The 72,089-nt window shown below is 34.0% G+C and overlaps 1 protein-coding gene across 1 annotated transcript; it reads left to right on the top strand.

Annotated features, from left to right (window-relative positions):
• Window positions 1-23,446: 23,446 nt before the first annotated feature.
• LOC149080185 (cardioacceleratory peptide receptor-like) lies at window positions 23,447-71,724 on the top strand. Its single transcript, XM_089238607.1, has 8 exons — window positions 23,447-24,155; window positions 56,461-56,596; window positions 56,899-57,002; window positions 58,206-58,299; window positions 64,279-64,569; window positions 65,405-65,527; window positions 69,669-69,849; window positions 70,896-71,724. Exons 1-8 carry the CDS (start codon window positions 23,979-23,981, stop codon window positions 71,137-71,139), a joined length of 1,350 nt encoding a protein of 449 aa, XP_089094733.1. The 5' UTR covers window positions 23,447-23,978; the 3' UTR covers window positions 71,140-71,724.
• The last annotated feature ends 365 nt before the right edge of the window (window positions 71,725-72,089 follow it).

The following is a 72,089-nucleotide window of genomic DNA, read 5'->3' as shown; positions in this document are numbered from 1 at the left end:
TCAGAAAGTATTCGTTAAGAGTTCGTTCATTTTTATTCCAATTTAGTTTCATATAGGTACTTCATGAAAAATCCTGTTTTCAAGGAATAGAATTATTGATATTAGTGATGTATATAATGCAATGTTGTCTGATCTAGATTTTGTGTTTTATGTGGATTTACTTACACGAAATAATTCATGTTTAGATCATTGTTTTATTAGAAATTCCGAACTGCAATATCATTATTGTTCAGCTATTATAAAAGTCGCTTTGACAGATCATTGGCCAGTGGTACTGATATGCAGTCAAATCAACATCAATAAAAGTTTGAAACGTGAAGATCTTTCCGATCGGTTTCGAAATATTATTGGTTATAATAGATTTGAAATTTGTATTAAAAATTATCGTTTTGATGAGAACATTTACTCTGAAACTGATGTTAACCTACAGTATGAGACTTTTTTAAATATGGTTTCAAATATTCTCAGTTCTTGAGAGGAAGAAAATGATAGGAAGAGTAAAAAGTTTAAAACAGAATGGATAACCGCAGAATTAAAGGAAACGATTGATATGAAGGAAAAATTATACAAGAACTTTAAACGAAATCTGGGTAATGACGATATCAGAGAGGCATACAAGGAATTCAGCAAAATATTGAAGTAAAAACTGAAAAGAACAACGGAGGCATATTTGCACACTAAGTTTATTAATTGTGGTAAAGAAAAAAAACAAAAAAAAATCAATGGAAATTAATAACTTCGTGAGTGGAACACCTCTAAAAAATGCTTCCTCCTGATCAAAATAGTAAAACTCTTGCTGAAAAAATAAACAAATTCTTCATAAATCTGGATAATGATTAACCTTATGAAAATCTAGAAGACCATCAATATACATCTAACCAGCAAAATTCTATTTCTTTGACTGGAAAAAAAAACCGATTTTAAAATTGAACAGCAACAAAAAAAGCTATAGGTTACGACGAAATTTCCACTAAAATGTTGAAAATTACTTGTAAATATCATATCTGTTTTCTTACATATCTGATAAATACCTGAACTTTCAGGGGAAAATTTATTGAAAAATTAAAGTATAGTATTGTAACTGCAATCTACAAATCTGACATCATAAGGTAAATTCAATGATTATTGCCCAGTTTCAGTTCTTCCTATTTTTTCTCAAATCATTCAGCGCTTAGTTAAAATAATGAAGCTTATGAATTTCCTTCAGTCTGGGGGGGGGGAAGGTTGACTATGAATCAAGCTTAAATCCGATCACTATTCCTCTTAACAGAATTTTATGTACAATGTTTCATTCAAATAGAGCTCGTTATCAAAATCGGATTTTCGTTTTAATCTTAGCAAACTACATATTTTAAAAATATTAATATTTATACAGAAAAATCTCTCGGGGTTTAAAATAAAAAATGGATAAAACCCGGAAAGCAGACGAGGAATTTCGTATCACATTCACAACCCTAAAAAAACCATTTTCCAAAAACATTTTATCTCGCCCCCAGAAACTACAACTTAAAATGTGATCTAAAGCGCGACAAAAATTTATACTCTTACAAGATATCAATTATCAACTATATAAATAATCAAAAATGTTATAAAATATATATTTCTTACTTCAAATCAAAGATACATAATAAGATTTCGGATAACATTCTAAAATTTTGGCGAAATCCGAACTGATCTGTAGTTTTATTTTGAAAACCATGCTTAATGTTATTCTATTCACTCTGCTTTGGAATGCGTTTACCACCTGCATAAATCTATACATACATATCCTGTATAAAATAACATATGTATATGTTATATGTATAATATATGTATAAAATAACATATCCTGATTCACTGACTGACTGATTCATCATTGACAAGCCGACTCACTAAGAAGGTTTTTTTTGAAATTCGACCCCTAAGGGAGTCATAATGGGATTCAAAGGTTACACACACACACACATATATATATATATATATACACTGAAGAGCCAAAAAAACTGGTACAGGCATGCGTATGCAAATAAAGAGATATGGAACCAATCAGAGTACGGCGCTGCGGTCGGCAACGCCTATATAACACAAGTGTCTGGCTTAGTTGTTAGATCGGTTACTGCTGCTACAATGGCAGGTTATCGAGATTTAAGTGAGTTTGAACGTGGTGTTATAGTCGGCGCAGGAGAGATGGGACATAGCATCTCCGAGGTAGCGATGAAATTTGGATTTTCACGTACGACCATTTCACGAGTGTACCGTGAATATCGGAAATCCGGTAAAAAATTAAATCTACGACATCGCTGCGGCCGGAAAAAGATCATGCAAGAACGGGACCAACGACGACTGACGAGAATCATTAAACGTGACAGACGTGAAACCCTTCCGCAAATTGCTGCAGATTTCAATGCTGGGCCATCAACAAGTGTCAGCGTGCGAACCATTAAACGAAACATCATCGATATGGGCTTTCGGAGCCGAAGGCCCACTCGTGTACCCTTGATGACTGCACGACACAAAGCTTTACGCCTCGCCTGGGACCGACAACACCGACATTGGACGGTTGAGGACTGGAAACACGTTGCCTGGTCTGACGAGTCTCGGTTCCAACTGCTTCGAGCTGATGGACGTGTACGGGTATGGAGACAACCTCATGAATCTATGGACCCTACATGTGAACAGGGGACTATTCAAGCTGGTGGAGGCTCTGTGATGGTATGGGGCGTGTGCAGTTGGCGTGATATGGGACCCCTGATACGTCTAGATACGACTCTGACAGGTGACAGGTACGTAAGCATCCTGTCTGATCACCTGCACACATTCATGTCCATTGTGCATTCCGACGGACTTGGACAATTTCAGCAGGACAATGCGACACCCCAAACGCCCAGAATTGCTACAAAGTGGCTCCAGGAACACTCTTCTGACTTTAGACACTTTCGTTGGCCATCTAAATCCCCAGACATGAACATTATTGAACATATCTGGGATGCCTTGCAACGTGCTGTTCAGAAGAGATCTCCACCCCCTCTTACTCCTACGGATTTATGGACAGCCCTGCAGGATTCATGGTGTCAATTACCTCCAGCACTACTTCAGACATTAGTCGAGTCCATGTCACGTCGTGTTGCGGCACTTCTGCGTGCTCGCGGGGGCCTTACACGATATTAGGCAGGTTTTACCAGTTTTTTTGGCTCTTCAGTGTATAAAGAAATCATGCCGAGCTAAAATCGCTGAAGTTATAAACGTGAAATTTCGTCAGTATTTTTATTTTGTAATGTAGAGACTCACTGAAAAGGGATTTTTCAAGATTTAAACCTACGTGTGGTTGAAAGTTATATGGAGCAATCATCGTTGAGCCAAAATCATTGAAGCTATTAACATGAAATTTAGTCAGTTGTTCTATTTTATGATGTGAAGACTCACTAAGGAGGAACTTTTCAAATTTCAACCTCCAAGGGGGTCATAAGGCGATTCAAAGGTTTTATAGGGCAATCATGGCGCCAAGCTGAAACCACTGAAGCTATAAATATAAAATTTGGTCAGTATTATATTTAATAATGTAGAACACTAAGACGGAATTTCTGAAAATTCAACCCCCAAGGGGATCATGGTAGTTCAAATAGGCTATATATGGGCAAATCCTCGCCGAGTAATTTTCAGATTACTAAATCCACGCGAGCGAGGCCACGGGTAACAGCTAGTCTTGTATATTTTGCCTTTTGGACGGATCGTTTAACGGATACAATTTCTGTGTCGTGTGCAGTGTGAAAATGCTGATTAGTTAAAAACATGAAATGCAGGTTTTTTTGACTAATCAGCATTTTCACGCTGCACGCGCTGTAGAAATCTGCTCCTAGGAAAACCTATCAAAGATAGGCACAACGGACCATGTATGTGTATATGTATGTTTGTATATGCCGTGTTATTACTTTCTTTGTGTGTTTATGTATATGCATATGTGTGTATGTTATGTTAATAAATTTCAGTTTCAGAAATTCGCCTCCCAGCATAAGGCAAATACTACTATAAAACATTGATATTGAAACGCTGGAGAAACATAAATGTTCACAGACTAGTAAGAGAAACGCTAAAGTCACTGCAATTATTTTGAAATGAACTTGAAAGAGTAAACCATTGCTTGTGAGTTTAAAAGGCAAGATAATCTCGAATATATCGTACAGTTCGAGCTAATATTTACTCGTAATTCATGGGACATGAAAACAGGAACATGGAAAAAAAGTAAGTTCATATAATACTTTCAAGCGTTGACTGTAGCTACGAATATAACAGTTCTACAGATAATTCTCTGCACTCATAAACACGATGGAGTCAATTTAACCGGTTGTAGTTCGAGTTTATTTGCTACGTTCTCCGACGTTACAATACTTTTTATACGTGTATGTCTTTATTGGATGTTTTCCCCACGCGTTCAGACTCAGAGCACGTTCGTTTTTAATTGACATAGTATTGCAATATTCTCGGTGAGGGGGATAAATTTATTCATATTTATTGCTTCCCAGCAAACATGCTTATTATTCTAGTACAATGGTTCCCAAATTTTCAGGTCATGGAATTTTCAGAAGGAAATTTCATAACGGAGCACTAAGCCTGGTAGCACTTCTACGGTCTTAATACTAAAATTTCAGGAAATCAAAAGTGGACAATAGTGTGCAAATAATAATATTACAAACTTATATCTGCGTATGTGATAGCATTGCTGCCGTGTATACGAAGGATGCTTTACGGAGTTTCAGAAAAAAAAAAACCTCTACAATTCATTTTAGAGTAAAAAAAAGTTACATATAAAAATTTCCAGTTTCATTAAGAATAGTTTTACATCTGTAAACTAACAGTTGATTTAGATAGAAAAATTCAAATTTTTATTAGGTCACTGACTAAAAAAATATAAATCACTGAAATATCCACTTCTCAATATTATAAATATCGAAAAAAAATTCGACTAGCGTCTCATTTTAGTGCAAATTCCCCGAGATATCGTTAATTGAAATCCTTCATAGTTACCACTTTTTTCATGCTGAAATATCCAAGTCTGAAAACTATTCAAGACTTCGGCACTTATCACTGTTTTCACGTAGAAAGTGGAAAAAATCAAGAATTTCAATTGTTGCTAGTGGTCATTTTTTCCGTATCATGTTCTTCCCCGTGTCCTTGTTTGTATCATGTTCTTCGCCATGTCCTTGTTTATATCATGTTCTTCGCCATGTCCTTGTTTGTATCATGTTCTTCCCCATCTCCTTGTTTGTATCATGTTCTTCCCCATCTCCTTGTTTGTATCATGACTCCAGTCCTCTTGTCCTCCGACCCTACAATTTTTGTTGCACAACAGTTTTGGAGAGCGAGGGGAGGTGCTGTCAAATGGGCTGTTGGTGCCTAGGGGCCGTTGCCAACACAAGTTAAGCTCGCTCAGCGAGAGAGAAACCTGTTTTGGAGCAGCCTTGGGGTGACGCTCTTTCTCTCTTCTCTGGTCTGGTTCGCGCCGTCGCTAAGAGAGGTTGGTCTGACCTCGGGCTCCAGCTGAATGCCACAATATACAAATCAGTAATACTCTGATTCTTTGAATCTTAAATGTAAAAACGATGCATGAAATTAACTAAGCACGCAACCCATACGTAGAATGTACAACTACGAGGAATCGAGACCACGAGTTTTCAAGATGGAAGCAGATGCTAACTTGGACGGGACCACGCCAATTGCAGTTTCGGGGACGCCATCACCTCCGGAGTTCCAGGAGATGAGATGAACCTATCTGAAGAGCTGATCTAATTTTCTGAAGATCTAGGCAACTCGCTTGGACTCGGCGCCACAGGACGATGTATATGGAATCTGGTGATCTTCGCACCTCTGATGACTCAGTGGAGACCCAACCTTGCCAACTAAGGGTAAGAGGCATCACTCAGAATAAGATGATTATCGAAGAACAAATTAGTCTGATGGTACAGTTTGGCGCGATATCATTACCCGTAGCATTTTTTGTGTCCCGGTTACCGTTCTCGACAAGTTATTCAGCTCCCTTGGCTTTCCCTCTCTGGTCAAAAACGGTATCAACATATCCACAGTGAGTAAGACCATTGAGGAACTTGAATTTTCCCACCCACTTTTGAAGCCCCAGTTCCCACTCTCTGATCCTAGCCCCTCAAGATGTCCCAAAGGAGGAAGTTTTAGATGTGGCCATAGTCCCCATGAAGACCTTACTCGGCCCCCTCCCCATTCAGAAAGTGTAGTCAAGTTGAGACTCAAGAATGTGAAATTTGAAATTGGAGAGTCAGTCCTAATAGAAACCCCCCAAAAGGGAGGTCTTTGGCATTATTGTCCACATCAGTTACTAGTGTCTTACCAGCGGGGGAAATTTTTGTGAAAATAGACAACTTCGGTGACGTTCCCATCACCTTAAATAAAGAAATTAAGTTGGCCAAGGTATTCTCAATGCCCACTGAGATACAGTCTACTGCAGTGAACACCATCTCACGACGAGGAACCTGAGATCAGCAGAGACTGGGTTGCCTGAGGCGGTGAATTCTCGTTAAACCATCTGCCCCAGATCAACGACAAGAACTAACCCAGTTGTTATCGGAGTATTACCATCTGTTTGTGAAGACTGTGTCGGACTTGGAGAGCTGTGACACCCTCCTCCAGAGGATTTATCTTCGGGACGATGTCCCTATTCGGCAAAAGCCATACAGGGTACCCTTCCATTTAAGGGAGGAGTTGGACAGGCAAATTGATGAGTTGTTGACTACTGACATTATTCAACCTAGTGACAGTCCCTACTCAGCCCCTGTATTGCTCGTTATGAAGAGTGACGGCTCCTTTCGGTTGGTCACTGACTTCAGGAGGCTTAATGAAAAAACAGTCGAGGATAATCTCCCCTTTCCCAACATACAAGAGTTAATAGACAATTTATCAGGAGCTGAATATTTTTCCTCCCTTTACCTTACGAGTGGTTACTTCCAGGTTTTTGTACACCTTGATGACAGATACAAGTGTGGATTCAGCACTCATGCAGGCCACTACCAGTGGAAACGCAATAGCCCATGCACATTCCCACGCCTCATGCAAACCGTTTTGGCCAACTTGTCCCCCCTTCCAAATTGCCACGTATCTTAGATGACATCATAATTGCGCCCAGAACCTTCCCCGAGCACCTGGCTAGGCAGAATATTTTTAACAGACTTCCTGTACACAAACTTAGATTTATACCGAGCAAATATAATTTCGCCCTGAAAGAAATCAAGTATTTAGGGTTCCATGTTGGCAAAGGGATGGTTTCCCCCTGAGTCATCGAACCTATATAGAAGTGATCAAGGCTTTCAAGGTCCCTCAAAACAGAAAAGAAGTACGACAATTTCTCGATGTAACCGGGTTTTATTCGGTACCCCGTTTGACCTCCCTTCGCCAAACACTTCTGAAGGAGCCGGTGCTCCAACTTCCCAATTTTGAGAAGGAGTTTATCCTTTGTACGGATGCTTCCAAGGAGGCTCTGGGTGCGGTTTTGTGTCAGAGAGATGATCAGGTTCACCTGCACCCCGTTGCGTATGCAAGTAGAAAGTTGAAGGATGCAGAAATTAGATATAGTGTATTTGAGAAAGAGGTTTTGGGAGTGGTTTGGGGCACCACTCAGTTCAAATACTACTTAGGGAAACTGTTCACCATCTATTGTTACCAAGCATCCTTGTCTAAGGTCTTGCAATTGAAAGACCCCACTTCGCGCATTGTAAAATGAGATGGATGTTGGCACTAAATCAATATAGTTATAAGATCATACATACACCTGGACGAGTTAATCCAACTGCAGACTACCTTTCTAGAGTAGTTAATTGAGTAGAATTATCGTACAGTTGAAGCGCACGCGCGTCTTTGCTTACGAGAGTCAATAATCTGCAAGGGTAGGACCCCTTTTGTTCTCAAGTCATTAACGAATTACAGTCAGGGACAGGGTCGTCTAACAAGAATTTAATTTTCTTTTTAATTGATGGCACCCTGCAGCTTGCACTGCACACATAAGAATCCTAAGACCAGACTTGACAGATTGGATAAATTGGTTGTTCCCCAGAGTTTGGCAACTGAAATTATCAATCTGAATCACTCGTCTTCCGTAGCAGCACACCCTGAGATGTACAAAACATTGAGCCGCATTCGCTTGCTATATTTTTGGCCTAAGATGTTCCAAGAAATTAAATTACACATTAAGCAGTGTCATTCATGCATAGCCAAGCGTGGTAATGTGCGCAATCCTGTGGCACCTCCAAAAAGGGTCCCCGTCGCTCAGCGTTCCTTTCTTTGGTTTTGTCAGATTACTTTACCAGATATCCAGAGGACCTGATATCAAGGCGACAACTATTGCCAGGGTACTAGAACAGTTCATTTGTACCCATGGGATACTCGAAACTTTATTGACAGATCAGAGTTTTAATTTTTTGTCAGAGACCATGCAAAGAATTTATAAGTATTTGGGAATTAAAAAGTTTCAGACATCTCCTTACCACCCTGAGACTGATAGGGTAGTGGAAAGACTGAATGGGACTCTAGTACAAACGTTGAGCCATTTGGTCAACTACACCCTAAGTGACTGGTGCAGGCACGTTCCTTTCGCTCTGTTGGCACATCGTATAGCGGTACATTCAGCCACAGGGGAGCAGCCAGCCTATCTATTGTGTGGGAGAGACACAAGTCTACCCGCAAAGTTCTTGTCACAACCTCCAATTCGCAGTTATGCGGATCAGACCGAATATGTCCAAGAAATGTCTCCCAGACCACATCAAGCATACAAAGTACGAAAACAAAATTTGGAGAGGGCAGCTCAGAGACAGGAGAAATACCGAAGTAAGGTGGCCAAGGACAAGAAACTACAAATTGAAGATAATGCCATATACCACAAGATAACCAGGGGCTTAGCCGCAAGCTACCCAAAACTAATGAAGGCCCCTTCACCATAGTTAGGCAGTTGGGCCCTGTAAACTTTGAAATTCAAAAAGTGGATAACCCCCTTCTCTCCCCCACAACCATTTTAGCCTTCAAACTGTTTTTGTTCTTTTATACCGTTCCTCGGTGTTTTAAAAAAAAAACGTATATTTAAATTTTGGGCAGAACCTGGAACGAATCAAACGATTTTTCATAGAAACTTATGGGAAATCACGTTTCGGCTCACGAAGTTTTCGGCTAATGCTCGCGATTCCGGAACGAATCTCTCCGTTATCCGAGGTATCACTATATCTAGATAACGCGAGCATTTCAGACATGCCATTCATTTCACTAAGGGTTGTATATATGCTGAGATACCAAATTTAATTTTTATACGGCCCCCCGTCGTCTAATTTCCAATTTAAAAGTTGTCCATTCTCTTCTTAGCCCAACAAAAAATAATCCATGTTTACACGTGCAATATTTGCTGAGATATCACTGACTGAAAGTTAAGGAATAATCTCAGAATTTAGAAATTTTCAATAAACTGGCCTGAAAAAGGATGTTTCGAATTTTTTTCTTGAGTTTGTCCATTAATATATTCTTTCCCTCATTTTGAATAACTTTGAACTGAAGTATCTCGGCTTATAGTGCACTTACGAACACGGAATTTTCTTCTGTTGGCCTCAAAAGAGACAAGGAAAAACCTTCTAATTGGAAATTCAGGGACGGGGACTGTCTAAATATTATCTTTTATCTCAGTACGTAAATGGCCTCTAGTAGAAGAAATTGCATACTTTTTCCAATTAAAAATATGTTCCTATCACCAACGGTTCAATAGATAAAGAGTGTGTAAAAACTATGACTTTACATGTATTTTTACTTTGTCTAAATTTAATTAAACATATCTAGTTATTGCTGAAATTCTGTTTTTTCCAGTAATTCATGAAAACCAGTGTACTATACAATACGAATCTCAACGAAAAGCTTCGTAAATAAAAGAAACTTTCATTTAGGAAGCTTAAACAAAACTTCGAAAAAAGTCTTAAGTTATCTCAGCTTTCGAAGCTTTTATAAATTTTTTATATGAAAGTAGTTGAAAACAGTAAATGAAACTACGTTTATACATCCATATGATAATTCTAAACAATCCACTGTAGTTCCTTTGAACTGCCTATAAGGAATTGATTTTTCCAGAAATTTTTCAAATTCCATTGTGCTCTCCCTAACATCATTCAATAGTGGGTGAACTATTGTGCTGCCATCTATGGAGGCGTGTGTACATTAATATTACGATATCGATATTTAGGTTAAAATGTATTTCAGCAGAGATTTTTCTCATCATAAAATTCAGTATTTTGCATTGAAAATTTGCGATTTAGAAAATTATTAAAAGAAATAGCATATTCGTACCAATTTTTTTGATCATTTGAACATTTTTGTCGCACCACGGCAAATTTCTTCTCCATTTTTTTAAGCTAAATTTTATTTTTTACCTAGAAGGGTGCTAAGAAATGTTCAATCACCAATTTCGAAAAAAAAAGTCTTAAAAGCCTGTGTGTGTGCATTATTCTAATTAAAATAAAATTTTCAGTACATAAACTTCTAGTAAAATGCTTGGAAGTTTTATTTCCAAAAAAAAATTATAGAAATTCAAGAAAATAATATGCATTTTCATTTCGTAAAAATATAAGTCCTCATTTATATTTGTACATTTAGTTTTATTTCTTCGCGCGAATTTCTTTTTATAAATACGATCTTGGTACTTATTTCCATGTTGGTACATTTGCAGTTTGGCAATGAAAATAAACTGAGATAATGACCACTTTTATGGTTTTGTGTCGTTATAATTCTACTAAATGCTACTAATAGAATAAATAAGTGGTGGTATGCACGCTTTATTTTCGGTTAAATGAACGTATTTCTTTGGGTCTTCTACACAACTAAAAATAAATCGAACTAATTTTAGTACCAGGATGTTTCTTTTGAATATCAATTTCCTTTAGTAGGTTTCTACTTGACACCTATTATATTGTTTACGTCCTGTTTTCTTGCTAAAATATTTTCGAAACTCATTACTGAAGATTTTCATCGTTTTTACTTTTTTTTTACTTTACCGAAAGATAATGAACGAAAGGTACATTAAAAAAAACCTTTTTTCGTTGCAAGAGATAAAATCAAATGTTTTGATAAGAATCAAAGGGTGTGAAGGTAACAATTCCGAATGTTGAATAAACTACAGCCAAAGGTGAAAGAATTTCTTGAATTGCCAACCTCTTTCTCTTTCTCGCTGTTTCTTTTAAAGAATGGGGACAACGTGAGTAAACGGCTCACAAAAATAGATAGGGTAAAACTACACACATAGGGTTGTTAAACTCAGTAAATAGAAAATAAAAATTATTTCTCTTATGTATATCTATTTTGTTGAAGACATTTGAAATTTCATATGGTTGAGTTCACGCTTTAAACCATAAACTTATTTTTCCACTGGAGGAAAAATCTGGTCATGATGGATGAAAACTCCCAGATTGTCAAAATGACCATTAAAACAATCGGTTATATATTTTTATATGGTCAATATAACCTCTGTTGACGATTCGAGAATTCTTTAATCGTTGAACCTATACTTTTCATTTTTCTGTAATATTCAAACTAGTCGGTTGTAAAAAAATGAAAAAATGCGACATTTTTTTTCTCACACGCTTTGATAAGATAATTAATCAACTATTATTAATCAAAAATACTTGAGATATCAGGCGAAAAATCTGATTAAAAAAACCAACTCCAGACGCTAGGAATACTAAAAGAAATAGGAAACGGATTTTTATTGGCGGTCGCAGCGAAACGAAAATTCTTCAAATTCATCGGTGCCGAATAAAATTGCGAGGGACTTCTGCAAAATTAAATGATAATAAAATGATAATAGATAAAAAAAAAATCACAGCAAATTGAGCTTTAGATAAAAGTGTGTAAGAACAGTGGAATACAGCGGAATAATAATAAAGATTTCGCTCCTTGAAGCAAAAAGAATAAAAAAGATTGAAAAGAAAAGATAAAAAATGAATCACCCCATGAAGAAGAAAGGCAAATTGATGGATGAATGAAGCTGAATAGCAAGTCTTTCTCGAAATAAAAGAAGCTGCAATCGTTAGCAGAGCGTTCAAAAAACGAAAATAAAAGAATGACGTAAGAAGAAGGTCAACATGTTAGCGGTAACATGAACAATTTTAAAGTAAAACATTCACTTACGCATTTAAATTTCCTTTGGATAAAAGTCTTTGCGTGTAGGCTAACCTTAAATAACATTTGGGTTTTTTTTAAATATTTGCTATTGATCAAGTACAGTGTTGAATGAATATAATAAGATGATAACAGTAATATTACTATTTTTATACGTTTGTTTTTTTAGTACTGCACACAGTAAATTCTATTTTACCCGTTATCTTCAATCGAATTCAATAATGTCATATTATTCGTAATTGGTTTTTCATCGTTGGCATGAATATGGAAATAAAAAGATCCTTTCATTTAAATAATAATACTGAGAAGAAATGAGAAAATGCTTGACCTTTTCTCCTTTTACCACTTTATATAGCATCTCTCTGAGTATTATTTTATTGCTGGAGTGTTCGTAAAGTGTGTTTTTATTCTTGTATTTTAAGTGCGTATGTCTCACAGCTGTGTTTTATTGAATCACGGTTTTGCATTAATGATATAAAAACAGTTCTAGTACTAAAAATAAAATAGAATACTTACCACCGGATGATGATACTTTTTCATAATTCAGTACGGAGTGATTGCATTACGTAAGCGATGTATTTAATGTTATATTACCGAAAGATTTCTTACTTAAAAGTAATGAAATATCAATAATAAAAACAAAAATAAAAAATAAAAATCAATATATATAGTGTTTTTTTTTTTCACTGGTAAACGTATCTATTTTTTGACCGTTGTTGAAAAATTGAAATAAGTGTAAACTAACAAGACACAGTGTTCAAAAATTTCATGGAAAAAATTATGACAGAAATAAGAATCAATGACCCACAAAATCCTGGTTCATAATATTGCAATCAGTTTTCATGAAAACTTATATATGTGTATTGATCACGTTAGCAAACCTGATTGTTTTTAATTAAAGAAAATCCCAGAATGTCTATTGACCATCAAAGATACAAAAGTCGCGAATATTTCTATTACATTTTTCAGATTCCTCTGACACTTCTTACGTGCGTGGACTTTTGCTAACATTCTGCGCAAACACAATTGAGAAAATTTTTTATAAAAATACAGAAAGATGTATGAAGTGGCTCAGCAAAGACTACTACCTTGCTTGAGCCTGTGATATAATTTTTTAATAATTAATATCACATTCATACAAAGTACGAAAGATGAAGATTAATTTCGAGAAGAATTTACATTTTCTCGTGGGGAATCGAACCAGTAACCTTTCGTAGTCCATCTCGTACGTAGAGGCATGTGAATTTTTTTTCCGAACTTCACTTCATCTCCGCTTGGTATCCCGTCTTTTGAGCTTCGTATTAAGAGCAGAGAGAGAGAGAGAGATCGTTTCTTTTGACACATTCATTGCCAAAAAAATATTAGTATTGAAAGTACAAATATTCAAAAAAAAATTGTATTAAGAGTTAATTGAATATTTGTTATATGAATTTACAACACTCGTGTTGTTCTTTTGTTTATCTATTTAATTTTTTTGCAAATGAAATTCAAATGCGACAACCAATGGTTTTTCGTTTCGATTAACCAATTGTTATTCAACAATATCCAATATTGTTTCAGTAGGAAGAATGAAAAGTGCAAAGTTTATATTTCGGTGCATTCAGAGCACCAATAAGAGTATAGCTGAAAATTCTGGCGATTTAAAAGAATCTTAGGAAGTGAATATGATCAATAAAATTTCGAAGCACTAAAGAAAATGTTCAAAAAGTAAGCCATCTTTCCAATAAAATCAATCGGATTAACTTTATTATGCAACTGTTTGAGAAAAAAGATCAATAAATAACTATATTAAGTCATTAATTGCACGAGTATAAGAATCAGCAAAACTGTTTCAAAAACCAAAACATTTTGCTGTAGATTTAAACTCCCATAATAGCTAGAAAACTTCACGTGCTCATTTTCATTTGATATAACTTCTTGGTGATATATTTAGGGTAAAAAGAGAAAATTTAATAGTCAGGAGACATTTAAATTAATTTCGTACTATTCAAATCAATACATTTGAAGTAAACTTGATAGTTATAACTTTAAAACGTATTTGTCTTGAACACTTACGCTGAAATATATTTTCGCGTTATCTGTTTATAGAATGAAAAGTGTTGAAGTACACTTGCTATTAATTTTCAAGACATATATATTTTGCTGTATTTTTTTCTCATTCATTTTATTCATTTCTCACAAATATTCAAGATGAAGAAAAAAGGGTACAGTAGTCTCATACCGGTTGGCACAATGTAAAAGTTGTAATGGATATTAATAAACACATTTACATAGTATCTACCATTCGTCGTAATAACAAAAAACACGAAAGAAAAAAATTGCATAGATTCTGTGAGGAAAAAAAAAAGTAATGGATGAATGTAGTGGCTAATATAGAGCAAAATCAAATATCTATGATTCTCTCATAAATAAAGATTTCTTAAATTATTGGCAACAGTAAGAAGTACTATTTAACGAAACACTCATATTGCATGATTTTGGATTTCGTACAAATAATAATACAGAATGGGTATAATAATTTCAATATAATCAATGAAAACCAAATGCAAATCGCAGAAATGCCAGAAGTAAACAAATAATACGAGGCCTGCAGTAAAGAACAAAACGTGAGAATCTGGCATTATTATTGCGATTTTATTATGTAATCATAGCCTACATAAAATGAAATACGCGTGCAAGTATATGGAATGGTGAATTTCACAAGAATTGGAACATGTCGTTATATATAGAGAATGCGAGAATATTATAAGTAAAAAAATAACCTTTTTGATACAGTGCAGCACAGCAAAAGTGACAGTTTGAAAGAAAATAAACTTACTGATTTATTATTAAGCTATAGAAGCACGAGACTGATTGCAGGAACGATATACGAAAGACAAATTCCAAGAAATAAAAACAAACTTTGCAGAGCAATTTAGCGCGTAACCGACGGATCGCTAATAGATTGTGTTTTCCCTGTAGGGTGCATCACACTACAGAAAAAACAGACGTGTAGGCGTACGAGATGAATCCAAACTAAGCTAAAATAATATCTATCAAACACCAAAACTTTTTTTATGTGCTTTTCTCCTTCTCAAATATGACATTTTAGTGACAATTCTACCAACGCCTACAGGAACTTCTTACTCAACATTTACTCAGATATTGCTCTCCCCAGTTGTTTGGATCGGATTAGCTCAAAATAAGTCCAAGGTGACTATTTCCAAGTAAATCACCATCTTCTTCAAACAAAGTTGTTATAAAGATTTCTAAATACTTCGGCACAAAAAGAAAACTTTTATTGATACAGCAGATCAATTCACTGGGTATCGTCATTTGTTTTATTTCGAAACATTTTTTCGATACTTTCATCTTTGAAAATATAAACCAGATTTTGTAGAATCAATGCGCATTCCATGTATTTTATCATGTGATTTCAGGTCTCTGGCTTCTCAGACCTAAATCAAAGAACTAAAATTTAGTCTGCGGAACTTACATAAGAGACTATTACCTTTTAGTGAAACGTGAAACAGTGGTAAGTATTGTACTGTTATCACATTATGCCAGTATCAGACATACGAGCTGCGGGTAAGAAAAAATGGTTGCGTAGACGCATCACAATACTCGTGCAATTTTCAATATTAAAAACATAAATAAAATGATGATTTAGTAAAGTCCTAGTAAGTGTTCATACTTGGGATGGCGGCCTTACATGGGACAAACACCATTTTACTTTTTTAGGTATTACATGTACACCTAAAATTTTTAAATTATCAGTACAAAGATCCTAGGCAACCTTCAGAATGTGGGTTTTTTTTTAAATTTTAACATTGAGAGGTTTTCAGTGAAATTCAAAATGTCCCAAGTATAGACACTTGATCACTTCAGTGTACTTCAATAGCAGGGTGGACATTAATGTTATAATTTTAATATGTATGTAAAATTTTTTAACTTTCTTTCATGCTTGATGAAACTGCAACCCACACAAAAATTCACAGTTCTTAATATTTATAAAAATGCACTATCACTTTCTGAGTTTCATCCTTGTTGCAACTGGTCTCAACATAAATTGCGAACTACGTAGAAAATGTTCACTTGAAGAAATGTAGTTTTTGTTTGTTTTCTTTGGATTGCTCTTACAGATCGCACAAAATCTTTAAGTTGATTTAGACAATAAAATATGCGAATTTAACATTTATTCAAGTTCAATAAAGCCCTATTTTTTCCTATTTATGTCCATAGTTTCTACAGATGATGGAATAGGTATAGGACAGACGTCCAGTCTGCTGCGTTTTTCCGTTCTCATCCTCTTCAATATTTGAATATTAAGGTTGATCCAACTTTTTGAAATATACTAATCACTTGAAAACAATTTAATTAAACAAGTAATTTTAAAATTATATATATAATTTATAGGTTTATCGAAAATAAATCGAGAAGCTATCCATACTTAGATAAGGCAACCATAAATATTTTTATGTGGGCAGTGTATTATATTTTACCATGTATATATAGTTTTCAGTTTTTTACAATTGCACCTTTAATTGGGTTGTCGTATTTTAGAAATATATGACATCCATATTTGTTATGGACATCTTTCTTTCAGCTACCTCGTTGGGCATTGCTGTGGCCTTGTATTTGTATTTGTATTAAGAAATACTAGGAAATTCATGAAATTTTAATTTTCAAAAATTAGAATTTTAACCCAATTTAAATTATTTAAGTTTCCATGTGGGTGCCCTATAGTTTTTGTTTATGAGTGAAAAACATTCAAATATCCATATTTACATAAAACTTGTAAGATATCACACATATTGGAAACACCAAGTAAACGGTGAGAATGACCAAATTGTGTGATATATGAATATGTTGCTTTTTTTATGTGCCATGCTTTGTTAAATTCTAGGCAAAACCAAAATTTATTTTTCAGACGTATATCACTGGAAAGTACTACTTCATCGTTTTGAAGAACACATTAGCATCTCTGTCCACAAAGTTTTCTTAACTAAGAAATAAGCAATGACATTGACTCGAACAAGGTCCATCACCAGATATCAGGAGAGAATATTGAAGGTTCCGGTTTTCATTTAGAAAGTACCCTAAAAACAAATACTGTGCGACACTATTCACGTATGTCTATGTGTTATATATTTTGAATGTACAGTCAAACTTGGTTAGTTCGAAGTCCAAAAAACACTGGGGGAAAAAATTTGAATCATTAAAAATTCAAATTATCCCATTAATCTGTAAAATGACCAAAAATTACAATTTAATCCTCAACATTCATATAGGACAATAATTGTAATCATAAATAAAATTTTAATTATTGATAATTATCAATAATTAAAATTTTATAATCAGTTATAAAACTGTTTCCCAAATTTTAATAATTTATAGTTAATTTATAGTTAATTCTAATTTTTACGAACTCCTTTTGAGTTTTATATCTAATTCAATGCTAATTTCTTGTTTAATTCAAACTTCTTTAGAATTTTTTGGTTAATTCGAAGTTGAAGGAAAAAATCATGATTTTTGTATGAACAAATTTAGTTTTGAAAAATTCTATAGGAAGCCAGACTTTGCTTTTCTCGATCAAGTTATTAAACAACAAATGTTTCAAGACTAATTAAAAGTTTGAAAGTCTGTTTTTCTCCACTCTTTTTTTTGATAATTTAATGCCCATTTTACTATTGTTTATCGAGACTGTACCACTTAATATCGATTATGCTTTTCAACCTATAGATCAAGGCGTCACATTCAAAATCTGAATCTTATTGTCGTCATCAAGAGTATTAAAAGTACAGATTGTAATACGTTAATGAAAGTACATTTCCTTGATAGCACAAAAATGATAATCCAAATTTGGGAAACAGTTTCATAACGGATGATCATGAACTGTTTCCGTAAATTTAGCTTTGAACATGGCCAAGAAATTTTGCAATGATGCTGATTCCAGAACAGTGCAATAATGTATCAGCTAAGATCAATTAATATAATTATAAATTTTTAAAATTTGGGAAACAGTTTCGTAATTGATGGTAACATTTTAATAATTTATACTTATTATATGTGAATATAATTATGTTACTTATTTGAATTAACTTAATAATTAATCAAGAAAACAGTTATTTTCTGGATATTATGCCGAGGCGAGCTCGGAAAGAAAAGTCATCACGTCTCCGCCGGGACTCGAACCCAGGCCCTCTTGCATACCGGGCAAGCATGCTACCATCTACACCACTGGAGACATATGACTCTGCCTTCCTAATTTCACGCACTGTGTCGTGAGGCGCTGAAGTAGAGGCATTAGTAGCCTCTCTTAACTTCAGGAAATGGCCCCCGGGTGGGACGGTTTAGAGAGATATAGATGGCTTGTTTCTCAGCCAGAGATATCAAGGAAACAGTTATTTTCCGGGTATTATGCCGAGGCGAGCTTGGAAAGAAAAGTCATAGAAAAGGTAGCATGCTTGCCCGGTATGCAAGAGGGCCTGGGTTCGAGTCCCGGCGGAGACGTGATGACTTTTCTTTCCGAGCTCGCCTCGGCATAATATCCGGAATCCTTGATATCTCTGGCTGAGAAAGAAGACATCTATATCTCTTAATAATTAATGTTAATTATTTGGATGATTAAGTTGAAATTTGTAATCATTTTACAGATCAAAGATAGATAAATTGCATAATTCGAATTTTAGATAATTCGAACTTTTCTCCAATGACTTTGAATTGCAAATATCAACCAAGTTTGATTTAACATTATTCCATTACTCTGGAATCAGCATCACTGCAGAATTACTTAACCATGCTCAAAGCCTGATTTACGGAAAAAGTTCCTGATCATCCGTTATGAAACCGTTTCCCAAATTTTGCTTATCATTTTAATGCTATGAAAGAAATATACTTTCATTAATGTATTACGAAAAAAAGTATACTTTCCATACTCAATGAAGACAGAGATTCACATTTTGAATGTTACACCTTTATCTATAAGTTGAAAAGCATAATCGGTATTAAGTAGTACAGAGTCTCAATGTACTAAAGCTGAACAATGTTAATATGGACATTAAATTATCAAAAAAAAAAGAAAAGAAAAAAAGAGAAGAGTAGGGAAAAACAGTTTTTAAACTTTTATGTGTTAAAAATATAAAATTCTGGCTTCTTGTAGAATTTTTCCAAACTAAATTTTCTTATCCAAAAACAATGATTTTTTTTCCCCTCCAGCTTTTTAATTATCCAAAAAATTCGAAAAAAGTTCGAATTAAACAAGAAGCTTTAACATTAAATTACATAGAAAACTCAAGGGGTGTTCATAAAAGTCCAAATTATCCAAAGTTAAAATTAACCAAGCTCTATTGTATACGTTTTTATGTATTTATAATATCGAATATTCCCTCATATACAGGGTGATCCGCTAGCGCTTGTACAAACTTCTGGGAGGCGTTGATGACTCAGAGATGAATCGAAATGACAGCAATGCAGGGTCGGAAATGTTTCGCTCTCCGACGCGGTAGCATTACATTAGTAAAAAACGTATACCACGTAAATGAATGTGCATTTTAATAATAAATGCACATCAAGCAAAAGTAACAGAGGTAGAAGAAGGTATTTCAGGTATTGTCCACGAGCTGCAACGCAGGCCTCAAATCTTCACCAGCGCATCGAATTACAAACATTCAGGAAAATTCTACGCTTGTGTTGAACTTCCATGCAATACTATCAACCAGTTTCTCTGTGCTGTTGAGGGGGGGGGGTGTCATATGCCAGTATTTTGATATGCCCCAAGGCATGGTAGATCTGGTGATACAGCTGGCCAATCAACCGAACGCCCGGAGAGAACTCCCGCTCCCGCACAACGCCATTTACCATGTCAGGAAAGCATATCCGACCCTACATTGATATGTGATTCGTCTTTGAATCACCTACTCCTCCCAGAAGTTTGTACATGTGGTAGCAAATCACCTTGTAAATAAAAGTGGTTTCTATTATATTGCATGTGAAATTTGAACTATATCTCATTAGAAATCGAATATATTACTCTGTGGGAAGCCAAAACTTTGAAAAAAGATCCTACATTGCATCCTGAAGTGAAACGTCTAAAATGTAGAAAGACATCGCTTCCGAGGGAGGATTATAAGAAATACAAATGGGTGAAGAATTTCTCAGGCTACGTGACATCTCCGCAGACGATTTAAAGAATGAATAAAAGAAACGAAAGTTTTGCCGAATTTCACGACATATTTGAGGGCGTGGTATTTTTGAAGTGTTCTGTTGCATCCATTCGTGACTAAGTTATTGACAACTTCATCATAACGCTAGGAATTGCTGCAAAAATATAAGTTAGGAACTTCAGATGCCCATCTATTTTTTTTTCTGTGTCTCGGATAAATATAGAGAGGTGTGCGTACAAATGTAGATCACGTAGCACACGTGAGCAATGTTTTGTGAAATACTGACAACTTGATAGTAACAGTAAGAAGAATTTTTATCTCTTCGGACTTGGTGACTGAAATTTTGCACAGTACCGAATCAATATTTGATCACAATGGTCAACACTTGAAATTACATGGATGTAATGTTTCAGTGGATCGAAATACAGTGTTTTTACGTAACTGAGTTTTCGATAATCGTAGAGAGGAAGCAAAAAATGTCTGCTAACTATAAAATACTTGAAGGTTTTGTATGTGTGTGTGTGAAAGTAATTTTTTTTTTCAGATTTCATTTCGATGCCAAAACATTTATTTTCTAAATTTTCACGAGCTCTCATGTCCATTGTTACGAGTTTAGAAAAGGAAAGGAAAGTTAGAAAGGAGTTAGTTTAGAAAAAACGAGTTAGAAAATGTTTTATAAATGCTCAAAAAACCGACTCTAAATGGTGAAATACGATTGTTACACGATAAAGTTTATAATAAATTTACATTGAAGATAATGTTTTTTAAAAAAATAATAATTAGTAGGCACCAAAGGCATCCGAAATTATAATTTAAAAACGAAAGAGATGCAAAGGCTGGGCCGAGAAATGTGGTTATTCATTTAATATCGCAACTCGATGCAACAACGGTTTATATACGATACAAAAAAACACTTCATTTAGCTCTGCACACGCCACGATAACTCATGGAAATATAGCTGAATTATGTGCGAGTAGGGCTGGGAATCGATTAAAATATTTTTAACTGGTTAATCAAAAGTTTTTGATCGATTAATCGAATTTCAATAGAATATATTTTTTTTTCCTAAATGTTTTTAGCTTCTTGTTGGAAGCTCAATTCTTCATTCATTGAGATGAAAAAAGTGATTGCAGCTATATATTTCGTCGCTCTTCAACTGACGGTTTGATCACAACCACACACTGGTTCTTTTTATTTATTTATTTATTTTATTTTATTATTATTATTTTTTTTTTTGTAGCTCTACATTGGAATTACGACCAATACCGAGAAGAAAAATGTCGTTGTTTACATCTTTAAAAGAGTGAGGGTTAAGCCGTTGTAACTTATCCATTCCATTTATGTAAAGCCTGTGTTCCTATTATAGATTCCTAGGAAAAAAAAGAATAATCTAGAGTTTAAGTTTATGAAATACAGTGAAACTCCATAATAACGAAAGTTCACAATCACGGGAAAAATCTTAAGAAGCGAATATATCTTAGAATTTCACACTTTTCTGAAGACTGGTTTCACCTGTAGTCTAATTTAAAATAGGGTCTTTTAATTATGGACGCCCTGTAATATTAACTCATGCTTGAAAATATTTTTTATTCATTTGATACACCTATTCGTCAATTACAAATATAAGGATAAATTAAGAAATCAACGCTGCCCGCATGAAGCAATTTAAAATTCTGAACGTCATTTGTCAAATCTTGGAGTTTATTCACTTGGAACTTGTTATTTAAATCATTTTTGGTTAATTACTGATTTCGAAACTACAAGAGTTTTCCTAGACACTCTTGCCGGATAGTACTTGTTGGTAGAGAAGCTGATGCTTCCCAAATACAAATATAAAGGCCACAACAAAAAAGCTGCCCAACCAAGTGACTGATTGAAATATGTTCGCAAAAATATGTACGGAATACACGAAAACTGTTGTTTTCATGGTGGAGACAATACATTTTGGTTTTGTCTTCTGAAACGACTATGAAACTCGATTTGAAACAAATTTCAGTATCACCAATTTTCATTAAATTGACGTGTATTCCTCAATGCAAAAAAAAATTGATTAACACATTGATTCAAATATTTTTAAATATGGTCACTCATCTAAAATATTATGTTTGACTGACTGCCTGAAATGGGACTTTGTAGGAGGTAACGGACATCTTATAAATGCACCCTTGTTCGCTGAGTAAAAGGTATGGCTCCGTACGAACTGGGATCTCCGATCCTGATATCTGTTATGTATAGGCACATATAAACGAAATCAAAAATATTAACGAATCCAGAAAGACATGGAATCGACCAGTGATTGAGAATTATTCGGTCAGTTCCCAAAGTAATTTTTAGAATACAAAACTCTATGCTAAAACGTCTAAGAGAATCTCAACGCGGCTGTAAGCCAAAAATCACCGTAAATAAGAATCCATTCCTTTTGAAAATATCAGAGCGAGATTATCCAAATGACGATTATAATGCAGATATAGCACAGGAATTTCTACAATTTATAACCTAATAGACAATAGAAATGAAATTCGCTTCTAAGGATTTTTCCCGTGATTGTGAACTTTCGTTATTACGGAGTTTCACTGTATTTCATAAACTTAAACTCTAGATTATTATTTTTGTCCCTAGGAATCTATAATAGAAACACAGCCTTTACATAAATGGAATGGATAAGTTACAACGGCTTAACCCTCACTCTTTTAAAGATGTAAACAACGACATTTTTCTTCTCGGTATTGGTCGTAATTCCAATGTAGAGCTACAAAAAAAAAGAAAAATAAATAAATAAATAAAAAGAACCAGTGTGTGGTTGTGATCAAACCGTCAGTTGGAGAGCGACGAAATATATAGCTGCAATCACTTTTTTCATCTCATTGAATGAAGAATTGAGCTTCCAACAAGAAGCTAAAAACCTTTAGAAATAAAAAAAAAAAAAACTTTCTCGAAGGCAATGAGTATCGGGAACGAACGTAAGCGAAAGAATAGGATGGTGGTGTTCTGCTACGAAACAAACTATTTCACGACAAAGCGGAATTCTCGGAAAAAAGTAAAAAATATACGCTATATATATAAAATTTAAGCCTCAACTTACGTAACATCCATCCAAAAATGCGCGCAAGCGCAGATAACTTCGGCGTTCTAGTTTGAGAGAAAGACAGACAGAGAGGATCACACTTGGGGTTCGGTATCATCTACACAGCCTTAAGGTTGATCTGTGTGTGTGCCTCTCCGCGTGTTAGAAAAGTGTCTTATTCTCTCCCTCGCACTCCCTCTATATCACACCAAGTCTCACTGCTTTAGTTTTGTTTGCCCCAGGGATGCCGCACAAAAGCAAAGTGCTTTTAACCGAATTTAATCTATTGCGTTTTTTTTAGAGAAGGTTAAATCACGGAACACTTCATTGTTGATGCATCGTCGAAATTTAGCGACTTTCGTTTTCTTTCCTTTTTAATTTTAGAAGAACTGATAAAAAACACTTTACTTAATTATTCACGTGAAAGTGAGAATACGAAATTAACTTAAGAATATCTTAATTATTCTATTATAGTCTTGCTGACACGAGTCGTTAGTTTCAATTTGACTTTTGTTATGGAAGGTATGCGTCTAATTTTCGATGTATGTGTGTGTGAACGCTACATTTTTCATAAAAAAAGTTTAAATTTCTTTGATCTTGATTTAATGCTAATATACATGCAATAAATAGCTATGGAGAAGACTGCAAAAGAGAAAGCAGACTTTTATACTAATGTGAGTATCGAACTAGATACTGATATTTACGTATCAGAGCTGCAGATTCAATCAGAAGGAGAGAATTATTCGAGTTTATTGAACAAAAATCAGACAGAAGAAGATGATGAAATTTATTTCTATTATTTTTATAAGGTAAGTGGTATTAAATTTATATTATTTATTCAATTTTTGTCTGTATTTTACTTTGCTATTCTTCGTGTCTCTAGGTGATTTTATAATTTAGTTTTGCATTATATGGTGAAATGATTTTAGTGGATGATTTAATTTTCACATAAATTTTATGGGGAAAAAAAGTAAGTTCACCCTATTTTGTGCATGCTTTTCTTAGAGTTATGCGAATGAGATGAAATGTGAGCACTTTTTATTCAAAAAGGTGGGATATATGAACTTGAATGATTGTTTTCTCTCGAAACGAATAGTGATATTCATGATCATACACGGATTGGCATGACAGTGAAGTTTTGTCTACGGATATATGGTTGTTACAGACTTGATATTAATGACAGTCTTATCCTCAGATGAATTAAATGTGAAAATTTTAATTCCAAATTTTTAAAATTAAGTTCATTTCTATAAATGTGTTCTAAAAAGTTTTGTTGAAAGTTTACACTGAAGCCCCATTTGCAAATTGGACGTTCTCTCTCAAAAATATACATCAAAATATTTTCGGGTATGGTTTCCAAAAAATAAATTAAAGATCAGTGAACAGAATTTGAATATTTAAATTCTATCGTTTTTTAATACGTTATTGCGATTTATATGAAGGCTTATTTCTCGAAAAAAAATTGACGTTTCATTATACTGTAAATGAAACAGAATAGTTTAATGTATACGTAATATACTTACGTATATATATATTAGACTATATTTTGGTTTTTTCACACAAGTATATTCCCTATAGATACTTTATTTTCGATTTAAAGGTTGTCTTTGATGTGTTTTCTAATAATAATAAACAAAATTGAATTATAAAAATAGAATATTATTTCAAGTTTCACAGTTGATTGAAAAATAGAGAATATGACGCCTGGCAGTCGAGTGGTTTGGAAACTAGCTTTTGACTGTGCAGGTCTAGGTTCGAATCCCTGTTCGGGCGGGGATGTGTTGTGTTAACTAACACCATATAACACATTCCAGGGACGGATTGTTCAGATCCTTTGCGAATACGTGAGGATACATTATCAATAAAAAATTTATCGATCAAATTTCTATAAAATGAATCTTTGTAAAAAACTTTAGTGACTTATGTTTTTGAATGAAAAAGAGTGGATTCATTTGTTTCAATTATTTTGCCACGACGAGTGATTATTCAATTCTTTCAAACAACGTATTGTTGTAAACTTAATTTAAACCAAATGAAATGATAGTTTTCTTCTTTAAAATCATTATAGATATTTGATTCGGTCGTGGAATATATGGGTAAACCTGAGTTTGCGCGTAACATGGTAATATCTAACTTTTTCCCTTTAATATCTTTGTATAATTCGAGGTGACATTTTAGTAATTTTGTTTTAAATTTTGTTCTTGAAACATGTTTTTAGTTCCCACATTGCCTATTTGTTTCCACTATTTTGTTTTTAGTCAGGACATTTTTGGGCTGTTGTCTATCATTTTATATTACCTTGTACTATCATGTTATGGTATTATCGTTCAAAAGTGGCAAAATAAATGATTAAATATACTGGGTATATATAGAATGAATTATCAAGTTATATTTTTCGAGTCGTGATGATTTTTGGTGATTAAACTTATGATGCTCACGCTGTAAGTACCCAATCGTGTTTATAAAAGCGGAGCAAATACCAATTTAAAATCTTTGCCGTAGTACAGTGAAACATCTACGAATGCTACTGAATTGGGATACAAGCAAACGAGACACCATTGTAATTATATACGCTTTAAAGTTTCTAATAACTATGAGAAGATACTGTGACATGGTTGCGTCAGATAAGGTCACCGGCGCCGGGTTAGCAATTTCATCTTAAAACAAAATAATTAGCATGACTAGCATTATTACTCTCGTCCACGGAAAGTAATTAGAAGGAGAAGTTTATTGATTCCTTTGCAATCGAAACTAATCTATCCACAATAGACTTAAACGCAGTAAAATGGCTGTTGACAAGAATTAGTATAAGCTAAAGGAAAATGCTTAGACAACAAGACACGTCTACTGCCAGCAATAAATTGGAGGCATGGAAGCAGTAAACCACAAACACTCAATGTCTAATGAGGCTCGTTTCCTAGAACCGAAAGCTTCAAATGAACTTCCATTCAAGTTTGAGTTCTTTCTATTGATAAACGTTCAACAGCTAACGACTTCATGATGGATCGAGAAAGCACGTTCAGAGTTGACCAATTAAGTGCAGAGATTTTAACAAGAAAAAATATAGAATTGTCTTTCCAACTTTGAATTTCGTTTGTGGACTTTGTAGAACGGTAATCATATCATTTTTCAAAAATATTTGACTGTCATACATAGCTTTCTTAAGGGCTATATGCTGCTTCACATTACATGGTACCGATGCAGTATTGGTTGCATCGGTTACATTCGAGCAAATGTAACCAATAGGCTTATTGGTTTCTTTTTCAAGTTTTGTGAAAGATTTTTTGTCAAACTTTTACAGTGTAATCTCGTCCTAATTGTAATCCTTAGGTGCTATTTTTACAGGGTGTTAAAACATTGTTCAAGTACTCGTGAGTACAAAATCAGATACGAGCATACAACACTGTTGGTGCTTCGGGGAGTGTGCTCACGAACAACCGGTTGGAGATGAGAAATCATAACCTTCATAAAGATAAGAAATAAAAATGTGTGTATGCCTTCAATGACATACAGAAATACAGATACAGACACAAAGGCCACAACAGACAAAATGCCCAACGAGGTGGCGAAAAACAGATGCCCATAAAAAATATGGATGTCGAATATATATCTAGACTATATCAAAAATACAGCAACCCAATAAGAGCAATAAAAAACTAATAACTATGATCAAATGTGAATATACTGCTCAAAAAAATTATGATTGTATCATCAAAGTATAGACAGCAGCTCGATTTATGTTTATCGTATTTCTTTGTAAACGTGTTAATTGTGTTAGAATTCACGATCCCCGGAGGTCGTTCCATTTATTCACAATCTTATAAGAGAAAAACTCCCTGCGACACCACAACCTAGAATTGTCCCTTACCAATCGATACTGGTGTCTCCTTGCCGAAGCAGTTGATTGACGATGTATAATAACTCATGGTCCATTTTATACATACTGATGAAAATTTTGAACACCTCAGTCATATCCCCCCCCCAACATCTGTGCTCTACCAATGTAAGAGGGTAGTACATTTCCAAAAAATCACGTCTCTTTTTGTAGTTTGAGCCCCGTGTGCCATCAAGAGCACGCGTTGCTCTTCTCTGCACCCCCCTCGACTAAGTCAATGTCCCTCTGTAAGTGCGGTCTCCAAAACCTGCTGCATACTCCAATGCAGAACGAACTAAGCTCAGGAAAAGTGGAAGGATTACTTAAGGAGAACGCGAAGAGACCTTTTTGAGAATAAACCAAGCATTCTATTCAATTTTTTGGGCACCGCTGAACAACGTTCAGAAAACTTAAGCCACTCATCAGTAAGAATACCCAGATTGGTGATCCTAGTTGCATCCGGAATAACAACACCATTCAACGTAAGTGAAACATGGGTTGTTCGAACTAAAATGAACGACCATGCACTTACCTTTTCAACGCAAAAAGACACGTTCCATTCATTTGCCCACGCTGCAGTCCTGTTTAGGTTGGTCTGGAGCAACTCCCGATCGCTTTGAATTCCGTCTACCGCCATTTGCTTCACGTCATCTCTGAATTTGCTAACAATCCCATCGATACCCCGGGGAGTTTGGTTACACATGACTTCCCCTTTCTGAATCTATGATGATTATCCGACAATACATTATTCCCGTCTATCCACTTCACCAATTGCCTTTTGATAATAATTTCCAAAATTTTGGAAAGGGAGCTCGTCAAACTCACTGGACGATAATTGTATACGGCTTCTCTATTACCCTTTTTAAATATCGGAACCACACATTAGCAAGCTTCCAATCCCTTGGACGATACCCTCAGCAACACTATTCTTGTAAATCTTTGCGACTGGCTCCAGCAATTCGTTAGCACATTCCCCGAGTACCCTAGGATAGATATCACCTGGTCCTAGTGCATTGCTCACACGTACATTTTTAAGATGTTTTAGGACTTCCACATCTTGCACTTGAATTTCGTTGAGAATTTTGTTACCCCATGCCGCATCGGTACTTTGTATATGGCCTTGACTATTAAAGACTGAAGAGAAAAAGTCATTGAAGCAGCACTGCACACACACCTACATTGCTGTCTACCCTGGTTCCTCCTATCGAGAGTGAGCAAACTGTTCCCTCACATCCATTATTGACCTACCTGAAAAATGCTTTTGGGTCTGAGCCGATGTTATTTTCCTACCTGGATTCAACTACCTTTTTTACTTTCCCTTATAGTTTTTTTAACGCCCTTCTTTTTTCAGTAAATGATGACTGGTCACATCCTCCACTTTTGTATTCTCTGAATGCACTTCTCTTTTCAAGATAAAGATTATGCACATTTCTGTGAACTAGAGGAGGTGCGATGAATAAACCCGCTTTTTGTCGAACAAAGTCGTTTGATATCGAGCAAAACAGACGATGATTTTATTCTGAATTCTTCCCAATGACTTGCCACACACACTAATACCAAGGGGACTTGGTATTAGTGTAACCCTAACCTTTCTTTCATAGTTCGAAGTTGGATTTCGAGAACAAGGAATCATTCTTTTATTGTTCGGTTTATCGGTGAAGAAACTACAAAAAAAGTTAATAACACGATGATATCACTAGAAGAAAAGTCTCCAACCGAAACATGTCAGCCACCTCGTTGGGTAATTTGCCTGTTGTGGCATTGTATTTGTATTTGTATTTGTATTTGTATTTATGTTTAACAATATCCTCGGAACTAATGGGAATCAATTCCAAAATACAACTACCCCTAGTAGCTTTTGATAGCTGCTGATACAAGGAATTATCCCAACTTGAGAAAATCTCTTTCATATTGACCATAGCCGATAGGTTGTCCCAATCCTACCCAGATAATTAAAATCCTTTAACATTACTAACCTCTTATATTTACACATGTACGAAATTTATTCCTAAAGCTCGGAACTGTAGCTTTGACCCCCGATTCAGCAAACAGCTACAACAAGATTATGACGTTTTTTGTTTTCAATCCATGTAGTGTTAGTACCACTTCGCTGTACGATACACTCTTAGCCTTCGAACACGATTTCACGTAAATCAAAACTTCACCCCCTTTCCTATCAAATCAAATTTTTTTCAAAAAGTATCGTATCCTGAGATGTGTAAGAAAGATTCATCCCCATCGTTTGCCCAAGATTCTGTAATGACTATAAGATCCAGAACCTCCACAGCTATCATAGTTTCTAAAAAATCTTTCTTAAGTATATTTTGTGTATTTTTTCCGCAACGCAAGGTTAACTGTGCGCTTTTCTCATGCGGATATCTTTACAGGAGATTCGCGTTTTCCCAAATAGCTACGCTATTAAAGCAACAGTACCAAGGCACACAAGAAATGTGAGTCAACTAAAAAAAGGATACTTTGACCTTAGGAATCATCATGTTGTTTGACGTCAACTTCAAGCTGTGACGTCAGAAGAAGGACGCAAAATCTTTGCCATTGAGAATGACAAGGGTTTCAGTGGAGGACGCTCTAAAGATTTCTTTCCGGTAAAATACAGAAACAGGAACGGAATAAAAGAGGCAATGAGAGAAAGTAGAACATTGTACGTATATAAATTGAAATAAAGAGAAGTTGCTCAATATGTTTTTCAATCGTTTATTTTCTATTATGGGGTATAGACCAAGCGTTACAGCTCCAAACAAACAAGTCGATGTCTTTCACAAGAACTACGAATTTAGTCATGCATAATGCTCATATGCAAGATACACATTTGTGTGATGAAAAGATTCTTGCTCAAGACAAAAGAAAATACATAATAAATAACACAAAAGTTAGAGAAATAACATCAAGTTCAAGCATCTTATTAGGGATAAGGTTCATAACATTACGTATAAGCGAGCGTTAAATTGAATTAAAACATATTTGTATACTTGTTTGCGATTTGCGAAAATTTTTTTCTTCCCTCAGAATGACATTTCCTAATAAAAATCAGTTTTCTAAGATATTCGGTTTCTTCAAACCCTTTGAGGATGGTGTATTTTTCCTTTTGAGAGGAGAAACAAATGAGAAGAATAATAGAAACGTTAAGTAAAAAGCTTACACGCATTAGGTTCAGTTCAGATTCCATGAATATGGAAATTTAAAATAATCTCTTGATAAAAAGATTCGTAACACGCAAGCAGCGGAAAAGTTATTTTAGCTGCCATTTTATAATCTTTGTAGTTATCCTTTAATTAGTATTTTGTTTATCCACTGAGTTTTTTGAAACGTTTTTATAATTACTTGGAGTATATCTCTTTGTTTAGTAAGTGAGGAACACAAGAAAATACGCAGTTAATGTTTCTCTTTAACAAGTGTCAGTGTAAGAAATGCTAGCTTTGTATAGATTTAGTGATATAACAAATGCACGCAATTCTGAAAAATCACTACGTTTAGAAAAAAGAAACATAACCAAAAACATTATATTTTTCAACTCTTCATCTTCGATAAATTACCATTTTTCATGTAACGGCTTGCTATCAAGTGTGTTAATTAACACGTCAGATTTTCATGTCATGAATACACTATTTTGAAAACATATCAGATTAAAAATAAATCATCAACCTTAAAAACTCAACTTTCCCGTTAATATTGAAATTTTTGTTACACTCTACGTGATGAAGGGATGAATAATAATTTTATCGTGATGAACAATGACTTTTACTATGAAAATATTTCTAACTGATTGAAATTTCATGTTAGAGTAATTGTTATGAAAGTATTTAAAAATAACAGAAAATTAAGGATCGTGTTTCGCGTTATTGATGATATTCTTTAGTTTGAATATTTTTTGACGTAAATATCCCAATGAAACATTTTACTAGAAACTAAAACATAAAAATATAACACTCATATTTTCAAATAATTCAGATTAAAAGTTTTGCTTCATTATTATGTAAGGTGACATTTTTTATTGATTTTATACGAAGGCATGAGTTTAAGGTGGCTAAAGTACAGTATTTTAAAAAACAGAAAATTACAAGGATCGCGTTACGTGCTATTGGTGACTATTTTTAGCTTCAATATTGTTTGACGTAAACATATGATGTAATATTTTACTTGAAACAAAAATGTGAAAATACAAAATATTTCAGATTGTTCGGATCAAAAAAATTTCCCATCATTATGCGAGGTGACATTTTTTATTGGTTTGGCACGAAGACATAAGTTTATGGAACGAAATTTTTGTCTTTGATCTTTATCAAGAATATTTTCGAATAGAAGAAGTGTGTGGCCCATACGCCTCCTTTCCTTCTAGATATTCGCAATTTTTATGGTAGATTTCAATGCAATATTTTCTACTCCGTTAGCGTTTTTTTAAGAAGATATACGACAATTTTTAAGATAACTGACAAAAATCGAAACGCTATCGAATAAGTGTGCGTATGCAAGTTAGATTAGTACAATACACATAATGAATATTTGCTGTCACAACGATAAAGGAATAAGTGATTTCATACAAATCAAATACTTTGCATTTATGATGATTAAAACTAAAAACTTGAAATATATACTGACGAAAATACCGAAAACTTCGACGAGAGTCCAATCTATGCACTCATCTTTCATACTCGCACTTATTCATGACATAGTGTATGCATATATAACCACTTGAATATCAACTTCTTTTTACTTTGAGAATGCAATAATAAGAAAACAAAAAAAAGCAAGATATTTCTCCCTTTTTTTTTCTTTGCAGCCCGGAAATTCCGCTTCGCAGCATATCTATAAAATTGGCCATGGAGTCACGTGTCCAGCGATGCCCCCACGAGATTGTGTATTTTATGAGATTCTTTCAGCGCGAAATATCCAAGAGCATTGCGTACAAAATAAAGAAAAGAAAAGAAAAAGAAACGGCAACCACCCAACAATATTTGCCACTCAGGCTTCCGCCGCTTATTTATAGGCAACTTGCGTAGCTACAGTGCAGTTGCGAACTTGATGAGTCCCTCGAAAGTTCCTCTAAATCTTAACTAGTTCATGCGTACGCGCGGTGCAATGTTCATGCAGAAAAAAAAAACGTTGCGCATCTGTTGCATGGCGTTTCATTTATTTGTTCGTAAATGATTTCCATTCGTCTCTTGTAAAGCTTTATTTTTTGTTCAGATTTTTTAAGGAAAAAAATAGCATGGTTATTTTTTGCGTGATTAATAACTTTTCTTGTTCGAAGTTTGGTTCGAATGTGTCAGGAAATGATTCATTGCATACCATCGAACAGAGAGAATTTCTCTTTTATACATGTATATTCACCTACGTGAAACTTTTCTTTTAGTTTGGCTAGGAAGAAAAAATTTCCGGAACTCCAAAAAATTAACCTTTTTCCTGTTTCATATTTCTTCAATTTCGAAATAGATATTCCTGAAATTTTGAATAAAGGTATAAGTTTCGTATTGGTTTGGAATACTTCTACGAATACTACATATTCAATATAAAAAAAAAGGTATTGAAGCTGCTACACATTGACATTTTCTTTGTTACGATGACCAAGTGTTTTCTTTACGATTTTTTTCCATATTTTTCATTTTGATTTATGAGTACGTACAGTTGGAATTATTTTCATGAATTGTGAAATACGTTACTGTCACATTTGAAAATATAACCGTCAAACTGCAAGGTAAAGAAATTTCTATAGAATTTTATTTTTAGTTTTTGCATAAATTTATTTCTTTTGAGGCAAGCATAAACACAATGAAAAAAAAAGACAATTCAAACAAAAAATATATCTTTTCGAAGCTATCAGTACTTTTTTTACACCAAATGCGCGCTTTGAATAAAAGCGATGGCTTTTGCTAAACATGGCGCTAGATTTCTTTTTTATTTCTTTACTTTCTCTTTTCAATCAATATGATAAATTCATTCCTTTTATTCGCGTCCTCAATGATAAAAATGAGAGCTCACGTGGATATTAAATCGTCTCAGAAAAATAAACATATATCTTTTAATATCTACATTTACACATTAAATTTTTTCTTCGATATTTCTACATCCGCTTCCTATGTGTTTTACATTGATAAATATATGCATCATTTTGGTGGTTTGGAAATGTACCAATGTTTACAATCATTCTATTATGATATTCACTTAAAAAAGGCTTACGTATTATGCTAAGCCAAAGTGTGAAAAAAAGACTCGGTTGTGCATAAGACATAAAAAACAATATTTGTTTATAATTTATTTTAATGCACCAGACAAATTTGAATATCATTGCAGCATGGGGTAATGAATAGAGCATGACCTTTAGTACTGATAAGTGAATGGTCGCTTATTTTGGTACGAACAACACATGTTTCACTCACTTACCAGGTGAATGATATTAGTATCCCCTAGTATTGTATATATATATATTAGTAATATATATATATATATACAATATATATATGTATGTATATATATATATGTGTGTATAACATATAATATATATATAGTGAAAAAATATCTTTTGAATGACAAAAGCCAAAAGCGCTAGTGCTGCTCACTTGTTCTTTAAAAAATATATATATACAAAAAAAAATATTATATATAGATACACACATATATATATATTTGACATCCATATTTTTTATCGGCACAATTTTTCAGGCATCTCGTTGAGCAATTTGCCTATTGTGGCCTTTGTATTTGTATTGAAAATCTGGTAATAAGTTGTACGTTTTTTTAATATTTATTTTGAAAGTTCAATAAAAGGAATTTACTTAATTTACCAAATGTCGTAGATAATACATGATTAAAATATTTTTTTGTTAAAAATATGCTTTATATGTACGAGTATGCATATAATAGTTTTCACTTTTTCGATAAAATCTTGAATGAACGTGCAATCATTAAAGAATTTCGGAAAATGCGAAACGGGAATTTTATCTAATTCTAGTGGATATTATACGTGCTTAGAACCTACATTTGGACAAAGTGTTAACGTGAATAAATAAAAATAAATAGCTTTTTGCGCAGCTGCATCAATTGATGCCCCCCCCCCCTCCTCAGTACAATGAACTTTTCTGATTTTACTTTCTTGGTTGTTTTCCCGGCACAACTAAAAACATTGTTGTTCGTTCTTCCCTTACGTTAAGACGAAGACGCACAGCTCGACTTCAAATGGCCATATTAACTGTGTAAATTACGGTTGTTGTTGGACAAGCATGCTGTCATTTGCTGCTGCGGCATCAAAATTAATAGACCCCTAATCGCATATTCCGGACATGTTGGAACACAACCGCCGCCTTCACAGACTGCAGATAAGCTCGATCTCAACCAACAATAAATCCATCATAACTTTACTCTTGAGGTCATCGAGTCGCATGAACATTAAACGAAGTATACGTAAGGGAACAGAAAAAGTGAGAGCTGCTTTTCTCGCTTTCTTTCAAAGTTGCTCGGTGTGGAATACCACTTTTGCCATACACCACGGGAATTGATACATTCGATAATGTATTGTTTCTATTTCCCCAGCTTCTAGTGGATAAGCAAGATTTACGATCTTGTATATAAGCTCATTTAAAATATATATACAAATACACAGAAAAACATTCAACGGAAAAATGCTTCAATACCTCCAATTCTATAGTACATAGAAGTAAATACTTTAGCACGGCAAACCGACAAAACGTAAAAAGTTCACGATATGGTTGAAATAATTTTTTCTCTTTATTATTATTTTTTCGTAAATTATTTTTACTGTGTTTTTTTTCTACTCTTGTTCTTTTCAACTATTTTTTATCATTAATTTCATATTATATATATGTATTGATAATATTAAATTTTAATAATTATTTTTGGTTACTGATTTAGAATGAGTAATATCAATAACAATAAATTTTCTGGCAGTTGCTTCAGTGACATTTATATTTTCCGTGCTATTCAAGTCAGATATTAACAGATTCATGTATATATTAATTTGCATGTAATCAGTGAGCGTAAAACAATTGGTTCAACCTTCCTGAAAGCACTGTTGTGAATCAACGTGACTGCCTGTCAGAATCCACGGTAGAAAATGTTCCACATGTGCGTGAAAGTTCTATAGTATATGGATCGATTTAAACTACTCGAGTCGTGAGCCGACGAACAACAGGCACAATACACGTATCAGATTTTACAGTTTGTAGACAATTATAATGTAAAAGCTATAGAATCTTTATCGAAGCGATTCAAATTGCTTTTGACGGTTCGCACCATTTCAGATGCATTTTCAGATATGATTAACTCATCTTTTCTAACACCAATTAAATTCCTACGTCAAAGCAACACGTCAATCCGAGATTGTTGAAAGGATTGAATATTGCTGTTGTTATGTAATTGCAAAGGGTGCCTATTGGGGCAGGATATCCAGATTTCACGTCCGCGTCGGATTGAATACATTGAATTCTCAGAGAGGGCCGTTGTTATGAAGATATAAAGGATGTCTGGTTTTGATGGTGAATGACTGCAGATACTATTGCTATTGACGTCATTTCGAAGCTTCGTTAAAGTAAACATTTCAGCTTTCGCGTATTTCATTTCTATCATGAATAGTATGGAAAGCGTTTATATAAAGCTTTCGGAAGCTTAGCGTGAAACTATCATGTTGTATATATTATCATTTGTTGCATGTGTGATTTGTTTTCTTGCCGGATAACTCTTGCTATTTCAAATCTTAAACATTAAAAAAGTTACGCATCGAAACATTTTAGCTGTGTGGACATTTTCTTTCGGAGAAGTTACGAAACTTGATGAGCCAGATTGATTCAAAATATTTAAATAATCTCACATAACTATTTTTTCTGCATGTTCCAGAAAATACATTCAATAAAATGAAAACATACATACATATCAATCAAATATAAATATTTATAAAAACTAATTTCATGACTTATAGTAGTTGGCAGCACAATGAAAATTGCGATGCATATTTCCTTCTTAGAGAGAGATCAGCACAGCTAACATAATTGAACGCTTGACACATTTCTTCGTATATAGTCATTCTTTCTCAGATTAGGGCCTCAGTAAGTGGCAGCACATAATGAAGAAAAAACGCCGCTTTTTTTTGAAGAATGAAAACAATTTCTTTTATCAGCAACTAATTTCTCTTCCCAATAACTCAATGAGTTATTGACAGAGTAATTGGGCAGTGCAACTCATATCTTTTTTAATTATTCTTTCAAGATGCCGAGAAGATTTTTATTATTTATATTTTTCGCCGACAGAGAGAGCAATTACGATTCCTGGCCACGCGTTTCCGAAAAGTCATGCACGTTTTTTCGACACACTAGTCACGATTCTCATTGTGGTTAAACACGCGAGAGGTTGCGGTCGCGATGAATTCTTTGTGTGAACTAGAATCGTGAAGACGTATGACTTTATCTGACTAGGATCTGATGCGTTTTTGCGCAAATAACACCAACAAATAACGTGAAATTTCAATCGGCTAGTTGAGATTTGGCACCAGCAAATATATTGATTGCTTTATTTATTTAGTAGGTGTAAACACTTTGGATGTCAATAAATTTACCATGAAAGTATTCCGTTGGAAAATAAATTATATAAAATGGAGGAAGGTGACAATGATGTGTGGATATATTCATAACTTTCACAGTGAATGATATACAAAACATAATTCAAATCTCTTGGTACGAACTTCAAGAAGTGATGAAACATACATAAACTAGAATTTTTCGTCATAGAATGTGTTGTCCAATACGAAGTTTTGAAATGCAAACACAGCAATGAAAGTTCCCAGAAATATCAGGCTGACCAGCTGACCTATCCGGCATATTGGTCTCCGTTGTCCCGTTAATAATTTGCCTCAGTGGCGATAGACATTGGCTAACTGTTAGTGAAGTAAATGTTATCACTATGTGCACGCCCTACGCGAACACACGCTACTCTATTTTATCGTTATTATACCGTATTTCCCCGAAAATAAGACCCGGTCTTATATTAATTTTTGCTTCAAAAAATGCAATAGGGCTTATATTAGCAGCATCCTGAAAAATTACGCTAAGGCTTATTTTTTGGTAGAATAACTCTATCTTTTTGAAGACATTTTTGAATGTCGGTTACATAAAAATCGACAAAAAATTTCAACTTCATAAAACATTTCTTTTGGGTGTCGTCGTTGTAAACAGGATTCGATTTAGATTTTCGGGACAAACGAGGCGATGGGTCCATCCCCGCCATATACTAGCCGTTTTATTCGGTCCTCTGCGTGGAACTGTACCTATAATGATTTTTGAACCTTTGATTACGGCCGGGATTACACTATAAAAGTTTGATTAAAGATCTTTCACAAAACTTGAAAAAAAAACAACAACAACTAATAAGCCTATTGGTTACATTCGCTCCAATGTAACCTATACGCTTATTGGTTGCATCACGCAGGACAGTAATACTCCGACTTAAGCTACCTCAAATGACGTGAATTCGGAGTTCACGATTTTCTTCAAACTTGAGCATAATCACAAGATTATTATAGAGATTGTAGTGATTATTCGATGATACTCAGAAAAGAATAGTTAGATTGATTAGAACACCATATGTAAAGAATTTCTACCGATTTTTGAGAGAAGTCTTTTTTGAGTATAAGCTGGTAAAGCTTTTAGGGGTGAAAACTTTGGCCTGATTTATAAATGATCCCCCTAGTTTTGCATGACATCTTTAGTTTTTGCAGACTGGTTGCAGTTTCATACCTTAATCCAATGTTACGAATACATAAACTCCAATGTTACGAATACATTAACTCCAATGTTAAGAAAAATTGTTTTCTTTCTCCATACACAAGCAGCTTATTTCTTTCGATTGGCCAAAGATGTTATCAAAACACTGATAGCTCAAAATACAGATGACTTTACTTTCATTTGCGCAGATTTTATTGGATACAGCCATTTTTAAGGACCGAACTCAAACACGAGGCAAGTTAGATTTTACGAAGCCATAAAAACTAATACATGACCCCAGTAAGTACCGAAGCAAAAATGAAAAACTAACAAATGCTTTTCCTAAACTTTGGGCTACTTGTACTACTTGTGTGTAAAACTGCACTCCGACTAACGCGATTATCATCGGTCACACCTATCCCATAACCTAGGTATATTGCAATAATGTTTTCTAATAATGTTTTCTAATATTTTCTTCAATACGCAAACAACGTGATGTTCAGCTCTGATCTATTCCAATTTCGATAAACACAAAAGAAATGTTCCGTATGTTTTTTTATTTCCTTTCGATAAAAGTGCTTCGTAGGATTTCGACTGAGGACCAACATGTTGGATGTAATCGCTGCCATTTATAGGTAACTTAACTATAATAAGACACATTATTGACACACTAATGATACTAATTTTGGTGACGAGGTCCTCAGGGGTTTCAATGGAGTCAGACACACAATGCTCAGTAGATGGTCTCACAAAAAGAAGTCGTGATAGAATAGATCGTGGAGAAAGAGGAGCCACGTGAGGAGAAATGTGCCGTTGAAGTAACCAGCATTTCAAGATGAAAACGAGTCTGTTTCATGTTGCTGGTTGAACCACGGAACTTGATATCACATATTGCAGCACAACAGCCGAAAAAATATCATACTGTACTAGCGTCTAGGGAGGTGCTGTTAGAAACTTTCTATAAGCACCCTCATCACTTCTGCCATTGCGATTCCACCACACATTGATTTTGTTCCAGGAGTTTAGAATCACCCTGTATGTGAAGCATTACCGACCACTTCGAAGGTACATCCTTATTGTTATATGTATACTAAGTGAGCTTTGAATGACAGAATGACAGTCTCATTGAATTGTTGTCTTGACACACTATGAGTGAACACGCGGTCATTTGCAACTGGGACTTGTGATTGCTTGACTTATTTGAAGAAGGAGGCGTTTAAATGTTCAGTAAGAAACATGGAGACGAGTACAGATGAAAAATTCCAACAAAAAAATTTGTTACAAATTCACAACAAAACATTAGTAAAAAAAGGTTAATAATAACTAAGTAAAAACGAGGAGGGGGGGACGACGACAAGAAAAAGACAACAACATGACCTGTACATCATGGTCATTTATACTCATGTGGGCGTGGCCACATAACAAAACGTAATGTATCGGTTATGGTTAATATGCAACGGTTAACATAAACACACACTATATCAATGAACGCACTACAATCGCCCAATGTTAATGTATGCTTATGATCTTTGAAGGAGCTATGCAGTGACATAAAGAGAAACAAACCTTTATATAAAATTATATAAAATATCTATTGATAGTTGTGATAAATTACTTGCCATTTTTCGAGCCGAATATATGTTTTCGTCAAAAAATATTTCTCTTTTTGAAATTTATCACATTACCAATAGATGAAAAATAAGTTAGTGTTTTGGAAGCCTATTGATTTTTATAAACCGAAAGATGGAAATTATTGGTTATACAAAAAAAAAAAAAAATTACAATGACGCTTTTTCTTTGAGTATTTACGAGACGTTTATCACTTTAAAAAAAGATATATTCATTGAAAATTTATTTTATAACCAAAATTACCTGATAGTTTACTATGTAAAATTAATGAACGTAAAACTTTTATTTTTAATCAATTTAAAGATATTTTCTGATCGAGGAAAGAAAACAACTTTTTCTCTATGACTTTAAATCTCATTCAACTACGAAGATCTTCGATGAACTATAAACTTTTATGAAATTTTTCGATCGTAAACCAGAATATTTACCCACCAATGACGAATATTTGTCGTAAAAAATATTTATAATAAAAAAGAAATATTTTCCGCCCACGATCGTTCAAAATTCTTTGAATGTTTTGCAAAAGTTTCTCGAATTAGAAATTTTATTACTCAATTTTGAAACTGGGGAATGAATCATTTACTATTCGATTTAATACCTGACAAAAAATGATACGCAATTCTACTCGACGGCATTATTTAAAGGTATTAGCTATTATTCTCACGTAAGCAAATTGCAAAGCTCGAAATGAAGTAATTCTTTTTAATATTTAATGAACGTTTGACGGAACAACATCGTGAATTGAACAAGCATCTGCATTCCACCAAAAAAAGCAACATCAGAACTTTTATGAAACATTTAGAGATTGCAGTCAGAAAATATTTGCTGAAATATAATTTAACTTGTCAAACATTACAAGTCAAAGCAAATGCACAAAAATCTTAATTTCTCAGTAAAACATTTTCTAAAATTAGTTTGTAATGACTCTGGCCTGGAAGGATTGTCACTCGCGTTTCTGATCTCCGAAAGGCGGTAAAACTATTGTATTTTAAATTTCAGAGATTATTATGTGGACGACGCAATATGAAATTTATCTTTATTCTATAATTAAAAGTTTGAGAACGAACAAAAAAAACTTTTTTTTATAGTTTTTGGGAGTTTGATGGTTTGAAAATGTACTTCAAATTCATGCAATAGATTTATAAAAATTATGAAGACCATTTTTTTTTTCATTTTTGTTTAATGTTTATCGTTAGAGTAATTAATTTGCAAAAGAATTTCTATTTCAGGACAGTTCCGATGAAACGAAACACATAGATGCTACTAAATTAAATGGTGCAAGTTTTGATAGCTAGAACAAGAAAAAAAAACATTTTCGCTTAAGCATATCATCAGCATGAGAAAAAAAATGTTTTTGCGAAATTATAAGACCTCTCGTAAGAAATCCTGTAAAAATAAAATAGAAAAGCTGAACCGGAAAAGTGTGAGAAAAGTTTTTTTTAAATAAATGAACAATTTCTAGTGATTCATGGGAAGCTGAGCAGTGATATATGATCAGAGCACATCATTATCAACAAAACCAACACAGATGAGGCGACACCCGCTTGCTTCATTCTGTTCTCTTTTGACTATTCATCATTGCTTTCTATTTTCTACATCATCCCTATTTTTATCTGACGCAGGAGTTCTTCGAACATAGACTATTTCTCTCGCACGATACGAAAACACCAGAAGCAAATCCGAGTTCCAATCAGAGATACATTATATTCTGACGTGAAATATGTTTCAGAAATTAAACAAGAAAGTATTTTTTTTTTCTCAAATCAGTTTAGGACAATCGGAACAACATTTTTCAAGTGAAAAATATCTTGCTAGTAGAGAACCTGACAGAGAAATCATAAATTTTTTACTCTTGTGACCTAATATAAACCAAAATTAATGATTGTTTAACAGTACGGAAATCTCTGATCAAGATTATAGTTAAAAAAGAAAAACTCGATATCTATTCTTATTCAGCGCTAGATTAAAAACAGTATACATATATAAATCATCTTTCGATGTACAGCATACTGTGCCCATTCTGATTTTTAAAGCACATTATATATTGTGGACGATTTTATTTCCAAAACCATAATACGTATATTCTGCTTGATGATATAATGTTAAAGGAATGGTGAAAATAACTGATGCAAATCAATAAAATCGATATTATTTGATAGGGAAAAAATTGACACTTTGTAATAGACTTCTATGGACTAGACGACTTCTATGGGGGATATCAGATTGATTTATGGAACCTATTCATCATTGTCATGGTAGACAAGCTTTAAATGCTAGTTTATGATTACGGCGACTATATATATATATATATATATATATAACTGCCTTCAAATTTGAACAACTTTGAAATTGTGACTGGTGAAAATTGTCGACAAAATTGTTTCATTAATTTATTTGAAAGCATTTTATTCACAAAATCAAAAACTGTTTTATTCCTATATATGCAATAAAGAAATTTATAGCTGAATTAAATCTGCTAAGGTGATGGTTTCAAAAATAACGAATAATTTTCAAACGTGTTTTTTGTCACATTTTTGCATGTAAAACTTAATTTTTTTAAAAGAGGTATGTAAGGTATTTTCATGAACTCTTTCAACAGTGTTTCAAATAATAATAACAGTACACTGAACGGAAAACTTGGATATATGCTTGGAATTTAATATCTTTACAGCTATTTAAAAATAAAATATTGAACGTTTTTGTCAAAACACACATACGGTTTCACGAAAATTGACATATTTCAGAAAATATTTTATTTACTATGAAAAATTTAGTTCATTACACAAACAACTGTCATAGCAACATACAGCATCAAAACTGTTTGAATATATGTTGTAGTTGCTGTAGTTTTCAGTGTACAATGCCTGGCGTAAGTATTGAAACTATGCTTGTTTCGAGAGTATGATACTGAATGTCTGTAAAAGTTATCAAGATATTTCAGAAACTTCACGCAGTATTGAATTACTTTTATGTACCATTTTATAATTAAAAAGCCACAGGTTTCACAAAACCACACTAGTTGGAAAATCTGTCATAGCAATTAAAAATCGGTGAATGGAAATTTTTTTTAGTGTATCTTGGTTCATAATATAAATGATCATTTGAAATGCGTGCTATTCCGGTTATATGTTATTAAGCAGTTTGATGTATTGTGCAATTATTCAATGACACTGATTCTTTTTAACTTAACGAAGGAGTACAATAAATGACTTCAAGTTTAGCGATTTACTGCAGTGATTAATTAGATCATGCATGGAGGGTATAGGGGCGTTTGGCTGAACAAAAATAATGACAGTACATTTCAGAAGACAAAATATTTGGTGTTTTTGCTTCATACAGCATTAACGTCAACAGCCACTTCCGCCACAAGAAATTGAGTACCTCGAGAAATTTATGGATCGACAAAATTACAGTGTACATTGAAATGCAACTCTTCCAGGAATTCCTCCGCAATTTTCCATTACTGAAAAGCCTCTGGAACAAGTTTCTCTTAAGAGTAAATGCATGCTTTGTACAGGAGGGTGATAGTTTTGTTGGTTTAGTGATGCATGCAGCAAGGGAAACGGGAGAAAGCTAATTGAGGAACCCCGTGTTCAACTCCAAAAAGAAAATTGCATGGTGACTTGGCAAAGAATATTTGTCAAGCTTAAAAGGTCTAAACTTTACGAAGATAAATATTCTAAAGTTTTGAGCTTCTATTGTTATACAGTTACTTTTACATTAGGAAGACCAGAAGCCAATTAACGTTGTTTATCAATTATCATCTGTCGTGAAGTATTAAACAATACCTGCATAGAACACGAATTTGTAAAAACAGTAAATAATGCATAAATGTAGCAGAGTTATATAACGTTAATTAATTACCGATGTCAGAAGTTGGAAGGAATTTTTCTTCTCCTATTTTTAATTTATTAATTAAGAAGATGAAGTAGTTCTCGTCAGAAAGTGAGCTGGCGAAATGAAAAAAAAATAGTGAGATTAATACATCAAGATATTCAAAATATTGTTTCATCGTGTAGAAAGTGGAACACTAGGTAAAATTAAAAAGACAAACAATAAACTATTTGATTTAATAATAATAATAATAAATAGATCTCCTGATGTGTGTACTAATCGGAGCCTCTATGCGGAATCTAATTTTGTACACTCAGTGTATTTTAGCAGCATTTAGCGTATTATCTAAAAATATCAATGAGATCTATAGCGTATTTCTGAAGAGATTCCTATCTGGTCCCTATTTTTCCGTAAATATACCGACCTTTTCAGGGCTGTAGTTAAGATGAGCTACTATTCAAATGAGCCAAACGAGGCTTAAAGTTGAGAGACATCGGCTGTTTTTTACTCAGACCACCGGACATCCAGTTTTTCCGGAGATAGGGCGTCGACCCCCTTTCCGGAACGTAATTTATTGTCGGCCTACAAAGGAATTAGCGAAGTTTGCCTCTCTCCACGGGCAATCAAACAGGATCAGGGGACCGTCTAACTTTTTAGTGTCCCGAGGGAGGAGAGCATGTAGCAAGTATTTCAAGGCAGAAACAGTGATAACATCAATGTAATATTTTTATGCGTATCCAAACACTTCATTTTATTCATTAAATCTATTGAGATTTTTTTACCTAGACCTACAGATAAGACACAATTTCAAATGCCCGGACAAACATATCTATATTCAAATCGGTTTTTTGTCAGAACACGAAACATGTCATCCATTCAGCATAGTAGATTCAAAACCATAAATAAATATCAATAAATAAATAAGTGAAGAAATAGTGTAGGGAAATACATGCGATGACTTGGAATTTCTATGAAAAAAAATATTTGTGTCGAAGAAAAAATATTACATTATTGTTTTACATAATGCATAATTAGAAAAGCTGGCAGTGCGCGGAGAATCAGAAAATCCAAAGACGATTAACATGTTCCAGTAGGTGTTTGAATTTGAACATTTCAAAAATTATATATTTGAAGATGTGAAACACATAAGCTCGTTTATTTGCTTCGCGTTATTGCACAGGAAAAAACTATTAAACTACGAACTTGAGTTTTTAGACGATATAAACAAATAAACGTTTATATTTAAAGGTAGGAACTTGTTGAGCTAGTGCAAAGTTTAAGTGATCAGATTGAAAGATTATTGCAAAAATAACAGTTGTGTCTAACATGTAATGTCATTGCGTTAAACTAGGGTCTATATTAATATTAAAATAAATTAGATACCCCCCCCCCCCCGAAATATTAGAGATGAATGACTAGTGTTATTTCTGTTAAATATCAATAAATATATTAAACCCCATTATGAACAATGAATTTATGTGAAGCCATACCGATAGATTTTTTCTTCTTAAAAAATTATAAATATCGTCTAGATAATTTAAAGATAAAAATCTGCTCGTATGACGATCGCCATCCAAACACCTCGAAATTTGGAGAATTTTCCCCAGTTATCTGCAATCGGTTTATCTCCCATTTTGGAAACAATGACGCAATGAGCCGAACATAACAGTTGTCATTAATCTTTAGTGCTTGTCTTACATTATCTCGATCGCTTTACAGATATGTGAACGTAATTCCTTTTTTTTCCATCTCTGATAAAGCGAGGAATATGCCAACGGGCAAAATGATAGGCATATATGTGTATTTATTTATTCATTCTTGCTAAAATATCACTTAAATCATAAGAGAGATTGGTGATAACTGTTTAAGATGTTGTTTCAGAACAGCAGTTTAGACGATATATTACTAGTTTGAGTCATCAAAACTGAGTACTTTTATTTCAAAAACGTAGATACATTTTATAAATATATTATTGGTTAACGCCGAAGATTCTAGATTATTTTTGGATTGATTCCTTATACTATACTACCTTATTAAATAAAAAAATTATATACTTCTAGGATCGAATACGTTAACTGACGGCAAATAGTTTAAGAAAAAAAATTTAAATACCACGAAAAAATTATGACGTATATCATGAAGCAAGATGACAACTAATATGTGGGGAGTGGATATTTAAAATTATTTGTTAATTGTATATTATACGGCCCTTTATGACTTGAAATAATAAATTAACCCTTTCAGTACCACGTTATAAAAAATGAAAAATAGCTATCATGAAAAAATTTTGGTAGGTCATTTTAGTTAATTAAGGACTGAAAACAAAAAACTTTTCAAAAAATTATCTAGCACACAACGATTCAATTAACCTGGTACTTGAACGTTTCGTTAGTATTAGACGCTTACAATAAAAAAAAATACCGATTCAAATATGGTGAATAATTGTTTCATATATTTGTGAGAGAGCGTTTTGTAAACGCGGTGTTTTACAAAATGCTTACAATGTGATGGTAGTGCAGTAAACACTTTAACGGGGCGAAAAATCACACACACACACACACACACACACACAAAAACTGAATTATATTAATTAACATTATTTAAAAACCTAATATTCCCACACTTGTGATATCATATGATAATCGTTAAGTAGTTAAGTAGTTATACTGTCTTTATACTTCAAAATACCAACACCCAACAACGTATGTAAGGGATGTTACGGAAATCAAAAAGTTGGTGGTAATTAAAAGTACTGTCAGTACTGAAAAGGTTAAACTTTACTGATAATGTATGATGTTAATAAACAATACTGATAAAATGGGGAAAAAATGGAAATAAATATAGCACATAATGGTGCTAAAAAAAACAAATCATGAGAAAAATCAAAACTTTATTGCAAAAGAAGACACGTCAATAAAATATAAATTGCCAGCATTGTTGACGAATTAGCATATTAGAAAGAAGACAGCAAGTGATTTTTTTAAACTCGCTGTTTTCTAATAAGGAAATTGAAAAGTAAAAGAGAATACTCGGAAAAGTTTTTCGTATCTGTTTGAATAGAAATTGATTTTCAGATTGAAAAGCAGTTTCTTTCGAGAAGATGAAGAAACAAAGATCGAATGACAGATATTACTTGACTAGTGAAAATTTCTCAGTACCGCGAAATCCTTAAGAGGGTCGAAAAGGGAAAAAACAATTCATGGAATTTAGGCCAAATTTCCTAAGAAAGATGTTTTATTTTAAAGCGGCTTGACTTATCTTGAAAGAAAATTCCAATAAACGATCAGCGTAAAGGGGAAAAGCATTCGTCGATTATTTGATTTTCTTCCAGGTGAGTGATGTCCCGTAGCAAAGTCTCATTTATTTTGCTGCAAATTCACATAAGTTCTGCGATGTGGTTTTATTTCAAATGTTCACATTTTCTTTCTTAAGATAATTAAGTTCAGGATAGGACAAAGTTAAATATTTGTTTTCTTTAATTTTCACCGCTTTGTGTACTTTCAAGAACAAAAGACATTCGTTTTCAAATTTAAATAAAAACGAATACGTTTGAAACATCTCTGCGAAGTTCAAACAAGTTTCATTTTTTTCCGACTTGGAAAGAATAAAAGATGATTATTATTCTACGTCAACTGGGAAATAGTCTCAGCTATTTCATTCCAGACTTTACGAAATAAAAATAGAATAAATTCGAATGAACTTTGTTATATTTAGCTACATTGAATAAATACATAATGAATTATGAAAACAGTTCAAAGTTAAAAATGTTATTATTTTTAATTTCTTTTCCAATTTTTTTGGTGATTACAATTGATTTTTAAAGTTATTCAAATTCGTACTTGAATTTTGTGTTAAAAATTTGGCTCGGTGAAACATTCGAAAAAACTTCATCAGTAAATGTTAATAAACTTCATATAAATGAAAAAAAGATGAATAGTGACGCTTATTAATCACGCATTTCTTGAGAAAATAATATTTTTCTTATGTCAAGAAAAACAGCCTTGAGGATACTATTCAAGAAATAATAGATGGATATAATTATTCATTTTTTGAAGCACTACGTTGTTGAATAAAAATTACAAATGTGTAACTTAGGTATATATTATACTGTATATTATTTAATGTCAATCGGTCACTGTAAAATACACTACAGCATCACGGTATTAGTTTCATAGCTCTTTTCACGTCTTTCTATTAATCTTTCATAAGTTTTTTTTGTATTGTTAGATTAATAGTAGCATCATTTCATCGTTCATCGTATGATCTGTATGGAAGATGGTTGGTATAAATTGCATCGAGCTGATAAGTTTATTGCCCATGATATTTGCGAATGGGTTTCTACTTGGCAATCGTTCTCCAACTGTAATAAATCAATCTTTGTTTTTTTTATTATTATTTTTCTCGCATTTTCTTCTTCACGCATTTTCATCTCTTGAGGAATCCTCTTCACAGCCTTTGTACCAAGTGGACACGACCCTCTGATGATTAATGCGAAAAACTACACTTGACTTCGCTATTTCCGATTTCTTAAGACTCGGGAAGATTACTTTTAATTTTTTTTCATCGACTGACTTTAAGTCGAGCGGATGTTTTTCCCTATCATTACATAAGAAGCATAACTGAAAAAGGAATTAAAATATCGTTTTTTGAATTGAAATAAATTTGAGATCTAATGAGAACTAACTATCTAACTTCATTTTATAACAAATAGTTCTCCCAAAATCAGAGTCAAATTCTTGAGGGATTTGGAAAAGATACCAAGACCTGGTCAGAGCTACCTAAGGAGCACAACCTAGAGAGTATTTATTTTTCATCTAGTTATATTCGGTGAGGCTATGCATGGAGACCTGTATTTTCTTTCGAAGACAGTGGTGGTTCATCGGCGCGTGAGCTAAGAAAATTCTTAATATCCGCACACTTAATTTGAGCACTTTGCGCGCAATAAGGTACAAGATCTTGCGTTCCTATGTCCAGTTATTTCGTTAAGCTGTTGGTTCCCGTGAATGCACGATTAAGCTTTTCCACGGAGATTCATACTTGTCAACTCAGGGATTTCATTTTAACTAAAGGTCTTGAAATAAATCACTAGCAAGTCGATTCTCTTTGGACTTGATTAACTTAGAGAATGCATTGGACTATCCTGAAAACAAACTGTTGGGCGTAGCCACCACTCACTAACATTTACGAGTTATAAGTTGTACTCCTCGAAGAATGTTGGTGACGAAGATTGAAAATTGGTATAGTTATATTCATATAAACATATTCATGCTGAAGGTGATTTATTCATGAATGATAATGTAAAGATGTAACTGTCTTTATAGTTAACGCTTCTGGTGCACCCATGACCCACTCCTAAGGGTATAAAGGTTAATTTTCTGTAGATCCAACGCCGCCATCTTGCTCAGTACAGATCCCGCAGGGCGAGACGGAAATATACCCCGAATCGAGTGCCAAAAGAGGTGAAGTTCGATGAGTTTTGCCACCCTGTTAATGTTCGTCGTCTGGTTTCTTGCTATACATACAAATCTATAGCTTTGGACCAAACACTGCATAACGACAGGGCTAGACCAAGTCTCACCCTACAACAGTACGGTAAAACTAACCTATCTCACGACGGTCTATCTCTATAGTTAATGGAAATATCCTGTTTTAACTTAAAAATTTCTATACGTATGTAGTAACCTTGGATATGTAACATACAAACTTGATACTTTTTTTTGGAACATATTTCAAAGAATTTCTTTCTCTCTTCATCTAGTATAGTGCTAGGCATTAATTATCGTCAGTGTTATCACACATTCTAGACCTTTTTTTTCCTTCAAGTATTCTTAGTAGTTTTTTGTGTTTTTGTGCTTTGAGCCTAATTGTTTTGTGTTCGTAAATAAGATGATTAGTTAGCTAACATAAATAAGAGTAAATTATATTTTGCATCTTAATACTTTTTGGGGTGTGTTGTATACTTTTATATATATTTCTTTTTCGAGATTAGGTGTTGAGAATTTCATTTTACTTTATTTTTTCGCATAATCTTTTATGTATAATTTGCATTGTAATGTCTTTTAGGTTAATTTAATTCACTGTTAACGTTTCTCATTTTCATATTTTTGAAGTATAGCTATATTATTTCTTATCTAGATTTAGCATTATCATTAATATGCCTCGACCTCAGTTAGTGTTGAGTAGAGCTTGCGACGGGAGGTTTCCCTGACGTAGGGGGATAGTAGCAGATAGTTTTAAGTGTAAGGGTTGTTTGGAAAGGGCAAGGTTGGAGCTCGAGGTCAAAGCATTACGTGATAGAGGAATTTGGAGGGCCCGGTTAAAACAGAGCCAGCTGTCGTCGAACAAGCAACGACAGTTTAGAGGGGAAATGGGTGGTTGAGGATGAGGTAGAGGGTGACAATGATAGAGGGTGTAATTATCGGGGATTATATAGTTAGAGAACTCCAGAACGGGGTGTGTAGGGATTTTCGGGGTTTCGAGCGCAGTACGCTAACTGGGAGGGGGGGGGGAGATGGATAACGTTCGAGAAATTTTTCGGAGGCGAAAGCTTCCTGGGCGGGTAATCATGTGGATCTGAACGAGTCAGGTAGGAACGAATGTTAGTAAGTCTCTGTCAGAGTACCGGGACTTGATATTCATTCGGGAGGAAGTTCAAAGTGGCAGTGATTCTAGTACTGCCAAGGGATAGTAAGACATTTAGTAGTAGCATCCAGCATTTCAACTCAGGCTTGAAGGACGTTTGCTCCTCTCTGGGGGTCACGTTTTTTGGAGATTCCTGGTTTCAGTGATAGATGGCTTTGTTGAGATGGGATGAACCTGAATAGTCCGGGAGATTTACGACAGCCTTAGGTCAGGTTTTTTACTTCCAGACCTAGTACATGGGAGTGTGAGTTAATTAATTATAATAATAAAAGTATTTACGGGGAATCACCCACGTCTGAGTTGGATGATTTCTCGATTGACAATACATCACAGGGCAAACGAAAATGTGTGTTAATAAATGCCAGGAGTTTGGGTAAAAATATAATGTTTTTAGAAACTATGATAACTGTGGAGGGCGTAAACCAGGGGTCGGAAACCTTTTTTTAGCTGCGGGTAAATTAACCAAAATATGTGTATTAAGAAGACGTTTCGGATATATATAAAATATATACCCGAATATAATTATACTTTATTTTCGGAACTCAAGTGGGTCACTTGAAATTATGAGATGGATCACTCGGTGACGCGCGGGTCATAGGTTGCCGAGGCCTGGTCTAGACCTTATAGCCATTACAGAATCTTTGACGAACGAGGGGGATGAATCATTCTTACACATCTGAGGATACGATAATTTTTTCATAAATAGATTTGGCAGGAAAGAAGGTGGGGGTCTTAATTTACGTGAAATCACGTTTGCTGGCTCGAGAGTACAACATACAGAGTAAGGCTATAGAAACTATATGGGTTGAACTTCAAAACAAAAAGTGTCATAAGCTTATGGCAGGAGTTTGTTATAATCCACCGAATAAGGATCTACATCGAACTACATCTGCAAGTTTCATGGGGAAATTTCCTAGGTGAGTAAACATAAGAATGTGTAAACATATTAAGGGATTTCAATTACCTGATATCGATTGGGAGGACCTATCGGCTAAAGATCAATATGAAAAAGATTTTATTTAAGTTGGTGTTGGTAATTTTTCGTATCTGCAGCCACTAGGAGCACTTCTATATTTTTTTGCAATTAATTCTCACTAGTTCAAAGGATCTTGTTGAGCATGTTTCGGTGGGGGGCGAGTTTTCCCCTACTGATCATTGTGTCGCAGTTTTCTCTGTAACTTTTCTTCGGGCAATGCTAATAAAAGAAGAATGGTTCCTTCTTTTCGAAGAACTAACTTTGATTTTTTGAGGGAAAGGTTAGCGGGAGTTTTCAAAGACCGGTTGGAATCAGTTGGTGTGATACATCAATGGGAATAATTTAGGACAAAAGTATCCACTGTTTTTCATGACGTCATACGCTTTGTTCGTAAAAAACACGTTTGTTTGTCGCACCTCCTCGGGTCCACGAGAAAGTGCGTAATCTTTATCTGGAAAAGAAAAGGCCATTTAGATAGTATGAAAGTGGAGCAGGTAACTGGTCATCATTTACTGGAAAAAAAGGACATTAAAGAAAGTGATTAGGGAAAGCAAAAAAGAAGTTGAATCTGCGATGGCAGATAACATCGGTGCTGATCCATAATCATTTTTCAAATATGTTAACAATGGATGAAAGAGGGCAGTTCTCTCCCTCTCGATAGAAGGATCTAGAGAAGAGAGCAATGTAGGCAAGTATGGTGCTTTCAATGGCTTTTTTTGCATCGGTTTTTTATAAGGAAGCTGATATCCAAAGTAGGGGTTGCTAAAGTTTTCAACGATATTCAAATGGATGATATGGAAGTCCAAAAACTTGTATGCGCAAGCAAAGAACCAGGGCCAAGTGATACTTATCCTATAGTCTTTAGGGAATATACTAATGAATTGTTGGCCCGTTCGCACAGATTTGCAGAAGTAATGTTGCAGAGGGTATCGTCCCAGTGGATTGGAGCTGACTAATGTGGTTCCGATATTAAAAAGGGTAGTAGGGAAACAGTATCGAATTATCGTCCAGTGAGTTTGACGCGCTCCATCACGAAAATTCTGTAAATTATCATCAAAAGGCAATTGGTGAAGTGGATAGACGAGAATAACGTGTTGTCGAAAAAAACAACAACACAGGTTCAGAAAGGGGAAGTCATGTGTAACCAAACTCCTTTGCTTCTATGATCACGTGACAAAGGATTTGAAAAAGGTAAAAAACGTCGATATTGTTATATTGTTTATCTTGATTTACAGAATGCATTCGATCGGGTCCAGCATGTTAATTCTCGAAGCGGATACATGAGATTGGGGTTGGGGCAACTAGTTGAATTGAATAGAATCGTGGTTTAGAAATAGATGACAACGGGCTATGGTGAACGGTGAATTTTCCGATTGAACCGGTATGACAAGTGAAGTCGCTCAAGGAAGTGTTCTTGGACCCATACTTTTCTGACTTTTTATCGATAGATTCAATCAGGGTATCGACGGGATTGCCAGCAAATTGAATTGCCCCCAACGGGAAGCTAATAAGGCTTAAATTAAAGCAAAAGGGGCTCCAGACGAACTTGAATATGATTGCAGCATGGGCAAATGATTGGAGCATGGCTTTTAGAGTTTACAAGTGCAAGGTCGCTGATTTTGGTTCGAACAACCCACGCCACGTTTCACTTACCAGTTGAGTGGTATTACTATCGCGAATGCAACTAGGGTCACCAATTTAGAAATTCTCATTGACGAGCGGTTTAGTTTTTCTGAAAATTGTTAAGCGGTGGTTGAAAAAAGCGAATAGAATGCTCGGTTTCATTCTCAAAAAGCTCTCTTCGACTCCTATGAGACTTAGTTTGTTCTAAACTAGAGTATGTCGTAAGGTTTCGGAGACCATACCTAGAGGGACATAGACTTGGTTCTCGGGGTGGAAAGATGGGCTACACATGCTCTTGTTGGCACGCAAGGTTTCAGCTATAAAGAAAGACTTGATTTCTTGAATATGTGTTTATTAGGGGAACGCAGGTGTCGGGGGATATTATCGAAGTTTTAAATTTTCAACGGGATGGAAAGGATGAACCCATGAGTTATTAATGCACCGTCAATGTCTTCTTCGACAAGGAGACACCAGTATCGTTTAGTAAGAGACAATTCCAGGTTGTGGTGTCGCAGGAGGTTTTTGCATTAATAAGGTTGTTAATAAACGGAATAGCATACCTCCGAGCGTCGTGAGTTCTATTCACAATTGGCACGTTTAAAGGCAAGTATGGCAAGTTTAACGATGAACATAATGGGATAAATAGAGAAGCTATCCTTACTCAGATGAGATATACAGGGTGTCTTGTTGTAAGTGATACACCACCTTTCTCTCATAACCGTCCGTGGAATATGGGGAAGTATCAAATTACGTCATAACACCAGTCATCATTTTTTTTCCCGGTTTCTTAAAAAAATCGAATGAATTTTCCCGATTCTTTGTGCTTTTGTGATTTTTTTTTTGAGAAGAAGATAATGCAAAGGAGGGTTGAAAATTCATCACAGGGCTTTGTTCTTTGAATTTTTCATTCTGGGAGAAATGAAGTGATTTATGATGAGAAAAATGGTTCGTGCTTTTTTTATTTAAATTTTTACCGAAAAGCCATTAATTATTAAAGACATTTTATCAAGTGAAATTTCTCATGTCTGCAGGAGGTTGAGTGGTTTGCACCAATTATCCATTATTATAATTTTTCTATGCACGAAATAAGTAAGTAATAAATAGGCTATGTAATAAAACCTTGAATATATACATCTAATTCATTAATTTACTGCGTATGTGAATTCCAAAGAAATTTTGTCAATCACACACGTTTGTCTCCAAATATTATAACATTGCGAGCGCACTTCGTGAAATACTAAAGTTGGAAAGGGCAAATTTTTACAATATGGTTGTGATCTCAATTTGTATTTCAATCTTCAAAAGAAATTATTCCTGAGCATACCGGTGGTAAAAAATTTTCATGAAGGGCATCAAATACCTTTAAAATTTAAAAATAATTCAAATTTTTTTCCTTAAAAAAATGAGAAAATCTCCTGAAAATTGCATCAGAAAAATTAAAATTAGATCTTAATGGTGAGTTTAATTGCCGTCTCCGTAAGTATTCATTTTCAGGAATCATAAAGTAAAATGTGACTACATCAGTTTTCACAGAAGTCATATGATGCATTGTTCTCTACTTTCTGATTCTAGTTGTCGAAGTCGTTGTTTGGAGATTGAAAGTTTCAATCAAAGATTTTCCCATGTCCATGGGACTTCATCGGCGCGTTCCGTGATATCTGATGATAGTACTAGACGTTAATGACATCAAGACATTGTATAATCGTACTAAAAAAAGAAGCTATTTGAATGTAAGCTGCTTTCGACTTTAAAATAGCAACTATTGGAGTCATGTTCAACCTAAATATGTGCCAGAGACTTAACAATTCAATGTCTTGATGCATCAATCCATGATCAAAGGCAAAGATGGTCATGGTATAATATATTTCTTAATTAGAACGCGTTTTTCTATACAAGGAAGTTGAAGCAAAAACAAGCGTAAATCTACATTTTCAAAAATTTCCTCTTCTTATACCTGTAATGTTAAGAATGAACGAATCTACATCTTTGATAAACAAAAAAGTAAAAAGTATTGTTACATTTTGAAAGGCATTCAAAACACTTTATGCATATTTTTCCCACTCAATATGCTCAAGGAAAAAAACTTTCAGAGAAGATAGAAATGCAAACTATAGCCGAACTATAAATTTGGACTTTCCAACTTGTGCGTTTCAGGAATGTCATTTGGAGGTTTCCAGAATGTTCTAATTTTTAGAAACAAACGTGTATTCTGTTATTTATAACCAGAAACTAAGTAAAGCAGGCAAGGTTCTGAATGTTGTATGCATTCGGTTGAGGTATAATCTTCTATTTACCCTGGCGTAGCGTTGCCGTATTGTGTAACATCGATAAGAGCCCTACTTAGAGCAAGTTGATCTTCTCCCATTTTCTGACCTTGCTAAGATAAGTAGAAAGAAGGCCGATGAACGCAGTTCTCACTCTAACCGGTGCCATTAATTCTCTGTTTCTCTATCTCTTTCTCGCGCTATTTCATTCTCTTCATCTCAAAATGCTCACTTACCTTCCTAATGTTAAATTTCACTGGTTTCCTTTGGGATTGTGCAGTTCCAGAATAATAAAATCCAATGTTTACATCGAGTCTGAACGTCGAGCAGAAAGTGTGATTAAGAGAAGTAACATGAATTCGCACAGCGCTCAATCTCTCTTCCACTTCAAAATTACAGTCATTTGGAATAGAATCACCTATGGATATGCGTCGCTCAAATTCGATTTGCATAATTTTTCCATTTATTGCATACACCAAGAGCATGGACCACAAATAATTGAAAACCAAAATTTCAAATATCTTTCACCAGATAATAAATACTGCATATGTTTCGTGAAACTCCAGTATCGATTTGTTCTGATATTTCTGAGAGTTTTTGTCTTTCCTTTTGATTCGCGTAAATTGTTCGTAGAAATTCGATATCATTGTGTCGCTTGAAAATGAATACTTACAAACTTTAATATGATGCAGAAGAATTTCAGTGAAAGCAGTCTGATGGATGTGGGGATTTTCAAGGCACTGAATTACTGAGCTAAAACTAACTGACTGGCGGTATACGTAAGGTTGGGGATCAGGAGGATAGATTTTCACTTTATGTGCTTGTTCCTTTATATGTATTTCATGCGAAGCGAAAGAAAAGAGCAATGAGAAATAAGGTCTCAGCCACTGAGGAGGGATTCAATTTATGTGCGTTTCGATGAGCGGTCCTGTCAAAAGTATGTCACAACACGGACAAGAAATCTTTTTGTGGCCTCGTCCTCACTCGATCACGTTTACCACGCGTGGATGGCTACAGAATTTCAGAATCATCTTTCAGCAACGTACCACGTACTATAAAAATATCAGAACTATTCCTCTGTCTTTTATCTTTTTTAAATCAGAATTATTCTCACTCCAGAAAACTTGAGAGCCTATTTATAGAAGATTCTAAAATTCAGAACGGAAAGAAATGAAGTCAGAATGACATAAACGCATGGTTTCTCCATTTTGATGTTACTTTAATGGTATATAAGCTACTAACCTTATCTTTTATCCAAGAATCGGAAAAGCATTTTTTCTTATGATTGAAAAGGAATGTGAATGTTGATTTTTGAAGATTAGCCGATCTTATTTAAAAGCATCATACAATCGGATATTTTATTCGGCAGATTGCTCTTTATATAAAAATAATATTACTTTTCCGATTTATTTATTTATTATTAAATAACGTATGAAATGATTTATGTGATCGTGAGTGCTTGATTACCGTATGTATTCATGTTGAATACCATAACGTAACCCCTAGTGCACACGTTTTCCATTTTGAACTATTATATTTTTTCGATTTTAGACAGAACAAATGACGTTTTTGTGGATTATATTCTTTCTGATTGTGGTAGCAAACAGCTCAGTCATTGGTGGTTTGCTCATGTCCAAGAACCGAAAGTCACGAATGAATTTTTTCATTATGCATCTCGCCATCGCAGGTAATCTTTGACTAAATCACAAAATCTACATAGAGATCAAGACACTTGATCAAAAAAATTTTTTTTAGAATGTTGTTGCTCATGATGTGATTGCGATTTTTAAACGCTAAAGTAGAATCATTTTTTTGTGATTAATAATGAAATTTTAAATTTTAAAATATTTGTAATAACATTCAAGGAATTTTGAGCTCAAATGATATATACTTTTATTTTCTCTCTCTCCATTATTTTAATAATCTAACAAGAAATAATTGAACATATTTTAAAGCCTTGAAAATTTTTTATTCTTGTTGATAATATAGATCTTTGCGTTGGCTTGATAAATGTGCTAACTGATATCATATGGAGAACAACAGTAGACTTCTATGGGGGAAATTTTATATGCAAACTCATAAAGTATTTGCAGGTAAGTAGTAATATGAAGTTAATGTAACCTCACACACACAAAGACATTCAAACATTTATATATTCTTAACTTAGGTTTGTAAGACCATAGATCAACAGTATAAAGTCAGTTTTGAACTGCTCTACAAAGATACCAGTTTCGGGATTCCAATACACAGCAGATAAAAGACCAAAATCCACTGAATAAAATTCTTTTTTAACATTGAATTACTCGAAAAAGACGCCACAAATTAATGTTTTAAAGGATTCCAACATTTTATAAACATAGTAGATTTTTCGTTTAAAAAAACATGATCATTGGTAAACATAACATAAATTGTTTTCACAGAAACAACAATTTCTCCGAACACTCATCTGAAGTTGAACAAGAAAAATCATTTTTCGCTCTGCATTTGTTTATATCCTTTCTAGATAATTAGAATGGCTTCCGATTTAAATCATGCGTAAGCTACTAACTCCAACTTCTAAATATTCAATGTACTTCGTTGGCATCGTTTGGCAGTCGTCCAGGATTTTAAAGTGCAGCGAAACAGGATAGCATTTTGTCCGTGGGTTATCAACCCTTGGATATGATATGATTTGTCTGTGACAAGAGACATAATGGTCTAAAGTTTTCGAAATTCATAATTTTATGCTGTCTATTTTCTTAATTTGGTTTCCCATCTATATAACGAAAAGCTCCAATGCATTTTTTTTCATCTCTATTTATACATACTTTTTTCTTAGGATTAATTTTGAAAGTTACTTCAAAACAATATATTTATGTTTTGTCCTTGTGAAACAAAGAAGGTTACTTCGGATTTTATTAAAATATATTTGAAATAAGTTAAATAATTTTTAGACTATATATATATATATATATTTTTACTGTAACATAAGATTTTTTACTTTTGAAAAACATATCTCTTATGAAGTTTATTTAAACCAGCGGTTCTCAACCGGTGATCCGTGTGAACTCGCAGGGGCTCCGCGGCCGCTAGAGGAAAATAAAAAAAAACTAGTAAATTTGAAAAAAATGATTATAAATATTTTTGAATAAAAATGTCAGTAACTTTGATGAATAAATAGAAAATAGGCCTACGGGGCTCCACCATAGAAATTATATACTAGAAAGGGCTCCGTGGGTCAGAAAAGGTTGAGAACCGCTGATTTAAACTAAACACACAATGTGCAAATTTCTCATTTTATGTGAAATCTTATCTAGGTCTTGGTTACTTATTCTTCTACATATGTGTTAGTCGCTCTGAGTATTGACCGATATGACGCTATAACTCATCCTATGAACTTCAGTGGTAGCTGTAAGTAAATTTATAACACATGTTTTATTTATTTTTCTTTTGTTTTTCCTATGATGATATAAAACCTTTCTGTCAATGTGAATATGAGATGAAATTCGTTTGAATGGTTTAATGCATCTATTTAATTATTAAATAAAAACTTTGAATTTTAAATAAAACTTGACTTATAGGAAATTGTGCTTACACTCTCTCTCATCGGTAAAATCTTTCAACTCTGGTAAGTGTACGCAATGACTGATCTTCATACCTGTTAAATGACTGTTAATCGCTTGTCGTAGGATAAAATTTAGATAAAAGTACCATTACTATACGGGGTGATTCAAAACTCAACGTACAAACTTTTAGGGGAGGTAGAAAACACAAAAACAAAACAAAAGCACATAGGAATGTACGACCCCAGACCCTAACCTGATCAGCTGGAGGACAAACGATGATGCAGAAATGACAAGCCAACAATGGGTGGAAAAACTCTTTATTTAACGATACTTTACACGGGGACAGTACGTGGAGGACCCTGAAAGCCATGGTCTACAAGACGCCCGTTGACTCCGACACCGACCTCGTCGCAGCTGCAAACGTCCGCGAAATGCCGGGTATTTTTGAAAGAGTTCGGCAATCAATGCGTTGCCGTTGGGAAGCGTGCATAACTGTGGATGGTAAGAACTTTGAGCACTTATTGTGAAACTTAACATGTATACGTACTGACCTCGTGTAAAGTATGAATAAAGAGTTTTTCCACCCATCATTGGCTTGTCTTTTCTGTATCTTCGTTTATCCTCCAGCTGATCAGGTTGGGGTTTCTGGTCATAAATTCCTGTGATTCTGTTTTGTTTTTATGTTTTCTACTTCCCTTAAAAGTTTTCACGTTGAGTTTTGAATCACCCTATATATACAACGAGCATAGTCTAGTTTCGGGTAAATAATGTTCATATTATAAAACAGTGTAGTTATTAATTTAAACTTAGAAGTTTGAAATATCGCAACAAAAACTATCTGAATACAGAAAATCTTGGTATTTGAATGTTTGTTCAAAGAAATGGATTTGCAGGTACGCAGATGATACTTCACGATACCGTTTTCTCTTCACTAGACATTTAGCCCCACATAGACGATTATGCTTTCAAATGCGGTATGTTTATACATTTATAATATTTTCTGTGTTCCACATAGAGTTGAGAAAATCTGGGATATTACGGGATACTGTTCAATGGGAACTAGATTTTTTTGGAATCGAAGCTCTTTGAGCTCTTTGATATACGTGCATGTACTTCGGTTAGTAAAGATAACAGGTTATTTACGGCTCTTTCAAAACATCGGGCTTAATGGAATGCATATTGTATAACATTAGTTTTCCCACCGGACAATAACTCTAGAAATATCAAATAAGCTATATTCGAAGTACTACAGGTAATACATTTTATATCTTTGAAAGCAAAGATTGCTTTCAAAAGATATAAAATGTATTACCTGTAGTACTTCGAAATGCACTGAAAACTTTTACTTAAGATGCTACCGAAATCTATCAAATGCATATTTCAAACATATTTATGTGGATCTGTGTGTGAAACGATATTATTTTAATATTTAATATTTACTTATTTCCATTTCGAGTCCACTGAAACTACAAATAATTTATTCAGATCACATGAAAAATAATTTAATGAGTTATTGAATACATAAATAGCATAGGTAATAGAGAGTTTTATGTGGCGCATAATTATTTTTCTTAATTTTAACTAAAAATATGTTGTGATAAAATGTTGGTAATACACGCTTTGTATCTGACATGAAAGAGCTAATTACTTATGGAATATATCGTGATATTCATTCTTAAAAATAATTACAATGTCAAAATTAACAAGTCAAATAGTCAAGTACGCACTTTTGGGCTTGTTTCTTACAGCTTCAGCCGTCTGTTTATGCAATAATCTAACAATCGGTACTCGGTTAATCATTCATCGGGGGCTATGAAAAATTTACCACTAGTAGCAGAACGGGCTCAAAGCACCTACCAATGAACAGACAGTTAAAATAGACATGGAACATACGTATAAAGTTAGTCCTAACAGTTTTTTATTCTTTCGTTCAGTTTTTTACGGAACTTACACGATTAATCGTGTTTCAAACTATTTTGCTTATGAAATTTCGACCAATAACAGAAAGAAATTTTTTTAGGGAATATCAAGTTATATAAATATAGACAGGTATACGTTGTGTTTTGTGTCCAATGTCGGAAATGAATAAAAATTATTTGGTCGATTCTAACGCTAAAGCAAAATATGAAAACATTTTAACGAAAAAAAAGGAAATTGAGCTGTGGTGGATTCCCTCCCATGAAATGATAAATTGGTGGGACGGATATGGAAGTATAAATTTGCATATCCAGTTCAAAAAAAAGACAATTATTTAGCAAAACTTGCGCTTTTTTCTATTAAACAGAAAGAAGTTTATTCACCCTATAACATTTGGATGAAATTTGGGGACGCATCGATAGTTAAACTTTTTAATTTGCGCCTATATTTTAGCACGTTAAAAGTAGCAAAACTCAAGAATTCCACAATTATCAATATCTCGATTTTCATTCAAATGTTACGGAGCAAATTTATTTTGGTATAATAGAGAAAGGACTAATGATTGTAGGGGGTGTGAAATTTAAATTATGTATTTTTTCAATTATAATTTAACAGGACTGAAACGGCAGCAGCTTAATTTTTCTCTTTATTATTTAAGTATTTTTGTTCTCTCTCTATCACATACACTACAGAACTTTTATTTCTTTTGGACATAACCGGTCACGGACATATACAGACCACAACCTATATAGAATGAATCCTCAAGCATAATTTCCTGAGTACGGAATCATTCATCACCTAATACATATATAGACATTGAAATAATAAAAAAGTCTTGAAAGAACATGTATAAGATGAAAAAATAAATAAAAACGAACGAAATCACTGATCTGTTGGTGTCACCATATCGCTACAAGACATTCTATTTCCTTGACAGGCTCAAGTAGAACCCTTTCACTGTTTGGCAGAAATCATCTGTCAGCAGTAGGCAATCAGCGCACTACTTTGCCGCATTCATATTGCCGTGTCTTGAAAAAAGCTTAGTGATACGAAACAACATCATATTTTGGAATGTTTACAGAGAACGAAACGAAATGTGCGACTATATATCAAGACGGCGGGAAGAAGTTCAGGAGGAGAGATGGGTGATGCTGCATTCATCGACTCCGTTTTCTATGAATCAAATCAGATCTTTCTCTCTATATATACATTGAAAAAATAAGCAATAATAGGAAACTTACAATTTCCCTTTCCTTTTGATGGTCTCGAATAAAGTTTGGTTTATTTAGAAATAAAAAGCTTCTTTTACAATACATACTATTGATAAAAAGAGATATTTATTGAGGGTGTATAGGCCAAAATAAATAAAAGAAAAATAATTCTTTGTCACATAGCCTGCTTCTCTTTCCCCTGTTTATTTGATATATTTTATTTGTCACCACCCTTTAGCAAGTTCTTAACATTTCTAAGTCGCACGTACGTATTCGTAACCTAATTCTATCCAGAGTCCTTCTTTTATTAGTTTTTATTTATCTGTGAATCCAAATCAATTAACAATTCAGAATGTTGCACATATTATCTCTTGAAAAAATTCACTTCTATGAACCATAGAACTTTCCGAACTAATAAAATGTACATAATATAGTATCTTTGAAAATCGCAAGCGCTCTAGGTCAACGAGCTGTTCCGATTACTAATGTCTTTCATTTATTGAATGTTAATTACAAATGCCAACGATAGAGTACTAAATAAAATTTAACCAAAAAATACTTTGCATTTTACCAATCTTTTTAACAGCTGTAGTAATGAAGGTTCTTCGAGTATCTAACACTTTCTCTGGCCATGTCCAATTAAATGGACATCACACGTTTCAATACATTGCATTCAACGATATGTTATTTCAGTGGAGTTGTAGATAGAGATTTTAAAATGGATTTGGTCTCGAGCCAAAGTTAATTTTTCGTAGCTGAAACCTTAAGCTTCTCCTACGTTCGGAAGCAATCCAGGTATCAGAGTGCTCCTGTGTCCAAATGAGTGCAGAATGTGCGTCTATCCTTGCTTCGAAGAACGACGTTGATAATCAAATGGCCGTATTTGTATCAATAAAGAAGTTTCTTATTTTATTATTTTTCTCGTCAAGTTAACTGGATAAGCGGTCTATAATGGTGCGCGTATTAGTATGCACCGCATGATCATTTAACAGGACATCCACATTTTTAGGGCCCTTTCAAATTCCCGCAAATTCACGCATTTGTTTGTCGCACCTACTATGGTTCACGGAAAAAGTGCGTAATCTTTATCTTAAAAAGAAAAAACATTCAAAGAGTATAAAGGTGAAACAAGTGACCTATCATCATTTACAGAAAAAGAAGATCATTGAAGAAAGTGATTAAGGATAGTAAAAAATGAGTTGAATCTAGGTTGATAAATAATATTGACGCTGACCCAAAATCATTTTTCAAGTATGTCAACAAGAGATGTAAGCACCTCTCGATAGAATGATCTAGAGTAGAGAGCAATGTAAGCATGTTTAGCATTTTCAATGACTTTTCACGTCAGTCTTTAACAGAGAAAGTGATATCGAAAGTACGGGAGTGTCATGAGGGGATGAAGTTCCTCAACGATATTCAAGTGAAAGATGTGGAAGTCTTAAAATTTCTCAAAAATGCATGTAAAACCAAAGCACAGGACCAGGCTATATTTATCCTAGGGTCCTTAGGAAATGTGCTAATGAACTGTTGGGGCCAGTTGCACATTTACAGAAGGAGTGTTGCTGAGGGTATCGTTCCAGGACATTGGAAGTTCACTAATGTGGTTCCGATATTTAAAAAGATTAGTAGAGAAACCGCGTGTCGAATCATCGTTCAGTGAGTTTGACGAGCTCCTATTCGAAAATTTTGGATATTATTGTCAAAAGGTAATTGATGGAGTGAATAGATGAGAATAAATTGTCGGAAAACCAGCATGGATTCAAAAAAGGGACTTCATGTATAACCAACCTTCTTTGCTTCTATGATCACGTGTGTAAGGCTTAGTGAAAAGGTAAAAAATATTGACGTAATTTATTTTGATTTCCAGAAGGCATTTGCCCAACATGGTAAACTCTTGAAGCGTGTTTACATGAGTTTGTGATTGGGGGAAATTTGTTGAATTGGATTGAATCGTGGTTGGGGGATATAAACATACTGGGATTAACCCCGAAGCTATACAAACTTGGAATAAGACAACCATAATCTTTTTATGGGAAGTATATTATTTTTATTAATTATTAGTTTTTTTCGTGATATATGCTCGTATATTGGATTGCTGTATTTTAGTTATATTTCACATCCATGTTGTTATGCGCATCTTTTTCAGCCACCTCGTTGGGCAATTTGCCTGGTGTGGCCTTCGTGTTTGTTTTTGTATTTGCATTAAATATACAGTCAAATCCCGTTGAAACACCACCGATTCAGCGCCAAAAATTTTCAGTTAACAAATCTTCCATATACAATCAAATACTGTTGTAACGAATATCGTTATAGTGAAAATCTCGTTTCAACGAACACTTTTCTAATCCCCAGATAACTTTACATAGGAACAATTCAAAAACCTGCAATTAATTTATAACTAAGTGATTTCTCTGGTTTCTTGGAGTTAATTATAACAACGGATTCAACTGTATAGAGATTGCACACGTTAATTTGTGATTCGATATAACGTCAAACTCAGTGTAGCACAATAAATCTGCGAGACAATGGTGGGGGTTTGACTGTAACTGAATTGTTGTTCTTCAGGAAATATCTACTGAGTTTGATTAAATATTTTTAAAAGAGGGAAATCTTTTGCTTTTTGTGTTTTTATAACGTATTGTTTTGTACGTTGATGTGTGTGTATGCATATGCAGTCAAAGAGATAATTTTTTTAGGGAGGAGATCGAAGATATTGGTGACATCGGCTTGGGGCGTGAGTGCATTGCTGTCGATACCAGCCATTTTTCTTAACGAAGAAGAACAAATACGTGGACACACGCAGTGTTGGATCGATCTGGAGTCGTGGGAATGGCAGATTTATATAACTCTTGTCGCTATGTCTCTTTTCTTCATACCGGCACTGATCATTTCAGCCTGTTACGCCGTTATCGTCTACACAATATGGACAAAAAGTAAAATTATGGGCTATCCCCAACTATCCAATGATTCAAAAGATAGGAAAAGAGGTATGCAATTTCTTATATTTAGCTGTATATATTACCATTACCAGCATATCCATTTTCATTTTTCCAATTCACTCTCTATCACTGAATTAACTCTACACCAACTGGGATTTTTATTAAATTTCCGAGAAAATCTGAATAATCCAAAATGGAGAAAGATATTATTCTTTGTTTTTAAGTTATGTAGGGAAAAAGTCATTATGATAATGCAACGTTAAAAAGAGGTATCATAAGCTTATAAAAAGTGTACTCATTTGAAGAAAAAAATAGCATCAAAAAAGTTTCATGAATTTCTCAATTTCTCATAGGTAAATAAGAAAAATTGACATCCATGTATAATACCTCATCCAATAAGCTGTTTTGGTGACAGGCACTAATTTTTTGATAAACTGAAATTACCAAAGTACGTATTATTGAAGAAAAAGCGTTTTGTCATGGTAAAAAAAAGAAACAACTCATATCTTCCAAATCTGAACGAAACAGGAAAGTAAATATTTTATGTAAGTTTAGATTCGAAGTGGTGGTAAATTGTGGCAGATATAAAGAGTATACTAAGCACTTTGCATACAGAAGCTACAAAATATGACCATAATTTCCAAGACCACAAGTTTCTGCTGCAAGATAATTTCCGTTAATCAATCGCAACTCATGTAGAGATTTGTGTATTTTGTATCAAGTGACTTGATATAACATGTTTTTCAGAGCATTAACTATAGCTGTTGCTGAACTGGTTATCACTATGTTATTTTTGATATCGTAAGACATTTTTCTCCTACAAAACGTCTGAACGAAGACGAGAAATGGAAAGATTATATACATATGTATATATATATTGTAGGTATCACGATGAGAAGACGGCGAAATGATTCAGGTGACCAGGAAAGGAAAAGAGCTAGTTCACGTGGAATAATTCCTCGAGCTAAGATCAAAACTGTTAAAATGACGTTTGTCATCGTATTCGGTGAGTTCAAGCTTTAGCAAATCATTATGACGATATATCCTCAGAAGTAAACCTTTTAACATTTTTTTTTCAAAATTTAGAGATATTTTAGGAAGTTAAATATTTGTTATAAGCAGTTTGTGTCATAAAAGTGACCACATTTTCATGACTTGCATAATAGCAGGGAAATTTAAGTAAAAAAAACATGTTAGAAAAAAACCACGCACTCATGTATTATATTATTTTTTAAATTCTAGAATATACTGAATACATCATCATCCACGTGCCTATTTTGAATCAGAATTTTCTGCGTATGTGTTTATAAATTCAAATTTTTCTCTTAGGTACATCAGAACGTGAGAATCTCAAAAATATGAGAAATAAATGGTAAAATAACGCATTGTAAAATTCCAAAATCTATTTTTAAATCGAAATAGACGAAAAATTCTATGAAGACTCTATTACCAGTGGAATATTTTGCATATAATCTCACATATATGGCAGTGATACTACAAGATGATATATCTCTTGGTAGTGATGTGAATACTATCGATGATGAGAAAATATAGTAAAAAAAGTCCTTTTTTTTGTGTGTGCGTGTGTGTGCAAACACTGGTGGGACAAAAGAAATCGTTCGTAAAAGAGGGTGACCGCTTCTGAGTGGGTGTCCGTTAAGAGAGCTTTTACTGTACTTGGATGATCAATACAAGATATTGATGCAATAAAATATATACAGGGTGTTTCAAACGGGAAATATTTTAAAAAGTTGTGTTTCGTTAAATGAAAAACATATCGCGATGAAAGAAGCAAAGACGCATGAGGATAAGGCAAAATACGCATCAGGTTTTATTTAAAAGCAAGGGAAAAAATATATAAAATCATATACACCATATAATATACACACGGTGTTTTAGCCCCCTCCTTGGGCACTTTGCCTGTTATGACCTTTTATGTGTATAAACAAACCAAAAGTATGCATTTTTTGGTTTCTGACAATGTTTTCTGACTTTTGAATCACCCTGCATTTATATATACAGAAAGAAAGATTTGTTTCGCAAAGAGGAAGAAATATAAAACTACTACGGTTAATTCTGAAATTGAAGCAATATATAAAAATATCAATAAAAAAAAAGAGAAATTAAGCTGTCGTTTTGGTGCCACGTAAAGAAAATTTAAAAATTGAAAATTTTATGAGACAGCAATCAAAAAATTCCAATCAGCAAAATCTGTGCTTTTATTTATTTATTACCCTAAAACTCAATCCGTAACAAGGAAACAGTTATTTTTCCGGATATTATGCTGAGGTGAGCTCGGAAAGAAAAGTCATCACGTCTCCGCCGGGACTCGAACCCAGGCCCTCTTGCATACCGGGCAAGCCTGCTACCATCTACACCACTGGAGACACATGAATTTGCCTTCCTAATTTCACGCACTGTGTCGTGAGGCGCTGAAGTAGAGGCAGTAGTAGCCTCTCTTAACTTCAGGAAATGGCCCCCGGGTGGGACGGTTTAGAGAGATATAGATGGCTTTTTTCTCAGCCAGAGATATCAAGGAAACAGTTATTTTGGGAACAGTATCTCTGTCTACCCAGCCCGGTATGCAAGAGGGCCTGGGTTCCAGTCCCGGCGGAGACGTGATGACTTTTCTTTCCGAGCTCACCTCAGCATAATATCCGGAAAAATAACTGTTTCCTTGATATCTCTGGCTGAGAAAAAAGCCATCTATATCTCTCAATCCGTAACATTTGAATGAAAATGAGAATTTGCGGGGATACCGGAATAACCATGTATCTCAAAATTTTTCAAAACTTCATAAGTACACAAAAGTGGCAAAAATCAAGAATTGAAACCAAAAATTTCTCAGTAGATTTTTATTCAAATGCAGCTGGGCAAACTTTCAATGGTATAATAGAGATAAGCAAATTTTATTGATTGCATTATTTTTAATTGGAGGAGGCGTATAAACATTTTAGGTTTTATATTCCCTTAATTATTGTTGTATAAAGAGAGCTGCAACTAGTTGAACTTTCCTTTTTGACGTGAATACGTCTTTTAATCATTTGACGATACTGGGTGGATTCGCAAAATGTTGCGTAATAAAATAATATAAATGCTCATGTCTCGCGAAACATTCAGAATATAACAGTGTTTTTTACGTCTGTGTGTAGATCTCGTTCACACAAATCCAATGATACCATTCTCGCTTTTAATGTATCTTCTCTCCTGGGGACCAAGGTCACAGCCCACGTTCGTAACGAAGTTGTTTTGCGCCATATCTGGAGAGGTTCGCAACGCGAATAGAAGACAATGGTGCCGTTTTATAGGCATTTCTGAGACAAATCCAATGATTTCAATCTGATTTTAATGCCTTTTCAGTCTGGGCACCGGGCCCACGGCCCGCATTCGTAACAAAATCACTTTACGCCGTATCTCGAGAAGGTCGCAAATAGACGACATTGGTGTCGTCTGTCATCTATTCCAAAGACAAATCCGATGGTACCAATTTTAACTTGTCAATATCTTCCACGCGATTCAAGTCACAAAGAATATATTCATATCACCACAACTCTTTTTTTTTTTTTGCTGATATTTTTATTCATATGTTACTTTAATTTCGATATCAAATTCAGAATTTTTATTCTTTGTGGCACTCCTCATGAAACAAATAATAATATAAACAAAAGATTTTCATCACAAAAAAAAAAATATATATATATACAGGGTGTCCCATCAAGACCGCCTAAACTCTGCACAGCCAGATTCCTCGTTTGTAATACATAAAAATGACCAAAGAACTGTACTTGTACGACCAATAGTTTTCGAGAAAAATGCAAAAGAAGAGTATGACATCATATCCGGTGCAAGAAAAAAAAAACTTTATTGGAAACATGAACAACGGTATATGCATATTTTTACATAGGAAGATGTTTAAAGTGACCACAGCGCATATCGAGGTCTATGTAAACAAATGCAAATACCGATGGGTTCATGTTTCCAATCGTTTTTTTTCTGGCACCGGATATGACGTCATACTTTTCTTTCACATTTTTCTCGAAAGCTATGGGTTGTACAGGTACAGTTCTTTGGGAATTTTTTATGCATTCCATGCGAGGAATCTGGCTGTGCAGAGTTTGAATGATCTTGATGGGACATCCTGTGTATTTGAGAAAATATTCAGCAAAATCTTGGTTATAATATGACACGTCTTTTAAAAAAAGGTATCGTGCACTTCGAATTAATCATCCATTTAAATGCTGATATTTTCTCCAACTAATCTCACATTATTTCAACAGGTGATATGGGAGAAAAATATATTCAAAGTGCAGTTTATATTTAAAAATAGTTGCATCATCCAGGAATGTGAGATTGGCGGAGATTTCATGCAATTTTTTGTTGTTGTTGTTTTCTGTTTTTTTGTTTTTTTTTTGCCTAACAAAGACCATAGATTTGTGAGATGCATGTCACTCTCAGTCTCTGCTTACGCATCCTACATCTACAGTCATGTGTTGTGGTTGGCGTCTATGAACGAAAGAGATTTTCTTACGGAGGGGATTGACCTGAGAAATTTTTCCATGGAAGAAGAATAGAATTTATTGCTGGATATTCCTTGAGGAAAGTTTCTGAAGGACGAAAGGAAACTTATTAAAGTGCACTCATATTTCATCGCACAAGAGGGTTACCATTTTTTTGGTTCACGAATCCAAAAGTTTCTTCATCCGAAGACGCTCTTGAAATTTCAATTTCGTTTTACGTCTGCATCAAAGATATTCTTAACGCAAAAAGCATTCAAGCTCTGAATGAAAGAAAAATATTGCAAATGGAACCATTCAGAATATTGTGCTACTTATGAAATGAACTCTTAGTGTTAGCCTAAAATAAGATCAGTTCGAATCCGGAATAAGGCCGAATTCCATCGAAAAAGGGGAAAAAAAATATCCAAATTTGAAACTCGCATTGAAAGTATCATCTAATCGAATCATTGGACCACGAAATAATATAGAAATGGTTTTAGGTAATCTGGCTTCCAAAATTTTTTTAATATTTTTGCTTGAAAATTATGAATAATCTATAAAGAATATAATTTTTTCTGTCTTCTTATTATTTAGTATTTTTTTCTTCAATGAAAGTCAGAAAATTATTCTATTGATTTCATTCTCTCACAGTTTTCATTCTCTGCTGGAGTCCATACTTTCTCTACGACTTATTGCAAGTGTATGGATACATTCCGGAAAGTCAGACAACTATCGCAGTCTCAACATTTATACAGAGCTTAGCACCCTTGAACAGCGCTGCTAATCCCATCATATACTGTCTCTTCTCCACAAAAATATGCCGAAACGCTAGGTGGGTAATGTTCAAGTAAATAAAACCACACTCTACAAATAAAGACACCGCGAAACGAAAGCAAAAGATATAGTTCGAATTTCGGTTCTGATGATAAATGAAGATGAAAAAAAAAACACAATCAGTGTTTAATTCTAGTTATCCAATTGACAGATATTAAATTTAAAATATTTTCGAACTCGAATCAAAATAGTTCACTTTTAAAAAACCAGAAAAATTACTCTAGGTATCACTTTTTAGAAATCAATACAAATTGATTATACAATCAGCAAAAGCGTTCATATAAATGCAAGCCTTATAGATAGTAAATTAAATTTTTAGGCGATATTGAAAAAAAAATAACGCACGTGAGAAAAGTTTCATAAGCATTGCATTCTAGGATTTATTGAGTGTTCTTTAGCAATTTTAAATCTTATATCTATAGCTTTCAAGATATAAAACTTTATATACAAAGGATACCCCGGTGCACTCTGAATAACATGTATAGTAATCAGTATCAGTAAGAAATTATTTTGATTGTTTAATACTCAAGTTTTTTGTGAAAAAAAAACAAAAAAAAACCATTAAATCAAAGTGAAACTGCCTGCATTTTTATATATTTATGTATATATTTTAAGTCAGTTTGTAAAGTGAAAGTTTTACATATATAAGTTACATATATTTTGGTAGTTTTTAATACTATTGTTAATAATCCTCATTGTTCCCTTCACTGTGATGCAGTTATAATGAAGCTGTCTTATATCACAACTATCTCAGGAGAAAAACATTGTTCTCTTTTTTCATAGTCTACCCATAGGCGGAGATAGACTTGGAAGTCTGGGGGGGGGGCAAGATGCTAATGATTTCGATTCATCTATACCCGTATATGCATTAGATCAGTCGACTCCACCTTTGATGCTGGGGGGGGGCATCCCCATATCACGCCCCCCCCCCCCCGTATCTCCGCCCATGAGTTTACCCCTTTTTTCTCATCTTACTTCATTGCTCTCTTCGACTAAATATATATATGTATATATATATTATATTATTTGTTTTGACAATTTCAGAAAGCTTCCATTTTGTAGACTGCTGGCAGTGAAGCTATCCTCGGTTTGTCCATCACGGACTGAATCTTCGAGAGAAAACTCCTCAAGACTACACACAAACACAACAAAATCAACAACAACATCAAGATCTTCAACTGTAAAAGCCGCCAAACCGACATTTTCCATGACATGCTTTCGGAAAAATGCTCTTGAGAGAGAAAACATAAGAATGAGCTGTGTTGGAGCCTCAGGAAACGCCGTTTAACGCATGTTCCAGTTTGTTTTAGCTTATTAGCTAAACCTTCTCTGAATTATTAATGTATGTCAACACAAGTTTTTGTCATGTCAATCTTGCTAAGCTGAAGCATTCCATAGAATCATATAGCAAGAATTACATTTCTGTAATAATTATAGTGACATTTTTGATTACCTTGAACGAACAAGAAAATGTAATGAATGTACTGCGTTCTTACTTATATTTTGTCTATCATCCTATGATGTACAAATACAGCAGTACCATACAATGAAAATATATGAAAAAGTGTCCCACTTTACTTCAAAAAGTAGGTCGATTATTTTGTTAAAACTAAGAGAACATTGGGTGAAATCAAATGAAGGAAACCAAAGTAAATAATAACTTATATTTTAGAGTACAGTACATGCATTTTCTTTTCCATCGGAATTTTTTTCTAAGAAACAAAAACGTGTGAAAAACAAACGGAAATTTGTCACAACTTACTTATAATTGATTATTTTGATGGAAACGGGTTCAAATGAAGTCTAACATCATGCGAAAAGTGTAGATTAATGTTCGTGTCATTATCGTGCATGAGAATTTCAGATCTGTAAATATTCGATGAATAAAACTTCATGAGAAGAACTTTGATGACTTGTGTTTTATTTCTTTTTAGTCTGTAACTTTAAAAAATAATTATAGACAGAAAGTACCCAACGTACTTACGTCTTGTCATTTAATCAAATTGAATATTATACAATCTCTCCGATAAAACAAATATACGTTTGAGTATCATCTCCCTCTCACATTACTGAATCTACGAGCAAATTTTCAATAAAATCTTCTAGTTTGATAAAAGAGTCGCCCCCCCCCTAATTGTTGAAAAAATGGTTAATTGTTTTTAACTTTAATTATGGTAACACAATTAACCAGATTTTTGATATAAAAAAAACAATATACGGGAATTTTTCAAAAGATTG

Source organism: Pholcus phalangioides, unplaced genomic scaffold (genome assembly GCF_987345545.1).
Source record: "Pholcus phalangioides strain wild (caught in Gottingen) unplaced genomic scaffold, Ppha-v1.0 ptg000011l_1, whole genome shotgun sequence".
NCBI lineage: Eukaryota > Metazoa > Arthropoda > Arachnida > Araneae > Pholcidae > Pholcus > Pholcus phalangioides.
The sequence above is the reverse complement of the archived record's forward strand: the minus strand, read 5'-3'. Positions and strand labels throughout refer to the sequence as shown.

Bases quoted from the DNA above. Each gene is read 5' to 3' on its own strand.
- LOC149080185 (XM_089238607.1), top strand. From the start codon at position 23,979: ATGGAGAAGACTGCAAAAGAGAAAGCAGACTTTTATACTAATGTGAGT. The intron at 65,528-69,668 runs GTGAGTTCAAGC...ATTCTCTCACAG, and splicing joins GACGTTTGTCATCGTATTCG to TTTTCATTCTCTGCTGGAGT. The intron at 69,850-70,895 runs GTGGGTAATGTT...TGACAATTTCAG, and splicing joins AAAATATGCCGAAACGCTAG to AAAGCTTCCATTTTGTAGAC.